The 72,089-nt window shown below is 40.2% G+C and overlaps 1 protein-coding gene and 2 non-coding genes across 3 annotated transcripts; 1 reads left to right on the forward strand and 2 right to left on the reverse strand.

Moving 5' to 3' along the window:
• The first annotated feature begins 7,487 nt into the window (after positions 1 to 7,487).
• Positions 7,488 to 7,594, forward strand: LOC112085739. The gene has a single exon (XR_002899038.1). It is a non-coding gene; the product is annotated as a small nucleolar RNA R71 (small nucleolar RNA).
• A 16,966-nt stretch (positions 7,595 to 24,560) lies between these two features.
• Positions 24,561 to 24,667, reverse strand: LOC112085884. Its single transcript, XR_002899166.1, has one exon. It is a non-coding gene; the product is annotated as a small nucleolar RNA R71 (small nucleolar RNA).
• Positions 24,668 to 67,335: 42,668 nt separating this feature from the next.
• On the reverse strand, positions 67,336 to 68,654 carry LOC112085370. The gene is made up of 2 exons (XM_024154581.1): positions 68,308 to 68,654; positions 67,336 to 67,849 (listed from the first exon to the last, which is right to left on the reverse strand). The coding sequence occupies exons 1-2, from the start codon at positions 68,652 to 68,654 to the stop codon at positions 67,336 to 67,338; spliced, it is 861 nt and encodes a 286-aa protein (XP_024010349.1).
• Positions 68,655 to 72,089: the final 3,435 nt, after the last annotated feature.

Below are 72,089 nucleotides of genomic sequence, written 5' to 3' on the forward strand. Positions count from 1 at the left end.
TGATTTGAACTTGATATTTTTTTAGTTTTCCAGGGGATACTGTTAAACAGGAAGAACGAATCCTTTAGATCAAAAGGCAGCATTTGTATAGTTCATGATTCATGATTAATCACAAAAGCTTAGTCTCCACTACCACCTAATCTATCCCATGAAAATATAAAAACTCTTATAATCTTTTATACAGAAAACAGAACATTTATAATTCTCCGGAATAGCCGCATATTTCTCCTTTACAATATATCAGATGAATATATTTAGTGGACCCTTATATGCCGTTATGCATTTTTTTTTAACCATTTTGTCTGCAACGGCGAGTAATTAAATAACTGCATATTTTGTTTTTTTTTTCTCTATCCAATTATTATATTACATGTGGTTAGTCAAAAAAATAATCCGAAAATTATCTTCTACCAACTGCATATAATTAATTTAGGAAAAAAAATCCTTTTACTCGGATTCTTTTTGCAAGATTAATTAAAAATTATGTTTGTTGTGAGATATAGCGAGAACATCGGATACATAGTTAGTGTTGACGAATGATAATAGCTAAATCCCACATTACTTAAAATAAGTTAATTATATAAAAAACCAAATTACATGAAAAGTCATAACCTAACAATTGGCATTTTAGTATGGAGTAATACATTTTGGTTATCTTGCACCCAAATGGCCAAAAAGCAAGCCTTATCCAAAGGAGATTAGCCGACCAAAAGTCCAAAACACAGTCTTTGAAAGGGGGAACTCGTATTTGGACAACATCACAGTTATAGTCATAATTATTTTAATTCACAATTGCAAGCGTATTTATATTTTCAGGAAACTTAAGATATATAATGGCAAAATAAAATAAATCTATATTTTTAGCTCCAAATCAGACTGTCAGAAGTTCACTTCACCGTCTGATCCAACTAAAATTTGGAGACATTCAAAAAGAGACAATCAGTTTTCCATAACATTTTACATCACGAAGATCCAACGATGCAATCAAAAGATACATAGAGAACAAGTTGACCACATTCATCAGTCCCAGAAGACTCTCACCCACGGCAAACCTGCATTTTACTTGTCTCGGAAGACTTTCACCCCCGGTGGACCTAATGTCGAACCAAAAAGTCTAACCTCAAAGCCCATTTCACCATTCCTCTTTACAGAAGCCCTAAATGAGATCTAGAAGACCTTATAACCTATAACTACATTTCTTAGCAGTCCTAAACGGGTGTGTGCTCCTGTAATGAGATTTTGAGCCACCAAACTTTGTTTTTTTCTAAGGTTAGGCGATGGAGAAGGAGATTCTTCCCTGGATCCATTGTTCTTTCTCCTTTCTATCTAATTAACGTTTATGTTTCATCTTTTGCATTCTTTCATGTCTTTTATCATTCCTTGAATCATGTAGATATGTCCCAGAAAGTCAAGTTGTTAAAGAGTCATCGATAGACATATGATGTGCTCAGGTTTTAACCCTAGTTTTCTGCAAGCGCACAGATGTACATTGTAGTACTTAGGGGTCGATCCACTGAAGACCAAGTAACTGCAATACGAGTTTACTTGAAATGAAAACTGAGCTAAGATAAAATATGAGTGTTTGTTTGGGGGTTGTGAACAGTGACGAAAATAGCAAATAATAAATTTAAAAACAAGTAAACAATAAGATCAAATCAATACGAGAAGGTGCTGGGCGTTAGGGAATTCGCCGGGAATCATAGACTAGCTAACAAGAGAATTAAACATAGAGTTTTCAATAGATATTTTCCTGAAATCAAACCTAGACTAACCTACTCACGTAGTATTAATCACAAATCAATTCACTCAGATTTACTAAACTCCCATTCAGTTCTCTAAGTGTCTAGACAAATTAGTTTGATAATTTCACAAAACAATTTAGATCGACTCACACTGTATAAGAGAATTTGTTCATCTAAATAGGGTTAATCGATTCACCAACACTTTCGGTGAGTAAATCAACCTACTCGCAGTAGCTAGATGATCGATCCAAGCCACATAAACGAAACACAAATTTAGACGAAGAACTCTAAAGATAAACCTTAATCTAACAAACCAGAAATCAATCCATGAATCCCTTTGAAAAATCCCTTAAAATCCAACAAGGGAATTACTCAATCATAGTGTATGAAAACATCACAGAAGTATTGTAGTTTGCTGGAAATTAAATAAGAGAAAGGTAAAGAACGAAGAACGAGGATAAAGATGGAGATCGAGGATGGCTCCTTCGGCGACTCCTTCTTCTCCCATAGACGGCAACTCCGAGGTATGCGGCTCTTCTCGGCTCTCTCTCCACGACTTGGTTATTAGAATGACTTAGAACGAGTATATATAGCCTTCTAATTCGTTGGAAACGTCTAGGGTTTGAAGAATGAGTAGTGGGCTGGACTTGGGCTTGAATTAAGTCACTTACGGACGTCAGCGTTGTCTGGCCGCGGTGGCGGTGGTCCTGACCGCGGGGAATCATAGTCTGGCCGCGGTCGCGGCCTATGCTCTCCTTTGAGACTGTATTTTCTGTCTTTAGTGCATCGGGAATATCTGAAGATCTAACCGTTGAATTGTATCCAAACCAATTGCATTAGAGAGCTGGTTGTCTCCTCTATGTTGTCTCAAATTTTGGGGATGATCTGACAGTGAGAAGATCTCGATCGAGTACCATACTTCTGATGGTCTGCATTTATCCAAAATTGCTCATTTGTTCCAAATTGCACATCTTTAGTCCAAGTTTCCTGAAAAGTCTTTTAAAACTCTAAAACATAGAAATCACTTAAAAACCATTGAAACAGAGTTAAAACACCTGCATAAGATATTAAAACGATCCATAAAAATGGTCAAAATCTGGTGTTATCAACTCCCCTAGACTTAAACAAACTTAAGTCAGGAAACTTAAGTCAGGAAACTTAAGTCAGGAAACTTAAGTCAGGAAACTTAAGTCAGGAAACTTAAGTCCTCAAACAAACTTAAGTCAGGAAAGAAATTTTTTTAAAAATCGCAGGAACTAAACAATATCTCAGTGACTGTCTTTCTAAACCATAACTTATCGTGAAACATCTAACTGGATATAGTCTAGAAAATTCTCACCAAAATACAAGCAAACTAGTCCGTTAATCCGTCATGCGAAAATCTACACACTTAGATCCAACTTCCAGTCAACTAGCTCTCCACATTTATTAAGTGTAGTAGTGAATTCTCATTAAAGACATTATTCAGGATAGACGGCGTTTGTTATTAAAAGCTATTTAAGTGGTGGAGTTAAAGTGTTTCGGGTTACCTGAAGAATCTGAAGGATGCAAGATATTATGCAAAACCGCAAGAGAGAGAGAATGATCTGTTGATGACCGCAGATTTTCAGTCACTTCTCCTTTGCCAAATGTTGTTGCATAATCTTCCTCCTTTATTGTAAACAGATGTTCTCCCAGACTTATATCTTTTCCGGGAATAAGAAAAATGATCTCCAAAACTCCATATAATCGAACTCTAGCTTGCCTCAAAGATAAAATCGATCCTCCTAGACTGTCTTAAGGGTTTTATTTCCTTTTCCTTCATATATTTTTTTTTATTTTTTTTAAAGGGGAAACAACCTTTTATTAGAGAGAGAGAGAGTCTAAGGGACGAAATTGTACCAAGATTTTGAAGTTTTTCAAAGGCAAACTGAGTTTTCTCCTTTTGTTGAATCATTCCAATGAAATCGCAGGTCTCCGTCTTTAGTGACTGAAAACCGCGTTGATCCTCTTTCTCTCCGATGTTTTTGCACATATCTGCATATAGGACAATGAAAAACAAGAGTGCATGTGGTTTGAAATAGGCTGGGTTACGGTGGGGAACTAGCTAAAGGTGAACTAGCCATTCAGGATCAACAAAGAGTTGTAAAGGGGTAAAGGAGTCCTGAATGTATGATTCGTTTCCCTGATCTAGTGCTTGAATGAGAAAGTTAAGTCAAGATTAAGTCCAAATAAAATGAGCTAGTATATCCTGTCAGAAAGGATATCCATGAATAGAAGTCCTTTGGTGGGAGTTCGTAGTGTAAGTACTCTAGCTACCGCCTAATCTAGGCCTAAATCACAGAAATAGCAAAAAACGAGGAAATAGCGTAGAAGCACTGGTCTAAATCATCATAGTATTGTTTATTTATGTTCCTGGTTTGAAAACGTTTTGAATAATTTTTGACAAAAATTTCGAAAACTTTTTAAATAATTTTTATGTACAAAACAAACTCAAAACAAATCAAATTTCGTCAGTAACGGATGAACATTCTCCCCCAGACTTATTTCACAATGTCCTCAGTGTGATAAAATTTAAGAAAGGATGGATAAGGAAATAGAAATTTGAAGTGTTTAGATGTACTTACCTTGCCGGAAGAATGAGTCGCGGTTGGAAGAATGGCACCGTCGGCCAGAGTGATGGCCGTTTTCGGTTTATGATTTCTGCTCATCTTTTATTTGTTCTTCTTTGTGAAAACCTGAAATTAAATGAAACAAAAACAAAGCAACGAAATAGAAAATAAAGATCAAAGGGAAATAAATAAAATACCGAGTGGGTTGCCTCCCACTTAACGCTTGTTTTAAGTCGTTAGCTTTACTTGGTCGTCTTTTAGGCATTAGGCACATCTGCTAAGGAGATCGAATCTTCCTTTTCTTCTTGAATGTCTGCAAGATATGGCTTAAGACGTTGTCCATTGATAGTGAAATCCCCTCCTTGACGGTTCCATAGAACCACAGCACCATATGGAAAAACTTCATTGATCTTGAAAGGTCCAGACCATCGTGATTTAAGCTTCCTAGGAAACAATTTTAGACGTGAGTTATAAAGTAGAACCTGGTCATTAGGTGAGAACGTCTTATGAACTATTTTCCTGTCATAAAACTCCTTCGTCTTCTCCTTATAGATCTTAGAATTCTCATAGGCGTTATGGCGAATCTCGTCTAACTCATTTGGCTGAATCAAACGTTTTGCACCTGCTGTCTGGATGTCGTAATTCAGCTTTCTTATGGCCCATTCTGCCCTGAGCTCTAACTCCCATGGAAGATGAAAAGCCTTACCATAAACAAGTTGAAAAGGTGTAGTGCCCAATGGGGTTTTGAACGCAGTTCTATATGCGCATAGAGCATCATCAAGCTTTGCTGACCAATCTTTTCTTGTTGGTCCTATTGTCTTTTCCAGAATTCTTTTGAGTTCTCTGTTTGATACCTCCACTTGACCACTCGTCTGTGGGTGATAAGGTGTTGCTACCTTATGTTTCACTCCATTTTTCTTCAAGAGATTCTCAAACACTTTGTCGATGAATTGATAACCACCATCACTGATGATGAGTCGCGGAACACCAAATCTTGGAAATATGATCGACTTGAACATCTTCATTACTACTTTTGCGTCATTTGTGGGGCTGGCTATGGCTTCTACCCACTTAGACACGTAGTCAACAGCAACAATGATGTATCTGTTTCCAAAAGACGAAGGAAAAGGACCCATAAAGTTGATTCCCCATACATCAAAAACTATGACTTCTTGAATGATGTTTTGTGGCATCTCATGTCGTTTGCTGATGTTTCCTTGTCTTTGGCAAACATCACACTTATATATGAATTTATGGGCGTCCTTGAACATGGTAGGCCACCAATAACCAGCTTGTAAAACCTTCGCTACAGTCTTATCAGTAGCAAAGTGTCCAGCATAGTTAGATCCGTGACAATGAAAAAGGATTTCTGTAACTTCTTCTTCAGAGATGCACCTGCAAAACAAGTTATCTGCACACTGCTTATAAAGATATGGTTCATCCCAAAAGTACCTTCTTATATCACGCAAGAACTTTTTTTTGTTGTAGCCGAAGAATCGTGGCGGTTCGACCTCTGCTACTAGGTAATTCGCGATATGCATAAACCAAGGAAGCTCGGAAGGTTTTGCTTTTGGAGGCGGGGCTGGACGTGTCTCTGGGATGACTACTTTAGCATTGCCATCCTTCTCCACGTCTCCAATAGGATATTGAGAGGTCGATGTCAAGCTTGCATCAGGTGAGATAGTTTTGCCCTTGGATTTTTTTTTATTTGAGCTTAGATTTTCTCGCCTTGTGCTTCAATTTTCTCGATTCGACAACTCCCTTAGGCTCGACTGAAAGAGTTTGTATAGAAACGTGTTGGCACCTTTCCTTGTTATCTCCAGGGTCTAAAATCAACTTCTCTTCCTTGTAGATGGTTATACAGTAAGAGCTTCCACCACTATAGACTACAGGATAAAAGATTCTCTTTTTGACTTTAGAAAAACAAACTCTTCGGTTGGGATAATCAACAACTGCCCCCACTGTTGCAAGGAATGAACTTCCAAATATTAACGCCCTGGGACAGTCATTTTCCATCTCAAGAATGTAAAAATCAACAGGAACAAGACACCCTCCTACTTGCACCATCAAATCCGTTACGAAACCATACGGAATCGTGCTTGAATTGTCTCCAAACTTAACAGAACCGTGAGGAGGTTTGATATCACACATCCCCAGCTCGTTTGCAATTGCTTTAGACATCACATTCACAATTGCTCCTGTGTCACATAGAGAGTCAGAAAATTTCATACCTTCAATTATGCAGGGGAAGACAAACTTCACTGAATCATTTATCTTATGAAGCTTCTTTTGGTGTGGAACTTTGCCTATTGCATTATACTCTTCAGGACATGCTGGAGATTCAACTTCAGTGTCCTGATTGCTAGGAATTGGCGTGACTTCTCTCTCACCATCAGTGTTTATGACATTGCAATGCCACATTGGATTGTCTATGATTTTTCTCGGAAGGTGACCATCTTGTCTCTTCACACTTTCTCCAATTTGTCCGATTTGTTTCTCTAGCATCTTGACATGAGTTGAGAGGTTAGTGAACTTCTGAAATGACTCCTCATTGTTCTTGTTAAGGTGATCATTCATGATGTCTAACTTGTACCCAAGATCATTCATGTTGTCTAACTTCAGCTCAAGGTTGCGGATGTCTTGGGCGATTTCTTCATGTACCTCAGCGATTCGTCTCTCCATAGCTTCAGTGCTTTTTGAACTATCTATGATTTGCGAAAGCTGCACGTCCATGGTTTGCAGCTTCATAAGAAGTGGTTGCACCAAAAGCCCGAGCTTGTTGTCTTGAGAGGTTGGAGATGATTTTGGAGCAGATTGGAGATTTATATGCGTGTGATCTTGTGCTCCAAGTTGATGATTAATCTCAGCTGCATTAACTGCTTGACAGACATTAACAGAACGCTGCTGCTTTTGGAGAAACAATTTCACCATGGCTTTAAGTTCTTCAATCTCCTTATGATCATGGGAAGTAGAACGTGATGTTCTTCCTTGATCAGGACAATTGTTTCTGCTGCTTGCAGCAAGATTATTAATCAAGATGTAAGCATCTTCCACAGTCCTTGTCATGAAGTTTCCATCGCTTGCTACATTTAGAGGTGCCTTATATGTCCATTCAAGATCTTCGTAGAAGGTATTCAAGATGCATGTCTCTGTAAAACCGTGGTGAGGACATTCTCTGATGTAGCCTTTATAACGGTCCCAAGCTTCATGAAAAGGTTCGTATCCTTTTTGTTGGAACCTATAAATCTTGTCTCTAAGGAAATTTGATCTAGAGGTGGTGTAGAAATGGTTAAGGAAGGCAGTCTTGCATTCGTCCCATGATTCGAGTGAACCAGGATACAAAGACTTGAACCAAGCATGCGCCTTATCTCAAAGAGAAAATGGAAACAACTTGCACTTTATGTAATCTGCAGGAACTCCGATGGATTGCTTGGTACTGCAGATTTCTTCGAAATCTTCAAGATGGTCCATAGGATTCTCCGATGCATTGCCATGGAACCGGTTCTGCTTGACCAATTTTATGAGCTTCGGGCTAATCTCATAGTCTACGTGAATGGGTTGTAGACTAATGGGAGAACGGTTCTCATAGAAAGCATATGGAATGTTATAATCTTTTAGAGTTAAGCGATGAGCGTTTTGGAACCTAACATGCTCATCAACGTTTTGATGGACGTGGTGGTTATCTCTAAGCCTATCTAAACCTTGCAAGTGTCTATTGTTATCGTCCATCTCTAATTTGTGTGTGTGTGTGTATGTTTTTTTTTAATTAATTAATTTATAAATATTTTTATATTATATATATATATTTTTTTGTTTTCGTTTTTTCTTATTAGTTTATATATATATTATAATTTTTAATTTCTTTTTATATTAATATATATATATATATATATATTTATAAAATAATAAAAAAATTTTATTAGTTATATATATATATAGATTTATATATTTATTTTTTTCGTTTTTTTAATTTATATATATATATATTTCATATAAATAATAATATTTTTTTTTTTCAAAAATGAACCAGAGAGCATACTTTAGACTCGATTCTGACCTGAAACTCGTAGGCAACGTTAAAGGCCCCGACAACAGCACAAAAAACTTAATATGCTCAGGTTTTAACCCTAGCTTTCTGCAAGCGCACAGATGTACGTTGTAGTACTTAAGGGTCGATCCACTGAAGACCAAGTAACTGCAATACGAGTTTACTTGAGATGAGAACTGAGGTAAGATGAAAATATGAGTGTTTGTTTGGGGGTTGTAAACAGTGACGAAAATAGCAAATAATAAATTTAAAAACAAGTAAACAATAAGATCAAATCAATACGAGAAGGTGCTGAGCGTTAGGGAATTCGCCGGGAATCATAGACTAGCTAACAAGAGAATTAAACATAGAGTTTTCAATAAATATGTTTCTGAAATCAAACCCAGACTAACCTACTCACGTAGTATTAATCACAAATCAATTCACTCATATTTACTAAACTCTCATTCAGTTCTCTAAGTGTCTAGACAAATTAGTTTGATAATTTCACAAAACGCTTTAGATCGACTCACGCCGTCTAAGAGAATTTGTTCATCTAAATAGGGTTAATCGATTCAACAACACTTTCGATGAGTAAATCAACTTAATCGCAGTAGCTAGATGATCGATCCAAGCCACATAAACGAAACGCAAATTTAAACGACGAACTTTAAAGAAAACCCTAATCTAATAAACCAGAAATCAATCCATGAATCCCTTTGAAAAATCTCTTAAAACCCAACAAGGGAATTACTCAATCATAGTGTATGAACACATCACAGAAGTATTGTAGTTTGCTGGAAATTAAATAAGAGAAAGGTAAAGAACGAAGAACGAGGATGAAGATGGAGATCGATGATGGCTCCTTTGGGGACTCCTTCTCTCGAATACGGCAACTCCGAGGTATGCAGCTCTTCTCTGCTCTCTTTCCACGTCTTGGTCATTAGAATGACCTAAAACGAGTATATATAGCCTTTTAATTCGTTGGAAACGTCTAGGGTTTGAAAAATGAGTAGTGGGCTGGACCTGGGCTTGAATTAGGTCACTTTCGGACGTCAACGTTATCTGGCCGCGGTCGCGGTGGTCCTGACCGCGGGGAATCATGGTCTGGCCGCGGTCGCGGCCTATGCTTTCCTTCGAGACTGCATTTTCTATCTTTAGTGTATCTAGAATATCTGAAGATCTAACCGTTGGATTGTCTCCAAACCAATTGCATTAGAAAACGGATTGTCTCCTCTATGTTGTCGCAAATTTTGGGGATGATAAGACAGTGAGAAGGTCTCCATCGAGTACCATACTTTTGACGGTCTGCATTTATCCAAAATTGCTCATTTGTTCCAAATTGCACATCTTTAGTCCAAGTTTCCTGAAAAGTCTTTTAAAACTCTAAAACATAGAAATCACTTAAAAACCATTGAAAACAGAGTTAAAACACCTGCATAAGATATTAAAACGATCCATAAAAATGGTCAAAATCCGGTGTTATCAACATATATGTTTGATTATGATTTCTAAGTTTCTAGACCATATTCTAGATCTCATCTCTTCTAAGTTGTTCATATTGCATGAGAGTAGATTCATGAATTATTCTCTGAGCCTAGGATCGATCAGAGCCACGAGAATGCTGTACCGGATCATCCATACCTAGCTTCAGAAGAACATAGTCGCTACAGGAGTCAAGAGCTACCTGTAGAGAAGATGTGAGCAGACGAATTCTATAGTTAATGCATGATCTTATTTATGGCATGAGAGCGGTAGTTAATTTTCAGGTTTGAGTGATTAGTTGATTAAGATGGCGAGAGTTGGTTACTCATACACATGTCTATTCTAGTTTCATGCAGATCCCAGAAACAGATGAAGACAAAGCGCTCGGAAGCTAACTGGAAATGCTTTGACATCGATTAGAGTAAACTGGAGAAGTCTAAATCGCCACCTATGAGTTTAGAGTCTATAGTTTGAGTCGACATCCTTGAGATATTTTTGTTTTTAACAATTTTCATTTGCATTGCATTTTATTTCCCGTAAATATTAGATTAGGTTTAGTTTACGATTCTTAACCAAAAAACCCAAAATCCCACAAGTTTATGATATCGCTTACTTTCCGTGTTTGTTGTTTATTGCAGATTAGACATCTTCTCTGTGGATCGACACCCTAAGTCATACAACGTACATCTGTGCACTTGCAGACACTACGGTTTTATAAATTTAAAACTTTTTCAGGACCAATGTGCTTGTAAAAACGACAACCCTAGGCCCGTATCACATCAAGTTTTTGGCGCCGTTGCCGGGGAAGGAATTAGTCTCTGGAGGTCTAAACCCAGGAGGTTGAAGCCGCAGAAGACAATATATATGTCGAGTTTCTGCCAAAACACCATATGAAGTAAACCAAACTCATAAACATCCTAACTTTTTTTTTCTGCTTATTTTTTCTTGTGCTTGCCCTAGTTTCAGAATTCTTGAAGCATGGATCATCCAAGAAGAAACTCTAATCCTGAGCGAAGGTTTTGCAACCTGTGTGAAGCTCCCCGTGCATGTGAATCACCATCCAGGCGTGATTTCGATCACTTTGTTTGGCTGAATCATCCGAACCATTACCATGGAGACTCACGAACTCCAAGGCACCGAGATGAGCCCTATTCACCACACCTAGTCAACCGTCGACCATCTCACCCTCTACCTCATCAGATTCTGCACCAGAACTATGAGAACAATCAGTTTAACATCCTGCTTAATCGATTGGAAGCCAAGCTGATCAGTTCCTTGCCTCCCAAGCCATCATCGAAGCTGCCATGCAGACAAGGATAGATTCCATCACCATTGACCTTAACAAGAGGTTTGATGACCTCTCTGGGCACGTAAAAACACTGGAGGATCAGAGAATCAAAGACAATGAAGTATTGAGCCAGAGAATGGAGTCTGTCAAAGAAGAACAAGGGAAGAACAAGTTCAACATTCGACAAAGTGAAAGGGAGCTGCAAACCCTAACTTTCAAGATCGATGACTTGGATAAGGAGCTGAATGAAAGCAAGAACCAAACCTACGACTACACATTGGAGCTGTGGCAAGGCGTAGCTAAGGTTGAAAACAAGACAGAAGAGCTTGATGCTACTTTAGATAAAGTTGTATATGATTTAGATGAGGTAGAAGAGAAAGTTGAAAAACTTTGTAAAGATCATAAGGAGTATGATCTGAACACTGGAACCAATGATTTGGATACCCAAGATGTGCATGAACACCACTGGAAGCAGGATAACAACAATGGAGAAGAAGAGATTGATGAAGCAAGCATGGTGAGCCAGGAGAAGCTGACCGCGGCTTCGAGTACTTCACCTGCGGCCAGGTGCATTTCCACCGCGGCCCAGAGCATTTCACCTGCGACCGAGCCTGATTTTTCAGACTGGGAGTCCTTTCAAACTCTTTCTGAAGCCTGTTAAACTGAAGACCGACACCTTGTGACCAGATCTAGGTTGATTAATCAAGCTGTCTTCTCAATCACTGCACAAGCATCAAAAGAAAAGGAGGAATCCAGCACTTATGCATCTTGCAACATGGTTTACACTTGTGACAATGAGCTTCAAGAGCAATTATCAGAAGATGAAGAATATGGTTTGTTGAAGATCCAAACACTGGGAACAATTCATCTGATGACAACTCAGAACCAATAACCAAGAACATATACAGAGAGAGACTAATCGAATTCAACAAATTTGTGAAGTCCATTCCTCTCTACCATGGGTTCGACAACATCTGAAAGCAAGGATGCCTTCAAGTTTTCTTCAGATACAGCAAAGAGACTAAGGAGAACATCTACACTTATTTCACAAGAAACAGGTATCTATCTTTTCCTAGATCATCACCTGATGCAGCTGTATACATGATCCATCTTAAAGACCCCCAAGAAGCCAGTGACTACACAAACAAGATCAGCAAAGAAGCACTTGAAGAGTTCAATCAAGTAGTTCAGACTCTGCCGAAAGGAATTTCATTTTCCAAAGTATGTAGAGACTACATGATCGGCCACTTCTTCTGTGACAGCAAAGAGTCTATCCAAGAGATGAAAGACTTGTTCACGCACGCCCAAGAAGGTAGACCAGTTCGGACTCTGCACAAAGTTCAAGACAAATGTCAATTTCTTATCTCTTGTAACATTAGAGGTGAAAGATTCCTCAATATTTTTTGTGATTCTGGAGCTTGCATTAACATGATGTCCAAAACTACTGCTTTAAGACTTGACATTAAGCATATTTCAAGTACCAGGACAAATATTAGCTTAGAAGATGATTCAAGTGCAACACCAAGAGGGATACCCCGAGACATTCCTCTAAAGATTGGAGATTGCATAGCACCTGTCGATCTATACATAGTGAAGACCAAAGATGACTCATATCCAGTTATCCTTGGATGGCCTTTCTTAGCAACTGCTGGAGCCATCATGGATTGGCCCAACCTGAGAGTTTCTTTTGCAAATATCTACGAGGACATCTTCTATGAAGTTACACCACTTAAGAGCAAAGGAGGAAAGTATAAAGCCAAGCATTTGAACCATAATAACTCTGGAGTGATGAAGAACCTGCAAGACAGAACATGAGGATTTCGAAAAAGACTTGTCTTACGACAAGATCTTATTTGAACTAAGCCTTTTTCTTTGCAAAGTTTAGCTAAGGACTACAAACCAAAGCGCTTGACGGGAGGCAACCCATATCCGTACTTATTTGTTTTTGTTTAACTTTCTTTTTCTATTAAAGTTTTGTTTTTCTTATTTTATACAGGCCTTAGTATGTTTAAAAAAAAAAAAAGAGAAAAAGAAAGAAAGGAAAGGAAACCAAGAGCCTAAAGATTCTTAGAGGCCAAAATCATTTGAGCCAAGGCGATAGGTATTCACTTAAGGAGTTATAGTTGATAACACCGTATTTTGACCACTTTTATGGATCGTTTTGAAATACCTTTTCTATGTTTTTTATTTCTTTCAAGTACTTTTTCTAGTATTTGTAGTTCCAAGACTCTTTTAAGGAAACTTAGGGAAAAGCTTAACAAAATGGATAGAAGACCAGATTTTCAGCTCAGAGTCAAACTGTCAGAAGTTCACTCCCGACTGAAGGCCTTCTCACCGTCTGATCCAGCTCAAATTTGGAGATCTCAAAGATGAAACTATCAGGTTTCCAGCACACTTTACAGTTTGGCAATCCAACAATTCAATCAAAAGATACGCGAAGAGCAAGATGTCCCGTAAAGTAGCCGGCAAGCATTTCCACCTGCGGCCAACAGCCATTTCACCACGGTCAGAGGCTTCCCGAACGCAGCCAAGCACCCATTCCCCGCGGCCACATCCCGACCACGAGCAGCCAACTCTGAACTAGAAGGCCCATTTCTGAAGCCCAAAATGATTCCCTCATTTGGAGAAACCCTAAGTGACGCCAAGAGATGTCTTAAACACTATAAATACATGTTTTAGGAACCCTAATTCGTATCACCTCATATGCTCTTATTGTTTAGAATAGATTTTAAGTTTTACCTTTTAGGGAGAGAGAGAGATTTGTCTCTTGAACCCTTGTTCTTTCTTTTTCAATTTCGATTATTGCTATACTTTTTAATACTATATTTTTTATTTCGTTCATCATGTATGAGTAGTTGAATTGTTGCGTCTAAGGGATTTTCGATGGGGATATATATGTTCGATGAGGATTCCATGAGCTATTAAAGCCGAATCTTATAACTTTTTCTTCTGAAATTACTTTTACTGCATGAGAGTAGCGTCATGAACTACAATCTGATCCAGAGGCTTGGTGACACGAAAATGTTCATCCAGTGTCAGTTCTAGTTTGGGAGAGCAAAACAAACATAGGAGCGGAAACCTACCTATTGGCGATTTGTGAATGCTGACGAGTCTTAGACATAACGCATCTTTTCTCTTCCAGGACCAGAGTGGAAACCTACTGGTCAGGGTTGAGATAGATAGTTGTCTATGATCACGACAGTGGCGTATTCATACGTCCATGACTCTAGTTCGAAAAATTTAAGCTAAGATCTTATCAAATTTACTCTCTAGCAATGTTTTGAATCGTTCATACCCCAGAGAAAACTTCCCTGAAACCCAACGCCTTCTTTTCTATAAATTAACACCGATTTTATTTCAAGCTTTAGTTCATCATTTTCATTTAAGCAATTAGGTTTAGCCGTTTTTCTCTTTTTTAGTCGATTTCGTTAAATTTAGTTATTAGGTCATTTTAATTTCTGTATTTTCTCGTTAAGATTAGTTTTTACGTTTTAAAGACACCACCGAAACTCTTACACAAATCGTCTGGTTCTAGACTTCCTTACTTTATATTTATTTCGAAGGCTTTTGCAGGTTAGATTCTCATTCCCTGTGGATTCGATCCCTAAGTAGTACAATCGATCAGCTGTGCACTTGCGGCTATTGATTTCATTTAGGGTAAAACTTGACAACCCTCACGCAGCAGACACATCAAGTTTTTGGCGCCGTTGCCGGGGAAGACACACGTTTTCTTTTCCGCAAAACCCTAAGAAAGGTTGGTAAGTCGACTCTAGAACTCATTTTCTGCATATTTCTATTTTTTGGTTCTTTTGTATCCATTCCCGAAGCAATGGACCCTATAAATTGAAATCTCTACTATGAGGGATGTTTTTACAACACTCCTGAAGCCACCAGACGCAGAGAAGAGCAATACATACGCGATCTCTACGACGAAGTTCGAACCTCAAACTACTGAACATTCCTAAACGAGCCCTACGTGCCTCCAATGGTGAACCCTAGATAACCTATGCATCGCCTACCTCACCAGATTCTCCAGCAAGATGAGAACGTCGAGCTCAGTAATCGATTGAGTCAGCTCAAAGCCGTAATCAAGCAGTTCATAGAAGCTCAAGCAGTTACTACAACTGCTCTAAACAAAAGGATTGATGGAATATCAAAGCTTTTCAATGAGAAGATCGATAACCTTGCTTCCTAGGTCAAATCAATAGAAGAACAATCAACTAAGGACGTAGCCATGATCGCTATCAAGTTTGACAGCATGGAGGAAGAGCAAGAAAAGCACACCTACGAGCTTCGCAACACTAAAAAAAAGGTCATGGACCTGGATTTCAAACTCAATGATGTGGACTAAGCCCTCAACAAAGCTAAGAACAAATCTTAAGACTTCACAGTCGAAGTTTCAAAGAAGGTATACAAAGTCATTGACAACACCGAAGAGCTTGACTCAACCATGGACAAAGTAGTCTATGCTCTTGATGATGTAGAAGAAAAGGTTGAGGAGATCATGAAAGGACTTGAAAAGCAGATTCCAGTAGCCAAAATTAAAGACTTAAGTCCAGAGAGGGAGTACAACAAATCAGGAGACCCAGGAGATCATTCAAGAAGCAAAGGAGCAAGCAATTGCACACACTCAACTTGGAGACATTTTCCCACGGTCGCGTCACCTGTGACCACGGCCAAGAAGCATTTTCCCGCGGTTGTGCTCAGTCTACCCGCAGCCCATAGCCGTTTTCCCACAGTTGCGTCTCCTGCAGTCAAGGCCGGCCGAAAAAACGTTCCAAACCAGCCCCATTCGGTTCGTACAAGCAGCTCCTCGACTGATGCACCTTCTGGAATGGCTAAACCCCTCCGTCAACAGCTAATTTGCTCCATCAGCACCCAAGAATCTAAGGACGAAGGAAAGCCACTGCCCTGCAACATGGCTTTGTCTTGTGAAGACGAGTATAAAGAGCAATACTCTGAAGACAAAGAATATGGATTGTTTGTAAAGGATCCAGATGCAAGATATTCCTCTGAAGAAAGTACGGGAGAAATTCAATGGATCACTAACAACATCAGTAGAGAGAAGCTGATAGAGTTTAATGATGTGGTGTGTCGTGAGGGTGTCAAGTTTTACCCTAAATAAAATCAATAGCCGCAAGTGCACAGCTGATTAATTGTAGTACTTAGGGATCGAATTCACAGGGAAGGAGGATATTTCCTGCAAAAACCTTCGAAAGAAATATAAAGTAAGGAAGTCTAGAACCAGGAGATTTGTGTGAGGGTTTTGGTGGTGTGATTAAAACGTAAAAACTAATCTGAAAGGGAAAATATGGGAGTTAAAATGACCTAATGACTAAACTTAACGAAAAAGGCTAAAAACGAGAAAAACGGCTAAACCTAATTGCTTAAATGAAAATCGATTGAAAGAGTAAAGATACTAGACTAAAGCTTGAATGAAAATCGGTGTAAATCTATAGGAAAGAAGGCGCTGGGGTTCAGGAAAGTTTTCTCAGAGGTATGAACGATTCAAAACATTGCTAGAGAGTAAACTGATAAGATCTTAGCTTAAACTCTTCAAACTGGAGTCACGGACGTATGAATACGCCACTGTCGTGATCATAGACAACTATCTCTCTCAACCCTGACCAGTACGTTTCCACTCTGGCCCTGGAAGAGAAGAGATGCATTATGTTTAAGACTCGTCAGCATTCACAAATCGCCCATAGGTAGGTTTCCACTCCTACTTTTTTTTTCTCTCCCAAACTAGATCTGACACCAGATGAACACTTTCGTGTCACCAAGCATCTGGATCAGATTGTAGTTCATGACGCTACTCTCATGCAGTAAAAAAAATTCAGAAGAAAAAGTTCTAAGATTCGGCTCAACAGCTCATGGAATCCTCATCGAACATAAGTATCCCCATCGAAAATCCCATAGACCCAACAATAAAACTACTCAAACATGATGAATGAAATCTAAAACATGGTATTAAAAAGTAGAACAAAAACCGAAGTTGAAAAAGAAAGAACAAGGGTTCAAGAGATAGATCTCTCTCTCCCTAAAACCTAAAAACAAAGCTTAAAGTAAAATTTCTATAAAGTATTTTGTCTCTCTTCTTCTCTCTTTAGAAACGACCTAAATGATATGTATTTATAGTCTCCAATACTCTCTGGTGTCTAGTGTTCCGGAATTGAGGCTAGGAAAATGATATGGGCTTCAGAAATGGGCCTTCGAATTCGGAGTTGGCTGCCCGCGGTCGGGTTGTGCATGACTGCAGGGAAGGGATGGCTGGCCGTGGTCGGGATGCTTGTGAGCGCGGGGAATGGGCTGTTGGCCGCGGGTGGAAACGCTTGTCGGCTGGTTTACGAGACATCTTGCTCTTCGCGTATATTTTGATTGAACCGTTGGATTGCCAAGCTGTACAGTGTGCTGGAAAGCTGATACATCCATCTTTGAGATCTCCAAATTTGAGCTGGATCAGACGGTGAGAAGGCCTTCAATCGGGGGTGAAATTTTGACGGTTTGACTCTGAGCTAAAAATCTGGTATTCTATCCATTTTTTTAAGCTTTTCCTTAAGTTTCCTGAAAAGAGTCTTGGAACTACAAATACTAGAAAAACGTAATAAATGTACTTGAAAGCAATAAAAAACATAGAAAAAGTATTTCAAAATGATCCATAAAAGTGGTCAAAATACGGTGTAATCAACCCCCCTAGACTTAAACTTTTGTTTGTCCTCAAACAAAGCAAAAGTCTAAATTAGTTAAGTGAAAACAAAAATAGGAAATGCACAAATCTCAGAGACATGAACTTCTAAACTAGGACCAAAGATCGTGCATCAATCCACAACTTAGTCTAGAAAATTCTCACCAAGACACAAAAGATACTAGTCCACTTTTTCCGTCATGCAAAACTTAAACAATCTAAACCTTGATTTCAGTCAACTTGCTCTCTACATTTATTAAGCGCAAAAGTGAATTCTCATTAAAGACATCATCCAGGGTAGACGGCGTTTGGCATTAAGGGCTGTTTAAGTGGTGGAGTTAAAGTGTTTCGGGTTACCTGATGAATCTGGAGGATGCAAGATAATATGCAAGACCGCAAGAGAGATAAGGACCTGTTGATGACCCAATTTTCAGTCACTTATTCTTGTCCAGTGTTGTTGCATAATCCTTCCTCCTTTGTTGTGAACAGCTATTCCCCCAGACTTAGATTCTTTTCCGGGAATCAGAAAATGATCTCTAAAACACCATAAAATCGAACTCCAGTTACCTTGGGACTTAAAATTCGACCTCTGTAGACTCTCTAAGGCTTTTATTTCCTTTCCTTTCCTATTTTTGGAATTTTTTATTTTTTTTTGGAAAGGAAATGCCTTTAAAAGAGAGAGAGACTAGAGGACAAGATTGTACCAAAATTTAAGATTTTTCTAAGGCAAACTGAACTTCCTCTTGTGTTGAATCCTTCCAGGGAGTTTTCCGGCAAATCGCAGGTCTCTATCTTTGGTGACTGAAAACTGCGTCGTTCCTCTTTCTCTCCAACATTTTTATACATATCTGCATATAAGACAATAGAAAACAAGAGTGCATGTGGTTTGAAAGAGGATTGGTTAAGGTGGGGAACTAGCTAAAGATGAACTAGCTATTCAGGATCAATAGAGAGTGGTAAAAAGGATAAAGGAGTCCTGAATGTATGATTCGTTTCCCTGGTCTAATGCTTCAATGAGAGAATTAAGTCCAAATTAAGTCCAAATAAAACAGAGCTAGTGTATTCCTTCATCTAAACTGAAATCATTCAAATTCCTCTGGGGTACTTCGTTTCAAATGTGCTTAGCTACCGCCTAGTCTATTCCTAAGTCATGAATGAGCATGTTCACTAGGAACAGTCTAAAAACACAGTCAACTATCATTGACTCATGTTGACCATTCCCTTTAAAACGTATTTTGTTTTGAAAACCGATTTTGAAAAACTTTAAGGAAAATGCAAAAAGTGTAGATAATGCAAGACTCATGAAAAAAATGGTTAGAAAGGGATGAAATCCTCCCCCAGACTTAAATCACACTGTCCTCAATGTGAAACAAGTCGAGATTGGATGAGAAAAATGCATAGATAATCGAATTGGTAAGGCCAAAGAGAACTTACCTGGATCTGGGATGCTGGTGGAGATGGACCGGATTCATTCGAAGATGTTTGGGAAGGTGATAGGTGGTGATGAAGGTGGTGGGAAGTGATGAATGAGGTGGAATGGGGCTTGGTGAGGTGGAATGAGGTGAAGTTGGTGGTTTTGGGTCGGGTTTCATCTCAACGACCATTTGCCGCAGTCAGAGGTCACGCGACCGCGGCAAACTAGTGCTCGGCCGCGGTCAGAAAAACGCGGCCGCAGTCGAAGTGCTGTTTCCTGCGATAAGAACGCCTGCGACCGCGGGGGCTTAAATGTGTCCTGTTTCCTGCTTCTCTTTGGTTCCTGCTGGGCCGAGCAGTCAGGGACCATCCTTCTTTTTGGTTTTTTCGGTTTTTGATTTTTTTTTTGGCTTTTTTTGTGTAATTAGAAACACCTGAAACTAAGAAAAAGAAAAAGATCAATAGAAAAAGAAAAAAAAATCCTAAAGAAAACAAAACCTAAATGAGTTGCCTCCCATTAAGCGCTTTTGTTTTAAGTCGTTTAGCTCGACTTTGGTGTTGGACGTGGCTTAGCCCAATGAAGAAGATCTTGTCCTGAGACAAGTCTTTTTCGACATCTCCTTGCTTTGCCTAGCAGGTTCCTCGTCACTCCAAAGTTCTTCTTCAAACTCTTATATTGCAGAACATTTTCCTGCTTTGCTGTTGTATGGGACAGCTTCTGTAAAGACATCTTTGTCGATATTAGCTAACAAAATCCTCTGGTTTGGCCAGTCCATTATAGCTCCAGAAGTTGCTAGAAAAGACCATCCGAGAATCACTGGATGTGTTGCGTCTCTTGTTTCGACAATGTAAAAGTCGACAGGCACGATGCAATCTCCTATTCTCAAAGGAATGTCATGAGCTATTCCTTGAGGTGTTGCATTGGAATCATCAGCTAGACTAATCCTTGCTCTAATCCTGTGCAGGTGTTTAATACCAAGTCTTAAAGCAATTGTCTTAGACATCATGTTAAGACAAGCTCCAGAATCACAAAGCACGTTTTTAAACATTTCTCCTCTAATAGAACAAGAGATGAGAAACTGACCTGTAGTCTTGACCTTATGGAGAATTCGAACTTGCCTTTCTCTGTAAGTGTTGGCTGGTGTTTCAAACGCAGAATATGACTCACAAAAGAAAGCTGCAGCGTATTCATTGATTGAATCGATGTATGGCATCTTAATCTTGCTGCATTTCGGGTATTCTTGGATTGAAGAGCCATCTGAATCCTCAACACATTCCATTGCCATCATACAAGGTAATGATTCCTGCCAATCCGTTTCTTCATCTAAAACTTGGTCTCTTTCTTCCTGAGTTGCTTTTTTAGGTGCTGGAGGTTGAAGTTGGGACAGAAGATGTATTTTTTTTCTCTCAAATCTCGGAGGTGAATCTGAACGACCAATTCCCGCGGTCAGAGGTCTCACGACTGCGGGAAAAGGGACCTTGGCCGCGGTCAAGATGGTTGCACCCGCGGCTCTGAATGTGTCCTGCTCATAGTGTGCTTCCTCTTTCTCGTACTTGGCACATACCTCTTCAGCCTCTTTCCTGGGTAAACTAGCATCATTTAAACTCATACCGGGGTGTTGTTGTGCATCTTCACCTGGATCTTTGGGAGATTTCTTATAAAGTCTCACAATTTGCTCAATTTGCTCAATGTTGCTCAATACAGGAATTAAAATGACCTAATGGCTAAACTTAACAAAAACGGCTCAAAACAAGAAAAACGGCTAAACCTAATTGCTTAATGATAACACCGTATTTTGACCACTTTTATGGATCGTTTTGAAATACTTTTTCAATGTTTTTAATTGCTTTTAAGTACTTTTATTACGTTTTTCTAGTATTTGTAGTTCCAAGACTCTTTTAAGGAAACTTAGGAAAGAGCTTAACAAAATGGATAGAAGACCAGAATTTGAGCTCAGAGTCAAACCGTCAGAAGACCAGATTTTGAGGTCATTTTCCGTGGCCAGAAGCACCGCGACCGCGGCCAGCCACCCATTTCCCGCGGTCACACTCATCCCGACCGCGGCCAGCTAACTCCGAGTCCGAAGGCCCATTTCTGAAGCCCATATCATTTTTCCAGCCTGGATTCTGGAACCCTAGACACCAGAGAGTATTGGAGAATATAAATATATGTCATTTAGGTCGTTTTTAGCAGGAGAAGAAGAGAGACGAAATACTTTACAGAAATTTTACTTTAAGCTTTGTTTTTAGGTTTTAGGGAGAGAGAGATCTATCTCTTGAACCCTTGTTCTTTCTTTTTCAATTTCGGTTTCTATTCTACTTCTTAATACTATGATTTTGATTTCGTTCATTATGTCTGAGTAGTTTTATTGTTGGGTCTAAGAGATTTTCGATGGGGATTTATATGTTCGATGAGGATTCCATGAGCTTTGAGCCGAATCTTAGAACTTTTTCTTCTGAATTCGTTTTTACTGCATGAGAGTAGTGTCATGAACTACAATCTGATCTAGATGCTTGGTGACACGAAAGTTTTCATCCGGTGTCATATCTAGTTTGGGAGAGCAAAACAAACATAGGAGTGGAAACCTACCTATGGATGATTTGTGAATGCTGACGAGTCTTAAACATAATGCATCTCTTCTTTTGCAGGGCCAGAGTGGAAACCTACTGGTCAGGGTTGAGAGAGATAGTTGTCTATGATCACGACAATGGCGTATTTATACGTCCGTGACTCCAGTTCGAAAAGTTTAAGCTAAGATCTTATCAAATTTACTCTCTAGCAATGTTTTGAATCGTTCGTACCTCAGCGCTTTCTTTCTTATAGATTTACACCATTTTATTTTAAGCTTTAGTTCACTATTTTCATTCCCTTTTAATCGACTTTTATTAAAGCAATTAGGTTAGCCGTTTTCTCATTTTTACTCGTTTTCATTAAGTTTAGTTATTAGGTCATTTTAATTCCCGTAGTTTCTTTTTAAATTTCGTTTTTACATTTTAAACACACCAACAAAACCCTCACAAAACTCGTCTGGTTCTAGACTTCCTTACTTTATATTTCTTCCGAAAGCTTTTGCAGGAAAGATTCTCCTTCCTGATAACACCGTATTTTGACCACTTTTATGGATCATAATTATGTCTTATGCAGGTGTTTTAACTCTGTTTTCAATGTTTTTTTAAAGTGTTTTCAATGTTTAGAGTTTCAAAATACTTTACAGGAAACTTGGGCAAAAGATATGAAATTTGGAACAAATGAGCAATTTTGGATAAATGCAGACCGTCAGAAGTATGACAAGCGATGAAGACCTTCTCACTGTCTGATAACCCCAAAATTTGAGACGACATAGAGGATCCAACCAGATTTGTAATGCACTTGGGTTGGAGACAATCCAACGGTTAGATCTTCAGATATTCCCGATGCAAGAATGACAGAAAATGCAGTTCCGGAAGAGAGCATGTGCCGGGACCGCGGCCAACACCCATTTTCCCGCGGGTAGAGCCACCGCGACCGCGGAACTTGGTCGTTCACTTTCACGACGACTTAATTAAAGCCAGAACAATTCCTTTCGTTATTTTTGAAGCCCTAAGTGTCCACAACCACCCCAGAAGCTTTAAATACCCCCTTTAGGTCATTCCTAAAGGTGGGGAGACGACATAAGATAGAAAGAGAGAGAGATTTCGTGGAACCCTAGAGAGGAGGCCGCCACCGTCGATCGCGAAGAAGGAGCCACCGCTGGAGAGCATCATCGCGCCTCCACCTGCAACTCTGTTCTTCGTTTTTCTTCCTTCTTTTCTTTAGTTTCCTGCACTTTCATTTTCGTTTATGATGTTTTGTTACAATATGTTTGAGTAGTTACCCAGTTGGGTTTAAAGGGATTTTTCAAAGGGAATTTCATGTGTCTTTTCTTATGAATCGATAGATTTAGGATTTATAATCTTCTAGATGTTCTTCGTTTGTCTTTAATCTTACTGTGTGACTCTTTGCTGTCCACTTAGAAGCCGATCTGATATGATATGTTACGAAAGCTTTCATTGATTGTCTGAACTAGGGTGAAACGAGCAATTCTTCTATAGGAGTGGAAACCTACCTGTAGTTGAGTTGTGAATGTTGATGAGTCTTGTCTTGCTATTGCATCTTCTCCCTTCCAGGATCAGAGTGGAAACCTACTGATCAGGGTTGCGAGAGATAGTTGTTTAGTGATGCGAAAGTAGGCTATTCATACTTCCGTGCCTCGAGTTCTAGAACATACGTAGTTGATTACCTTTATCACTTGTTTAAAATCGACATAGCTTAGTCCATGAACCCCTGCGAAACCCCTTGAGCCCCAACGTTTGTTTTCCATAGCTTACAACCTTCAATTTAGTTTGCTTTTCATTCGCTTATTACTTGCTTACATTCGCTTTGTTGAAATCGCTTTTTACTTGCTTTACTTGCTTTAGTTTTCTTTCAATTGCTTTTTACTTGCTTTCTAGTTTAGATTTAGTGACAACCAAAACCCAAAACCAAAACCCAAACCTTTTTAGTTCTAGTCTGATATAAGCATTGCCGTGAATTCGTACTGAAACAACTAAGTCTCTGTGGATTGATACCCTAAGTACTACAGCGCACATCTGTGCACTTGCAGACATTTAGGGGTTATAAATTTAAAACCTGAAGCTTAGTAGAACAAAAACAACAAACCCCGCCTTTGCTCGCAATCAAGTTTTTGGCGCCGTTGCCGGGGACTTTGATTTGTTTCGTTAGGAATCCCAGCTTAAATCCATTAGAACACTTGTTTACTTTTATTTTTTCTTTTGATTTTTTTCAGGTTTCTCTGCAATGAGAGACCGGGAACATGTTCTCGGGACTCTTGGTGATCCACCAAATCGTGTTGATGGTGATCCAAGCGATGATGACCTGACTGATGATGAGTTTGAAGAACCGATTTATGATGACAATGAGCTAATCGGATCGACAAAACGTGAAGATGATGATGAACTGATTGGAAGTTTCGATTCACTCGAGAAGTTCATGGGAGATCGAAGAGCTATTCAACCAGCCTTACCAGAGGATGGCAAAACCGAAATTAAGGTACCCCATATCCATTTAGTTTAACAAAATCAATTCTCTTGTTATTCATTTGAAAACCCGATAGACCATATCGAGGCGTTCGAAGAATTATGTGCAACCATTACAGCCAATGAGAATTACCACAAGTGTAGTCTTTTCCCATTCTCTTTGAGAGATAATGCCAGCAAATGGCTAAAATCTTTGCCACCTGCTTCACTAAAAACGTGGGCAGCGTGTAGAACTGCTTTCCTAAATCGTTTTTATATTAGAAATCTTTCAAATCTTTTGAGAAAGAAGATAAGAACTTATAAACAAAAAGAAGATGAAGATCTTTTAGATACTTGGGAAAGATTTAGGGAATACCAAAGAGATTGTCCACACCATGGATATTGATAACACCGTATTTTGACCACTTTTATGGATCGTTTTGAAATACTTTTTCTATGTTTTTAATTGCTTTTAAGTACTTTTATTATGTTTTTCTAGTATTTGTAGTTCCAAGACTCTTTTCAGGCAACTTAGGAAAAGCTTAACAAAATGGATAGAAAACCAGATTTCAGCTCAGAGTCAAACCGTCAGAAGTTTACCCCTGATTGAAGGCCTTCTCACCGTCTGATCCAGCTCAAATTTGGAGACCTTAAAGATGGAAGTATCAGCTTTCCAGTGCACTTTACAGCTTGGCAATCCAACGGTTCAATCAAAAGATACGCGAAGAGCAAGATGTCCCGTAAACCAGCTGGCCAGCACTTCCACCCGCGGCCAACGAGCATTTTCCCGCGGTCAGGAGCATCCCGACCGCGGCAAACCACTCATCCACCGCGGTCAGAGCACTCCCGACCGCGGCCTTCAACCTCCAAGCCCAAAAAGTCCATTTCTGAAGCCCACATTTGGAGAAACCCTAAGTGACGTCCAGAGAGGTCTTGAGCACTATAAATACATGTCTTAGGAGCCCTAGAAATCGTGTGTTTAACCTTAGAGAACCGAATTATTTACTTCATACTTTTATTGTTTTTGCTTTAGCTTTTAGGGAGAGAGAGATTGTTCTCTTGAACCCTTGTTCTTTCTTTTTCAATTTCGGTTTCTATTCTACTTCTTAATATTATATCTTTGATTTCGTCCATTATGTCTGAGTAGTTTTATTGTTGGGATTAAGGGATTTTCGATGGGGATTTATATGTTCGGTGAGGATTCCATTGGCTATTAAGCTGAATCTTAGAACTTTTTCTTCTGAATTCGTTTTTACTGCATGACAGTAGCGTCATGAACTACAATCTGATCCAGATGCTTGGTGACACGAAAGTGTTCATCAGGTATCAGATCTAGTTTGGGAGAGCAAAACAAACATAGGAGTGGAAACCTACCTATGGGCAATTTGTGAATTAGGACGAGTCTTAAACATAATGCATCTCTTCTCTTCCAGGGCCAGAGTGGAAACCTACTGGTCAGGGTTGAGAGAGATAGTTGTCTATGATCACGACAGTGGCGTATTCATACGTCTGTGACTCCAGTTTGAAAAGTTTAAGCTAAGATCTTACCAATTTACTCTCTAGCAATGTTTTGAATCGTTCGTACCCCTAAGAAAACTTCCCTGAAGCCCAACGCCTTTTCTCCATTGATTTACACCGAATTTTCTTTAAGCTTTAGTTCAATATTGTCTTTCCTTTTTAGTTCATTTTCATTTAAGCATTAGAATATCCGTTTTTATTATTTTTAGTCATTTTCGTTAAGTTTAGTTATTACGTCATTTAATTTCCGTATTCTCTTTTAATATTTTGTTTTTACATTTTAAAGACACCACCAAACCCCCATTAAACCGTTTAGTCTAGACTTCCTTACTTTAACTTATTTTCAAAGGTTTTTTGCAGAAAAAGATCCTCCTTCCCTGTGGATTCGATCCCTAAGTACTACAATTGATCAGCTGTGCACTTGAGGCTATTGATTTAAATTAGGGTAAAACTTGACAACCCTCGACACACACATCAAGTCACACACCATCAAGTTTTTGGCGCCGTTGCCGGGGAAGGCACGCGTTTTCTTTTCTGCAAAACCCCGAGAAAGGTTAGTAAATCGACTCTAGAACCCCCTTTTCTGCAACTTTCCATTTTTCGGTTATTTTGTTTCCATTTCAGAAGATATGGATCCTATAAATCGAAATAAACGAAATGAGGAAGGTTTCTATAACACTCCTCAAGCCACCAGACGCAGAGAGAAGCATATACGCGATCTCTACAAAGAAACTCAAAGCGAAGACTACAGAACGTTCCAGAAAGAGCCCTACGCACCTCAGATGGAAAACCCTAGATACTCTATGTATCGCCTACCTCACCAAATTCTCCAGCAAGATGAGAACGTCCAGCTCAGCAACAGATTGAGCCAGCTCGAAGGCGTGATCAGACAGTTCATAGAAGCTCAAGCAACCGCTACAACTGCTCTAAACGAAAGGATTGATGGGATATCGAAACTTTTCAATGAAAAAATCGATAACCTAGCCTCACAAGTCAATTCAATAGAAGAACATGCAACCAAGGATGCAGCCATGATTGCTAACAGGTTCAACAGCATGGAGGAAGAGCAAGCAAAGCACAACTCTGAGCTTCGCAACACCAAAAACAAAGTCATGGACCTGGATTTCAAACTTGATGACGTGGACAAAGCCCTAAACGAAGCCAAGAACGAGTCTTATGACTTTACAGTCGAAGTTTCAGAGAAGGTTTACAAAGTCATCGACAAAACCGAAGAGCTTGACTCAACCATGGATAAAGTAGTCTATGCTCTTGATGAAGTTGAAGAAAAGGTTGAGGAGATCTTGCAAGGACTTGGAGAGCAGATTCCAGCAACCAAAACTAAAGACTCAAGTCCAGAGAGGAAGTACATCAAGCCAGAATACCCAGGAGATCACCCAGGAGGCAAAGGAGGAAGCAACAGCAGCAGAGAAGCTCGGAGACAAACTCCCGCGGTCGCGTTGGCTCTGACCGCGGCCAACAGGCGTTCTCCCGCGGTCAGTAGCTTAAGAGTCATTTTCGACTAAGTAGTTCAAGAGTCAGTCAAGGGCCAGTCGAAGGGTCATTCAAACTTTTTCTTTATTTTAGTCAAAATTATTTATGTCATTTGTGATTTCCTAAGCATGGCTCTTTGCCTGCTTTCTCTTCTATATAAGCACGATGTATTCTAAGGATTATTCATTCACTTTTCCTTAATAAAATTTTTGAGATTTTCTCTTTGTTCTTTCGAGAACTAATTTCGATTCTAAGGTGGTCAGCCTCTTGAATCATTTCTTTCGTCTAATTGAGTTCTTCTCATCAGACTCAATGCAGCCTTCGATCCATCAAGTTTAAGTGTTCGTTCAAGTAGATTTAGAGGCATCAGGATTTTTGGGAACCTTGTTCTCATGCCTGATCATCTTAGATCCGCAGATTCTAACCTTGGTGCAGCCACCCCCGTTATCTGTGACGATCACCGAGGGTTTGGGCCTAAGGATATCGGGAGTTTCCACCCTCACGCCTTAGCATCTGCTCCGTGCATCCAATCTGCTCTGTGCATCCAATCACACCCGGATGCCTTCTTGGAATGGAAAAAGAAGATCGAGCTGGTCTTCGGTTGTCAAATTTTTTTCTGATCAAAAGAAGATGAACTTAGCCGCAACTGAGTTCCACGGCTACGCGGTTGACTGGTGGGACCAGGTGGTGACTAAGAGGAGAAGAAACGGGTTCCGACATATTGTTACATGGGACGAGAGGGCAGCCCTAATGAAACACATGTTTGTTCCAGCCCACTACAACCAAAAGCTGCATACCTGGCTTCGACGGTTGATTCAGGCAACAAAATCGTGGAAGATTATTTCCAAGAGATGGAGTGGCTTTTGTCAAAAGCCGATGTGGATGAATCGACGGATGCAACCATGGGTCGGTTTTTGAGTGGTTTAAACCAAGAGCTGCAAGATCGGATGGAGCTACAGGAGTATGCGAGCCTACCAGAGTTGCTGCACAAGGCGATACTAGTAGAACAACAGCTAAAAAGGAAAGGCAGTTCTCGACCAACTTACAGAACCATCTCCCGTCCAGCATACCGAGAAGACAAAACCAGCTATCCGGTAAGAACTGATACCCGGCCCAAATCAGATACCAAGCCAAGCTCCTCCACAGCAGACTACCGAGGAAAGGCCGAGGCTACACCGGCCAGAACGCGAGACATGGAGTGTTTTAATGCCGAGGTAAAGGGCATTATGCGAATAAGTGTCCTAACCAGCACACAATGTGGATTCTTGATTCGGGTGAGATCGTGTCTGAGGGAGAAGAAAACACTAGACCTGTATAGGACGACGACGACGCTGAGGAATATGCAGCCGAGGGAGAGTTGTTTGTTGCAAGGCGAGTTTTACTAGCCCAAGAGCCGGTCAAAGAGGAAGATCAAAGGGAAAACCTGTTTTACACCCTGTGCTATGTGTTGGGGAAAGGTTTGCACCCTTATTATAGATGGTGAGAGTTGTACAAACGTTGCTAGTACCACTATGGTAGAGAAGCTCGGTCTGGAGACACGTAAACACCCTCAGCCCTACAGCCTCCGTTGGTTAACCAATCCAAGACAGCTAAAGCTAACCAAACAGGTATCGGTGCCCTTGTCCATTGGCCAATATGAAGATCAGATCATGTGCGACATATTGCCTATGGAAGCAGACCATATCCTCTTGGGCCGACCATGGCAGTATCTTTATTGGTGAATCCGTTTTGGCTAGCCTTACTGATCCTCAGCTGGATTTTCTGAGCAGTGTCTAGCCACTTTTGCAGGAATTTAAAGACGTTTTCCCGGATGAGTGCCCCAGCGGTCTACCACCATACGCAGGATTGAGCACCAGATAGATTTCGTTCCCGGCACTTCTTTGCCTAACCGACCCGCGTACCGAACTAATCCAGTCAAGACAATAGAGCTAGAAAGACAGGTCGAGGAACTCATGGAGAAAGCACACATTCGAGAGAGCATGAGCCTCTGCGCGGTCCTGGTCCTGCTCGTGCCCAAAAAGGATGGCTCCTGGCGAATGTGCGTTAATTTGCGGGCCATAAACAACATAACGGTAAAGTATCGACATCCCATTTCCCGTTAGGATGATATGCTTGATGAGCTTCACGGTTCTTGTCTATTTTCTACGATAGACTTAAAAAGCGGTTATCACCAAATAAGAATGAAGGAAGGAGACAAATGGAAGACAGCCTTCAAGACCAAGCACGGACTATATGAATGGCTGGTCATGCCCTTCGGTTTGACCAACGCGCCTAGCACTTTCATGCGGCTCATGAATCACGTCTTGCGGTCTTTTATAGGGGCCTTTGTTGTCGTATACTTTGATGACATCTTAGTTTACAGCAAATTTGTCCGACCATTTAGAACACCTGCGGTTAGTCCTAGAAGTACTTAGGAAGGAACAGCTCTATGGTAACTTGAAAAAGTGTATCTTCTGTGCGGATAGTGTTGTTTTTCTAGGCTTTGTTGTAGGAGCTAACGGAATCCAGGTGGATGAAGAGAAGATCAAGGCGATTTGGGAGTGGCCCAACCCTAAGACCATTGGTGAGGTCAGGAGCTTCCACAGCTTAGCCGGGTTATATTAAAAAGGATGTTGGCTTCAAACGGGACACAACACAGGAAGAAGTCTTTCAGCTCCTAAAAGACAGACTTACTCATGCCCCTTTACTCTCTTTACCTGATTTTGCTAAAACTTTTGAAATTAAGTGTGATGCATGAGGTGTAGGTATCGGCGCGGTCTTGACATAAGAGAAGCGGCCAATAGCTTATTTATGTGAAAAGTTGGTTGGAGCCACCTTAAACTACCCCACGTATTATAAGGAGCTCTATGCCCTCGTTTGTGCTTTACAGACCTGGCAGCATTACCTATGGCACAAAGAGTTTGTAATCCACAAGGATCATCAGTCGTTAAAGCATCTGAAGGGGTAAAAAACTGAACAAGCGGCATGCGAGATGGGTTGAGTTTATGAAACCTTTCTGTATGTCATTCAATACAAGAAGGGAACGGATAACATCGTGGCCGACGCTGTCTCGGCGATGCAGCCTGATCTCCACCTTGGACGCAAAAATACTCGGCTTTGAAATGATAAAAGAGGCTTACTCCTCTGACCCGGACTTCCAGGAAGTTTATCATTCTTGCTCTTAATTTGCTAATGGAAAATACTTTAGAAATGATGATTTCCTGTTTTATGAAAACCGATTGTGTATACCTAACGTTTCACTTCGTGACCTTTTGGTTAGGGAAGCACACGGCGGCGGCTTGATGGGACACTTTGAAATTACCAAAACCCTTAGCATGGTCCAAGACCATTTCTTCTGGCCACATATGAAAAGGGACGTGGAAAGAATCTGCAGCCGGTGTGTCACATGTAAGTATACGAAATCCACAAGCCAGCCATCAGGTATGTACACGCCATTACCTATCCCTAGTTCATCATGGACGGATATTTCTATGGACTTTGTTTTAGGCTTACCAGGGGTCGGGATTCAGTCTTTGTTGTTGTAGACTGGTTTTCATAAATGGCCCATTTTATCCCTTGTCACAACAGATGATGCATCCAATGTAGCCGATTTGTTCTTTAGGGAAGTGGTTAGGTTGCATGGCATACCTAGAACCATAATCTCTGACAGGGACACTAAATTTCTCAGTTAATTCTGGAAAACCCTGTGGTCCAAATTAGGTACCAAGTAATGTTTTTCTACCACCTGTCACCCCCAAACTGATGGACAAACCGAGATAGTGAATAGGACGTTGTCGCCTTTGCTGAGGTCTGTCATTAAAAAGAATCTTAGGACTTGGGATGAGTGTTTGCCTCACGTCGAGTTTGCATATAATCATGTGGTGCATTCTACTACTTTGTTTTCTCCGTTTCAATTGGTCTATGGCTTTAACCCACTTACCCCACTTGATCTTTCGCCTTTACCATTGTCTGAGCATGTAAGTAGGGATGGTAATAAAAGAGCCGAGTTTGTTAAACAGATGCATGAAAAGGCCAAGCAAAACATTGAACGAAAAATGGAGCTGTACAAGAAGCACACTAACAAGGGCCAGAACAAGAGAATGTTCGAACCAGGCGATCTGGTGTTGGTCTATCTAAGAAAGGATCGGTTTCCTGAAGAAAGAAAGTCCAAACTATTGCCTCGTGTGGATGGTCCCTTCACAGTCCTTGAGCGGATCAATGACAACGCATATAAACTTGATTTGCAAGGTAAGTATTCAGTAAGTTCTAGTTTTAATATTGCTGACATATTTCCTTTTGTTACAGATGGTCTTTCAAGAGGGGGAGTATGATATGATCACGGACCCAGAGCATGACCCAGACAAAGAAGCCGAGGTTCCAGAAGCACATTTGGCCGTACCCGATGGACCAATGACATGATCCCAGGCGAAGAAGCTGGCAGGAGCGGTTCAAGCTGTACTTAACGGGATCAAGATCGGACCAGACGACCCAACATCACCCAAGATCGTGACCGTGCTCATGAACTCCGGTTGTTGCTAATCTGGTCCGGGTGATGGCTTAATACTCTTTTTCCTTACACCCGGGGTTGTCCCAAGGGGTTTACTGGGTGGGATTTTAACGAGGTTAAGTCCATTGCCCATCTCTCGACTGATAACACCTGATTGTGACCCCTTTTTACCATTAATTTCAAATGCTTTTTCAAAGGTTTTACTTAGTTTTAGGAACTTTTATTATGATTTCCATGTATTTGTAGTTTCAAGGCTCTTTTCAGAAAACTTAGGGAATATGATGGCAAAATGGAAGAAATCCACATTTTTAGCTCAGAGTAATACCGTCAGAAGTTCAGCCTCAAATGAAGTCACCGTCTGATCCAGTTCAAATTTGGAGACAATCAAGATGAGACAACCAGCTTTCCATAGCACTTTACATCACAAAGATCCAACGGTGCAATCAAAAGATAAATGGAGAAGAAGTTGACCAGTCCCGGAAGACTCTCACCCACGGAAAACACATGTTTTACCTGCCCTGAAAGACTCTCAACCCCAGGATGAGGCCCAACATCAAAGCCCACTTCGCCATTTCTCTTCAGAGAAGCCCTAAATGAGACCTGGAAGGCCTTAGGACCTATAAATACATTGTTTAGCAGTCCTAAACGGGTATGTGCTCCTGTAATGAGATTTTGAGCCACCAAACTCTGTTTTTCTACGGTTAGGCGATGGAGATGGGGATTCTTCCCCAGATCCATTGTTCTTTCTCCTTTTTATCTTATTCACGTTACTGTTTCGTTCTTTTGCATTCTTATATGTCTTTATCATTCATTGCATTCATTCATTACGACTCCACTCACTTCCCTTCCCTTAAACGCCTCTAGCTCACTCTCCCATACTGAACTCTCATAACTCTCTTTCACTCATTTACATCTCTCAAAAAGGGTCTTCTTTTCATTTACAAACTTTGGTCTTAGGATCTTTCTTTTTCAATCAGCTCTTTTCACTTTTGACTCATCTAACCTCTCATTTTCTTTAAACACTTGAGCCTTTGGCTTTGTTTTCCTTTCTTTAAACTCAGAGGTTAGAAACTGTTTCTTTTAAAAACCCCTTAGAGCTTTCTTTTCTTTTCAAAACACAAGACCCAAAACCTTTTCTTTTCTTTTAAACCCTTTTTGCTCTTAAACCCTTTTTGCTCTCATCACTCTCATTTTAACACACGCTCTTTCTCTTCTCTCTCTCAGAAGTCTTTTCTCTCAAAAATTTTCACTCAAGAAAAAACCCTCTCCACCACACTTATTCACAGCCTAGACCTAATAGTTCCTTGATGATGGAACTAGGTGATGTGGTGGTGTGTGTGGGTTGTCAATTTTTACCCTAAATGAAATCAATAGCCGCAAGTGCACAACTGATCGATTGTAGTACTTAGGGATCGAATCCACAGGGAAGGAGGATCTTTTCCTGCAAAAGCCTTTGAAAGAAATATGAAGTAAGGAAGTCTAGAACCAAACGGTTTTGTGGGGGTTTTGGTGGTGTGTTTAAAATGTAAAAACAAAATCTAAAAAGAAACTACGGGATTAAATGGCCTAATAACTAAACTTAATGAAAATGAATAAAAACGAGAAAAACGGATATTCTAATTGCTTAAATGAAAATTAACTAAAAAGGAATGAGAATATTGAACTAAAGCTTGAAATAAAAACGGTGTGAATCTATAAGGAAAGAGGGCGTTGGGGTTCAGGGAAGTTTTCTCAGGGGTACGAAGGATTCAAAACATTGCTAAAGAGTAAATTTGATAAGATCTTAGCTTAAACTTTTCGAACTGGAGTCACAGACGTATGAATACGCCACTGTCGTGATCATAGAGAACTATCTCTCTCAACCCTGACCAGTAGGTTTCCACTCTGGCCCTGGAAGAGAAGAGATGCATTATGTTTAAGACTCGTCAGCATTCACAAATCGCCCATAGGTAGGTTTCCACTCCTATGTTTGTTTTGCTCTCCCAAACTAGATCTGACACCGGATGAACACTTTCGTGTCACCAAGCATCTGGATCAGATTGTAGTTCATGAGGCTACTCTCATGCAGTAAAAATGAATTCAGAAGAAAAAGTTCTAAGATTCGGCTCAAAAGCTCATGGAATACTCATCGAACATATAAATCCCCATCGAAAACCCCTTAATCCCAACAATAAAACTACTCAGACATAATGAACGAAATCAAATACATAGTATTAATAAGTAGAATAGAAACCGAAATTGAAAAAGAAAGAACAAGGGTTCAAGAGACAAATCTCTCTCTCCCTAAAAGCTAAAGCAAAAACAATAAGAAAAATATGAAGTAATGATAGATGATTCTCTATTAGGGTTCCTAAAACATGTATTTATAGTACTCAAGACATCTCTGGGCGTCACTTAGGGTTTCTCCAAATGAGAGAATCATTGTGGGCTTCTGAAATAAGCCTTCGGGCTCGGAGTTGGCTGGCCGCGGTCGGGATGACTGTGACCGCGGGAAATGGACTGTTGGTCGCGGTCGGGATGCTTCTGACCGCAGGAAATGGCCTGTTGGCCGCTGGGGGAATTGCTTGCCGACTTGTTTACGGGACATCTTGCTCTTCGCGTATCGTTTGATTGAACCGTTGGATTGCCAAGCTGTAAAGTTTGCTGGAAAGCTGATACTTCCATCGTTAAGGTCTCCAAATTTGAGCTGGATCAGACGGTGAGAAGGCCTTCAATAAGGGGTGAACTTCTGACGGTTTGAATCTGAGCTGAAATCTGGTTTTCTATCAATTTTGTTAAGCTTTTTCCTAACTTACCAAAAAAGAGTCTTGGAACTACAAATACTAGAAAAACGTGATAAAAGTACTTAAAAGCAATTAAAAACATAGAAAAAGTATTTCTAAACGATCCATAAAAGTGGTTAAAATACGGTGTTATCACTAGGCACTCATGAGACTTGCCCTTGTCGCTCTAAACCTAACACTTTCTGCTAAGTTTGATCCAAGGTGGCCTCACAACACACCAAAAATGATTTTTACTTGAAAGAAAGATGGGTTCAGGGAGGGGGGACTGTTCCAAATGCGGAATCAGCTACTTGAGCTAAGTAAGTGATGCGGACATCAACCCATCAAGACTTCTCATGGTGATCTCAACACATGGAAGAACTAGGTGTCACGGACATGATAGTCTAGCCAAGGGTAAAGGAGAGATGATGTCCCTTGTTGAACAAGTTAATGGCGAAGGGGAGACGACTGTAATTATTTTTTTTTCTCTCTAGACTCTTATCCTATCACCAAGAAGCCATTAGATTACTCAATCTTAACCGGACCAAACCTAAGAAGGCAACCAATCTATTGAAGATTCTGCTCAACCCAAAAAGTGCCACGAGTCTTGTCCAGACCAAATGGAGTCCAAGAACAAGTGTTGCAGCCCAAATACCACTTTTATTACATTCTAAGACCAACCAGAGCGTGCCTCGAAGTGGAATCAGTCCAATTGGAGTTCAGATGAAGAAGATATTAAGTTTATAAATCGGGTGATCCTTAACTTACCCGATTCGGACATATCTGCCTTAATTGGAGGAGTCCGACTAAACCAAGAGGAATTAAGCTGTCAACCGAATTGTTCTGGAATCTTGACTCATCAGAGAATCATAGAGAATTGAAATCAGACCGAGATCGATTTTGGTATATCTCCTAAACCAATGGATCCTCCACTTGCCTTATTTGGAACATTGTGGGTTTAGAAGCTGTCAAACTTATGTGTGGCGTCCAAGAGATATTTCAAACCATCAAGAAGCTGTTAAAGACGTCCTTATATGCACCAGCATCCAGAGTACCAGGCAGAGTTGGCTGGCCGCGGTCGGGATGACTGTGATCGCGGGAAATGGACTGTTGGCCGCTGTCGGGATGCTTCTGACCGCGGGAAATGGCATGTTGGCCGCGGGTGGAATTGCTTGCCGACTGGTTTACGGGACATCTTGCTCTTCGCGTATCTTTTGATTGAACCGTTGGATTTCCAAGCTGTAAAGTGTGTTGGAAAGCTGATACTTCCATCTTTAAGGTCTCCAAATTTGAGTTGGATCAGACGGTGAGAAGGCCTTTAATCAGGGGTGAACTTCTGACGATTTGACTCTGAGCTGAAATCTGGTTTTCTATCCATTTTGTTAAGCTTTTCCCTAAGTTACCTGAAAAGAGTCTTGGAACTACAAATACTAGAAAAACGTGATAAAAGTACTTAAAAGCAATTAAAAACATAGAAAAAGTATTTCAAAACGATCCATAAAAGTGGTCAAAATACGGTGTTATCCACTCCCCTAGACTTAAACCTTTGTTTGTCGTCAAACAAAGCAAAAGCCTAAACTGGTTAAGTGAAAACAAAAATAGGGAATGCACAAATCTCATAGACATGAACTCCTAAACTAGGACCAAAGATAGTGCATCAATCCACAACTTAGTCTAGAAAATTCTCACCAATGCACAAGAGATACTAGTCCACTTTTTCCAACGTTTTTGCATTTATCTGCATATAAGACAATAGAAAACAAGAGTGCATGTGGTTTGAAAGAGGATTGGTTAAGGTGGGGAACTAGCTAAAGATGAACTAGCCATTCAAGATCAACAAAGAGTGGTAAAAGGATAAAGGAGTCCTGAATGTGTGATTCGTTTCCCTGGTCTAATGCTTCAATGAGAAAATTAAGTCCAAATTAAGTCCAAATAAAACAGAGCTAGTGTATCCCTTCATCTAAATCGAATTCATTCAAATTCCTCTGGGGTACTTCGTTTCAAATGTGCTTAGCTACCGCCTAGTCTACTCCTAAATCATGAATGAGCATGTCACTAGGAACAGTCTAAAAGCATACAGTCAACTATCATTGATTTATGTTCACCATTCCCTTTAAAACATATTTTGTTTTGAAAACCGATTTTGAAAAAACTTTAAGGAAAATGCAAAAAGTGTAGATAATGCAAGACTCATGAAAGAAAAGTGGTTAGAAAGGGATGAAATCCTCCCCCAGACTTAAATCACACTGTCCTCAGTGTGAAACAAGTCGAGATTGGATGAGAAAAATGCATAGATAATCGAATTGGTAAGGCTAAAGAGAACTTACCTGGATCCGGGATGCTGGTGGAGATGAACCGGATTCATTCGAAGGGGTTTAGGAAGGTGATAGGTGGTGATGAAGGTGGTGGAGGGTGATGAATGAGGTGGAGTGGAGATTGGTGAGGTGAAATAAGGTGAAGTGGGTGGTTTGGGGTCGGGTTTGATCTCAACGACCAATTGCCGCGGTCAGGAGTCACGCGACCGCGGTAAACAGGTGCTTGGCCGTGGTCAGAAACACGCGACCGCGATCGAAGAGGCGTTTCCCGCGGTCAGAACGTCTGCGACCGCGAGGTCTTATTTCGCGGCCTCTTCCTGCTTCTTCTTGGTTCCTGCTGGGCCGAGCAGTCAGGTACCATCCTTCTTTTTGGTTTTTTCGGGTTTTTTGATTTTTTTTGCTTTTTTGTTTTATAAGAAACACCTGAAACTAAGAAAAAGAAAAATATCAAAAGAAAAAGAAAGAAAAATCCTAAAGAAAACAATACCTAAATGGGTTGCCTCCCATTAAGCGATTTTGTTTTAAGTCGTTTAGCTCGACTTTTGGTATTGGACGTTGCTTAGTCTGACGAAGTAGACCTTGTCCTGAGACAAGTCTTTTTCGACATCTCCTTGCTTTGCCTAGCAGGTTCTTCGTCACTCCAAAGCTCTTCTTCAAACTCTTCTGTTGCAGAACGTTTTCCTGCTTTGCTGTTGTATGGGACAGCTTCTGTGAAGACATCTTTGTCGATATTAGCAAATGAAATCCTCCGGTTTGGCCAGTCCATTATAGCTCCAGAAGTTGCTAGAAAAGACCATCCGAGAATCACTGGATATGTTGCATCTCTCGTTTCGACAATGTAGAAGTCGACAGGCACTATGCAATCTCCTATTCTCAAAGGAATTTCATGAGCTATTCCTTGAGGTGTTGCATTTGAATCATCAGCTAGACTAATCTTTGCTCTAGTCCTGCGCAGGTGTTTAATACCAAGTCTCAAAGCAATTGCCTTGGACATCATGTTAAGACAAGCTCCAGAATCACAAAGCACGTTTTTAAACATTTCTCCTCTAATAGAACAAGAGATAAGAAACTGGCCTGTAGTTTTGACCCTATGGAGAATTCGAACTTGCCTTTCTCTGTAGGTGTTGGCTGGTGTTTGAAACGCAGAATAGGATTCACAAAAGAAATCTGCAGCGTCGTATTCAATGATTGAATCGATGTATGGCATCTTTATCTTGCTGCATGTCTGGTCTTCTTGGATTGAAGAGTCAGCCGAATCTTCAACACATTCCTTTGCCATCATACAAGGTAATGATTCCTGTCAATCTGTTTCTTCATCTGAAACTTGGTTTTCTTCTTCCTGAGTTGCTTTTTTAGGTGCTGGAGGTTGAAGTTGGGACAGAAGATGTATTATTTTCCTCTCAAAACCCGGAGGTGCATCTGAGCGACCAACTCCCGCGGTCAGAGGAGTCGCGACCGCGGGAAAAGGGGTCTTGGCCGCGGTCAGGATGCTCGGACCCGCGGCTCCGGATGTGATCTGCTCATAGTCCGTCTCTTCCTTCTTGTACTTGATACGAACCTCTCCAGCTTCTTTATTGTGTAGACTAGCATCATATGAACTCATACCAGGGCGTTGTTGTGCATCTTCATCAGGATTTTTGGGAGATTTAATCTCTCAATTTGCTCAATGTTGGGCATGTGCTCCATTCTTGCATCAATCTCCCGTGCTTTGAGCTCGAGTTTGTTCAGCCTGTGCTTGATCTCTTGCAACTCTTCGTCTGTCTTCTCTCTATACCAGGAGGCGGATTCTCTGACTTCTTTAATCTCCTGTTTTGATTCGACAATATCACTTGAGTTTTGTATGATGTCATACCCTTGTCTTGTCTGCTCTGTTGCGACTTGGTGGATCATCCCAGCTAGTGTTTGTGAGTCCTTGTGGGTTTGTTCTTCCAAAACTCGAACATGATTGGCCATATCATCGAATTTTCTGTTGAACTCTTCAGAGATTGAATCAATTTTCTTGAGCAGGGTGTTTTCGGTGAGAATCTGCTGATCCTCAAGTTGTCCTCTTGCTGACTAGGGTTCTGCAGTGGAGGATTATAGGCGTGTGGCTCGAAGTAGGTCGGAGGAAGACCATAAGGATCTTTCCGGCGTCGAACAGTCTCTCTGCGCTGGTGGTAAGGGTGGTTTGGGTGGCTGTATCGATCCATGTAGCTAAGACTTCAGGCTTGGTGTTCTTCTCTGCGTCTAATGGCTTGAGGAGTGTTATAAAAACCTTCCTCATAGGGTATATTTCGATTTATAGGATCCAAATCTTCTGAAATGGAAACAAAATAACCGAAAAATGGAAATATGCAGAAAAGGGGGTTCTAGAGTCGATTTACCAACCTTTCTCGGGGTTTTGCGGAAAAGAAAACGCGTGCCTTCCCCGGCAACGGCGCCAAAAGCTTGATGTGATGGTGTGTGTGGGTTGTCAAGTTTTACCCTAAATGAAATCAATAGCCGCAAGTGCACAGCTGATCGATTGTAGTACTTAGGGATCGAATCCACAGGGAAGGAGGATCTTTTCCTGCAAAAGCCTTTGAAAGAAATATGAAGTAAGGAAGTCTAGAACCAAACGGTTTTGTGGGGGTTTTGGTGGTGTGTATAAAATGTAAAAACGAAATCTAAAAAGAAACTACGGGAATTAAATGGCCTAATAACTAAACTTAATGAAAATGAATAAAAACGAGAAAAACAGATATTCTAATTGCTTAAATGAAAATTAACTAAAAAGGAATGAGAATATTGAACTAAAGCTTGAAATAAAAAACGGTGTGAATCTATAAGGAAAGAGGGCATTGGGTTCAGGGAAGTTTTCTCAGGGGTACGAACGATTCAAAACATTGCTAGAGAGTAAATTTGATAAGATCTTAGCTTAAACTTTTCAAACTAGAGTCACGGACGTATGAATACGCCACTTTCGTGATCAATAGACAACTATCTCTCTCAACCCTGACCAGTAGGTTTCCACTCTGGCCCTGGGAGAGAAGAGATGCATTATGTTTAAGACTCGTCAGCATTCACAAATCGCCCATAGGTAGGTTTCCACTCCTATATTTGTTTTGCTCTCCCAAACTAGATCTGACACCGGATGAACACTTTCGTGTCACCAAGCATCTGGATCAGATTGTAGTTCATGACGCTACGCTCATGCTGTAAAAACGAATTCAGAAGAAAAAGTTCTAAGATTCGGCTCAAAAGCTCATGGAATCCTCATCGAACATATAAATCCCCATCGAAAATTCCTTAATCCCAACAAATAAAACTACTCAGACATAATGAACGAAATCAAAAACATAGTATTAATAAGTAGAATAGAAACCGAAATTGAAAAAGAAAGAACAAGGGTTCAAGAGACAAATCTCTCTCTCCGTAAAAGCTAAAGCAAAAACAACAAGAAAAATATGAAGTAATGATAGATGATTCTCGATTAGGGTTCCTAAAACATGTATTTATAGTACTCAAGACATCTCTGGGCGTCACTTAGGGTTTCTCCAAATGAGGGAATCATTGTGGGCTTCAGAAATGGGCCTTTGGGCTCGGAGTTGGCTGGCCGCGGTCGGGATGACTGTGACCGCGGGAAATGGACTGTTGGCCGCGGTCAGGATGCTTCTGACCGCGGGAAATGGCTTGTTAGCCGCGGGTGGAATTGCTTGCCGACTGGTTTACGGGACATCTTGCTCTTCGCGTATCTTTTGATTGAACCGTTGGATTGCCAAGCTGTAAAGTGTGCTTGAAAGCTGATACTTCCATCTCTAAGGTCTACAAATTTGAGCTGGATCAGACGGTGAGAAGGCCTTCAATAAGGGGTGAACTTCTGACGGTTTGACTCTGAGCTGAAATCTGGTTTTCTATCCATTTTGTTAAGCTTTCCCTAAGTTACCTAAAAAGAGTCTTGGAACTACAAATACTAGAAAAACGTGATGAAAGTACTTAAAAGCAAATAAAAACATTGAAAAAGTATTTCTAAACGATCCATAAAAGTGGTCAAAATACAGTGTTATCACTAGGCACTCATGAGACTTGCCCTTGTCGCTCTAAACCTAACACTTTCTGCTAAGTTTGATCCAAGGTGGCCTCACAACACACCGAAAATGATTTTTGCTTGAAAGAAAGATGGGTTCAGGGAGAGGGAACTGTTCCAAATGCGGAAGCAGCTACTTGAGCTAAGTAAGTGATGCAGACATCAACCCATCAAGACTTCTCATGGTGATCTCAACACCTGGAAGAACTAGGTGCCACGGACATGAGAGTCTAGCCAAGGGTAAAGGAGAGATGATCTCCCTTGTTGAACAAGTTAATGGCGAAGGGGAAACGACTGTAATTTTTGTTTCTCTCTCTAGACTCCTATCCCATCACCAAGAAGCCATTAGATTACTCAATCTTAACCGGACCAAACCAAAGAGGAGGCTACTAATCTATTGAAGATTCTGCTCAACCCAAAAAGTGCCACGAGTCTTGTCCAGACCAAATGGAGTCCAAGAACAAGTGTTGCAGCCCAAATACCACTTGTATTACATTCTAAGACCAACCAGAGCGTGCCTCGAAGTGGAATCAGTCCAATTGGAGTTCAGATGAAGAAGATATTAAGTTTATAAATCGGGTGATCCTAAACTTACCCGATTCGGACATATCTGCCTTAATTGGAGGAGTCCGACTAAACCAAGAGGAATTAAGCTGTCAACCGAATTGTTCTGGAATCTTGACTCATCAGAGAATCATAGAGAATTGAAATCAGACCGAGATCGATTTTGGTTTAGGAGATATACAATCTCTAAACCAATGGATCCTCCACTTGCCTTATTTGGAACATTGCGGGTTTAGAAGCTGTCAAACTTATGTGTGGCGTCCAAGAGATATTTCAAACCATCAAGAAGCTGTTAAAGACGTCCTTATATGCACCAGCATCCAGAGGATCAGGCGGATCCTGCCTTGCTCACACTTACCATATTTGGGGCAATTCACATTGAAATCCCAACAGCTCCTTTCTAATCTGTTTGTGCACGTATAAAGGACCATTCAAGTGACTAAGAAGGTTCCAAGGAAGCTTACTTATCCACCCAAACCGTCCAGATACAGAAGGCGACATCATCTCTTTTTATTAGGCCAAAATCCTCTCTTTAATGCCCCAACAGCCATATTGTTTTGATTCAGAAATTATGTTTCTTTCTTTAGCATTTGTAGAACGTGTAGCTGAGCATTATATAAGCTCTCTTAGTCCATTGTAAACAATCACCTTTCAATCAAATCAATATAGAAGTTTCTTATTTTCTTTCAAAGGGTGTTCTTTGAAGAATTGTTCTTGTCTTTTGAATATTAGTGTGAGATTCACTCTTATTCATTAGAATTCTGCGGATAACTTTGTTTGTGAGATTCAAACAAACTTATTCGTTCAAAGATTTAGAGACTCAATCACCATCGATTGAGAGAGTCAATCAAAACCACCATCTTCCATCTCTATCATCGCCCACTTCCGCGTAAGCTTGCTAGCTTTTGATTATCAAGAGGTCACTAAGCATCGGTGTGATTCCGTGCCTACATCAGGAAGAGAATGGTAAAAACGGGTTCTAGCTCAAATATGTATATGAGAATCCACTATGCTTACTCAAACTATGCATCACAACATATTTACAAGTCAGGTTCAATGGTTTTCACTTAGCAGAGTTGAGTTCAATTCAAACTTGTTTCACAGATCCAAATCTTTTCAAGCCTTACAAGCATGATAGAATCAACAAGCATGAAGATCTAAATTCTCATAGTGATGCTCTCTCAAGGAAAAAACTATCATTAATCCCTATAAGATGCAGACCTATATGAAAATGCAAACTAGACTCAATCCTAAAGTGTGAATGCAACTACATGAGCATTTTTTTTTTGTGAAGATTTTTCAAATGTTTCGATTTTCATATGTACTTAGATGAATGCAAAATGAGACTCAAAATGAAAAATAAAATAAGAACAGAATAAACATGATTAGTAAACACAAAACCCCTCCCCCACACTTAGATAACACAGTCCCTTGTGTTATAAAAGCATGAAGGAGAAGTGCAAAGCAAAATCACAAAATGCAAATGGAAAATAAGCTAAGCTAGATGTATATTTACAAAGGTTTGGAAGTTACCTGATCATGGGCTGAGAGATGGGGCTGGAGACCCCATGTAGTAAGATGGGTTGGAGGATTGGCCTGATGGAGATTCCATTGCTTCTCTCTTGGCCCTTAGATCGTCATCATCAGAGTCTTGCTCACAAGGACCGGCACAGATTCTCAGTATCTCGCCTTGGTAAGAACTCTCACCAACCTCTCCTCTTTGGTACCTCTCCAGCTTTGCATTGAGCTTCTTAATCTTGGAAGCCATCTTCTTGCCGTGTCCACCAAGGTGTTTACTGTGCTGAACAATTTCTTGATGTTCTTGTCTTGCCAGCGGTTCCATCTCCTCAGACTCTTGGTGCAGTAATGAGAAGCTGTGGTGGCATCATCAGGCATCTTGCCATCATAAGATTGGAACTTGTACCTCTTGCTCCCATAGACAGTGTTCTGATCAGCTGCTTCATCACCATTAGCATCCTCAGCGGCCTGAGACATTGGAGTCTTTTTTCCCAGCTTCTGGATTGGTGGACAAATCTCAGGGTTGTAATGCAACTCCTTGGTGATAAGGAACTTGATGTTCCTTTTCTCAGAAAGAGAAGTGAGAGATTGGTTTGGCAATACGATTTTCACTTTCACTTCCCTAAGGTTGAGATTCTAACCATAAGAACTCCCCACAGCTCCTTCAATGAAGTTTGTTTTAGCAAACTGATCCATGAGCTTAAAAGCTTTTGGCTGACCACTTAACACAACTCCAGAATGTAACAAGATGGGAGTAATCAAGCCTCCTATGCGCATTGAGGGGTTCTTGGAGGTGGTGTTGAGAGCCTATTTTCTTATGGAAAGAAAATATTTGATAAGTAGAGATGCCATTGTTGGCTGATAAAAGGATCCATTGAATAGCATTCCACTAAAGCACAGGCATGTAGCTCTTAATACCGTCACCAATCAGCATTAACTCCTCATCACAAACATGACTAAACTCAGCCTTGCCATAGAATGTCTGAGCAATCACCTTGTGCACCACTCTGAGTGCTGGGTTTCTGATATCTGCTGCTTTGGCTTTACCACTCTTGTAACCGCCATTACCAATTGAATCCCAAAGCTGCACTTTGTCACTCCCATAGTACCTCAGCTTGTTGGTCGAGCACTTCCCTTCAGTTTAAAAACCAAAGCATTCACAGACCTCCCTGAAAGTCATCTCATAGTTCTCCTTGCCAATCCTAAACTCAATCTTGCCAAAACCATCTTCAATCTCAGATGGACCCTCATCTGAATAGAACTTTTCTTGCAAAGATGCAAGGAATTAGCAAATCAGCTCCTTGTAAGATGCAAAAGTCACCTCCATAATGTTCCCAAGACCAATGTTGTTAAGCACAGCTGCACATCATCACAAAGACCCATTTTTTTCAGCAGTTCAACATCAGGGTACATGATTCCTTCATGGGTCATAGCTTGGAGCTTCTTGAGGTAATCAGAGTAAGTGGCTGGCTTTGGCTTGGTTTTCTTGACCACCTTTTTTTTTCTTTTGAGGCACAAGAGCTAGTGAACCCTCATTGTCCTCTTCTTCACTGGACTCAACACTTGGGCTCCTTTCAACCTTTTTCTGTTTCCTTGAACCCCTTGAACTTGAAGCAGCAACTTTTCCCTTGCTTTTGGACCCAGCAATAACCGTTTGAGACTGTCCCCCTGAACCTGAAGCAACTGCTTTTCCATTGTCTCTCCTTCGTACTTTTGGCAGAAAAACAGGGTTTCTTTTTCCCATGGTACCTGATTCATCACAAAGTCTCAAATAAAGCCATTAGCGCCATGGAGTGAGATTTAACCTCAAAAATTTTGAAAATGAGTTTTGCTTGCAGGAAAATCATCAGGATAAAACATCATATCAATTCATTCCAAGCACAAACAAAAAAATCAAAGCTCCACAGAATTTTCTAACATCCCAACTATGGCTCAAAAACACAACTTTCTCATGACAAGTAAGAATCAGTGTTCAAGTAACAAATCATCACAAGTGAGTTCTATTCTAGCTATCCACAACTTAGATTCCAAGGTTCTAAACACAGTTCAAGCTCATTCTCAAGTTCAAACAGAATCCATATCAACAAAAGGGCATAGAATCGACGATGTTCACTAAATGAACCAAACAAACTTTTTCATTCAAAAATACCTTGGAATCAGTTGAAATGATGCAAGATATGAACTCCAAACTTACAAATCCAGCAAGAACAGGCGATTTTAAGTGAGGAAGAGTGAGCTTTGAGAGAGCAGCAATGGTGGTTTTCGTAAAAGTGTAGGAGAAGAGAGATAGAACCGAGTTTTTGTGTGATCCAGCCCTAGCTTTTGGCTTGTGGGAGACAGCTGGAAAGGGCTGGAAGCTTTGACCTTGACCGAGGCTAGCTATCGACCGTTTGTAATGTGTGCGTGGGATTCTTTCTCATTTTATCGACCAAAATATCAACCAAAACCACCTCGGTACGTTGTTAAGTTTTGTCCATCCAGCTCCGTATTTAGGTTCAACAACTCGATATTTTGGTGGATATTCCTTCGACTTTGGAATTTTATTTTATCGACCAGAATATCGAGTTGGTTGCAAGTCGATATTTCCTCAGAACCAAGTCGTTTTCCCATGCTTTTTCTACCCACATCCCTCTTAGACAGCTCTCCAATCACCTTAGAACATGTACACACTTGAGCAGAACATCAAAACATCCTAAAAACAACAAAAGAAAGCATTAAAAATAGTATTTGCAAAAGATAAGCTTGGGGTGTCTCCCAAGAGCACTTTGTTTAAAGTCTCTAAGTTTGACTTTGAGAACCTGTTTAACAGGCTGGTGGATCATCAAGAGGAACTGTAGAAGCTTCCTCTCTCTTCTCAGAAACAAGGTAATGCTTGACCCTTTATCCATTCACAATAAAACCATTTCCATCCTTTCCTTCCAAGACCAATGCTCCATAGCTTCTAACATCTAGAACCCTGAATGGTCTTTACCATCTTGACTTTAACTTTCCAGGAAAGAGCTTGAGCCTAAAGTTAAACAAAAGAACCAAGTCTCCCATCTTGAACTCCCTCTTAAGAATTTTCTGACCATGCAAGATCTTGGTCTTCTCCTTGTATATCCTTGCACTCTCAAAGGCATTAAGTCTGATCTCTTCAAGTTCATGCAACTGAAGTACCCTCTTCTCTTCAGCTGTTTTAATGTCAAAGTTCAACATCTTAACAGCCCAAATAGCTTTGTACTCAAGCTCTACTGGTAGATGGCAGCTCTTCCTATACAACAGATTGAAAGGTGAGGTTCCAGTGGGAGTCTTGTAAGCAATCCTATAGGCCCAAAGAGCATCATCTAACTTCTTGCTCCAATCCTTTTTTGAGTTGCTAACTGTTCTTTCCAAGATGGTCTTGATCTGTCTATTAGAAACCTCTACTTGCCCACTTGTTTGGGGATGGTATGGACTTGCTATATTGTGTTTGACACAACGCTTCCTTAGCAGCCCCTCTAGAGTCTTGTTGAAAAAATTAGAACCTCCATCACTTATCACTACTCTAGGAACCCCAAACCTTGGAAAGATGATACTTTTGAAAAGCTTGACCACCACCTTAGAGTCATTGGTTGAGGAAGCAACAGCCTCAACCCATTTTGAAACATAATCAACTGATACAAGGATGTACTGATTCCCATATGAACTCACAAAAGGCCTCATGAAGTATATGCCTCAACAGTCAAAGAGTTCAACTTTAGGAATGGGGTTTTGGGGCATCTCACTTCTCTTGGAGATGTTGCCTTGTCTTTGGCATTGATCTCAGCTTGATACAACACCCTGAGCATCTTTAAACATACTTGGCCACCAGAAACCTGACTGTAACACCTTGGCAACCGTTTTAAAAGCACCTAAGTGTCCTCCATAAACAGAACCATGACACTCTTGCAACACAGGTTGAACTTCCTCTTCAGCCAAACACCTTCTGTACTGGTGATCATTGTTAAGCACATAGAGAAATGGCTCATCCCAATAATACCTCTTGATCTCCCTGAAACATTTCTTCTTTTGATAGCCACTTAGCTCAGGTGGCTCAAGTCCACAAGACAGAAAGTTTACAATATCTGCAAACCATGGCATCCTCCTCTCTCTAATGCTTTCGGCCTCTTTAAACTTCAAGTAATGAATGAGCACCATCAGTTGTTCCTCAGGGAGATAGTCATTAAGAGGGATCTCAGAATCCACAGTTCATCTAGAAAAATGGTCTGCAGCTCCATTCTCAATGCCTTTCTTGTCTTCCACCTCCATATCAAATTCCTGCAAGAGTAAAACCCACCTCAAGAGTCTAGGCTTGGCATCCTTCTTTGTAATGAAATAACTGAGGGCTGCATGATCAGTGTACACAACAACTTTTGAACCGACAAGGTAGCTTCTGAATTTTTCAAATGCAAATACTATAGCCAGCATCTCCTTTTCTGTTGTTGCATATTTCTCTTGTGCTGAGTCCAAGGTCCTGCTTGCATAGTAGATCACATGCAACTTCTTGTCTTTCTTTTGGCCTAAAACTGCTCCCACTGCATAATCTGAAGCATTCATCACTTCAAAGGGCAGTGTCCAATCAGGTGCCTGGACTATTGGTGCACTCACAAGGGCTTTCTTGATCTTAAGAAATGCCTCCATGCATTCCTCATCGAATACAAAGTCCACTTCCTTGCAAAGAAGCCTTGTCAAAGGCCTGGCTATCTTAGAAAAGTCTTTGATAAACCTTCTATAGAAGCCAGCATGACCAAGGAAGCTTCTTATGCCCTTAACTGATGTGTGAGCCTCTAAGCTCACCATAATCTCCACTTTGGCCTTGTCAACCTCTATCCCTGCTTCGGAGACCTTGTGCCCAAGTACAATGCCCTCTTGAACCATGAAGTGGCACTTTTCCCAATTTAAAACCAAGCTGTGCTCCTCACACCTTCTTAGGACCTGACACAAGTTAGACAAACAAAAGGAGAAAAAGTGTCCATAGACTGAGAAGTCATCCATGAAGACTTCTACTTTCTCCTCAATCAGATCCAAAAAAATAGACATCATACAACGTTGGAAAGTGGCAGGAGCATTGGAAAGCCCAAATGGCATGCACCTATAAGCAAAGGTCCCATAGGGACAGGTGAATGTGGTCTTCTTCTGGTCTCTTGGATCTATTGGAATTTGAAAGAATCCAGAGTAACCATCTAGAAAACAAAAGAAGGGATGGTTTGCTAGCCTCTCTAGCATCTGGTCAATAAAAGGCAAAGGAAAATGGTCTTTCCTAGAGGCTGCATTAAGCTTCCTATAACATCATGTGTCCAGTTATAGTTCTTGTAGCTATTAACTCATCCCTTTCATTTTTTATCACTGTCATTCCCCCGTCTTGGGAACCACATGTACTGGTGAAACCCATTTAGAGACTGAGATTGTATAAATGATTCCAGCCTCTAGGAGTTTAAGAATCTTTTTTTTCACTACTTCTTTTAATTTGGTGCTCAATGGATGACATAGATATCTCTTCACGGTGAATCCTATGAGTGCATAGGGAGGGTGAGATACCCTTTATGTCATCCAATGAGTAGCCAATAGCTCTCTTATGTTTCCTCAACTCATCTAACATTGCATGCTCTTGATCCTCTAGCAACTTATCATTAGTGATAACAGGTTATGAAGAGTTAGATCCAAGAAATGCATACCTGAGCCCCTTGGGAAGAGGTTTGAGTTCCACTTGAGGTGCCTTGCTTGCATCTCAATCTCTTCTCCAAGCTGTTTGAGAGGCTTGTTATGGCTGTTCTCCTTGTGGTTCACCTTCGGCATTGTTGTCTTGCTCTTTAACCAGTTCCTAACCCTCTTGAGAACCCATTTCTTTCTTGGCCGCCGAAGAAATATCGACCTTGTAACATGTCGACATTCTGGTTGACATTTTGGGCTCCTGAAATATCGACATGTCACAGGTCGATATCCTGGTCAGTAATCTCTAAGAATTTTGCTCGATCTCAAGTTCTTCACACAGAGACAAGGTTTTAGAAGATATCGAGTTGCCACAGGTCGATATCCTGGTCGATAATCTATCGGCATTTTGCTCGGTCTCAAGTCCTTCACACGTAGACAAGGTTTTAGAAGATATCGAGGTGCCACAGGTCGATATCTTGGTCGATAATCTCTCGGGATTTTGATTCAAAATACCGACCAGATTATCTTGATTGGGCACGTCGATATTAATGCAAGAACTTGAGCTTTCCAAGCTTATAAACCAATCACTTCCCACCTCTGGACCTTCATAATGCAGGTTCATGTAAGAACCAGTGCTCTCCTGTGGTTTGTGAGAGTCTAACAGCTTCATGATCTCTAAAGTTTCATTCTCAAGATAGCCATGATCTCCATGTTCCTTTGTTAAGGCAATTTCAAGATGATCTTCAGTGTTTAACTCCTCCATGAGCTCTTCAGCAAGCTCATCCATGGTCTCAACATAGAAGACCTGCCCTTCTATAGTTGGCTTCTTCATAATTTCATTAACATCAAAATTCAGCCTTTCAGAAACCATGTTGCAGCTCAGTTATGCCTGCTCTTACATCTATGATTGCCCCTGCTGTGGCTAAAAATGGCCTGCCCAAAGTAAGAGGATCTAGTGGTTCCTCATCTATTTCAAATCCACCTATCTTCACTGGTAGATCCTCTAGCATTCCAACAGGCAACCTCATAGATCTATCAGCAAGAACAAGTGAGATTTTTGCTGGTTTAAAAGTTCTATACCCCAATTTTCTTGCAATAGAGAAGGGCTTTAGGCTGACTGATGCACCCAAGTCACAAAGACATCCATCAAACATCAAAGGTCCTATAGCACAGGGGAGTGTGAAGCTTCCTGGATCTGTTAACTTCCTTGGAATTGATTTCTTCTGAATGATGGCACTGCACTCATGGCTCAATACCACCATACCTTGAAGCTCTTTAGTCTTGTTCAGGATAACATCTTTTAAGAACTTTCCAAGCTTAGGCATGATTAGAAATGCTTCAATGAGAGACTTTGTATGTGGTGTCTCTTTAAGAGTCTTCTCAAAGACAGCTCTTGCCTTATCTACAAGCTGCTTCTTAATCCTGCCTGGAAATGGTAGCTTGGGTTGATAGGGAGGTGGTGGAACATAAACTTTCTCTGGTTCTGATGTCTTTTCCACCTCTTTGGCCTTTCCTTTCTTTGCTCTTTCTGCTTCTTGATCATCCCTTGAGGCTGCCTTCCCACCAATTTGATCATTGTCCTCAATGATCACTTTGTTATGCTCTAAACCTGGTAGCTCTTTGTCACTTCTCAATGTAATGGCTTTAGCATACTCTTTGGGTTTGGTTCAGGCTTGCCAGGTAAGACATTTTGTGTTCTTGAACTTGAATCTTGATTTTTCCTTATCTCTCAGATCTCTTGTTGCATGGAAGCATACTGACTCTCAGCTCTTTGTTGACCCTAGAGCAACTTCTGTAGTATCCCACACATATATGGTCCCATCTGCGGACTCTGAACTGGCGGTTGCTGGATCAAATGCTGCTGAACCATCGGCTGCTCTAAACCCGGAGGCACTTTGAGCTGTTGCTGTTGAGAACTGAAGTTGCTGACCAGATTCTGATGCTGTGGTTACCCATATTGTTGCTGAGGCTAACTGAACTGTGGCTTAGGCTGAAAAGAACTCTGAAATTGATTCTTAGTAGCATAGCTAAGAATCAATTTCAGAGTTCTTTTCAGCCTAAGAATCTCATTGTTTTGAACAGTCGGTCACCTCACTAAATCTCTCATTGTTATGCTGCTTGAAGCTTGAAATCTGGTTTCTTAGATTTGCTGTCCTAGAAGTAGAGAAGAACTTGGATAAAAAGGCAAGCTTGCACTGCTCCCAAGTCTGTATGGAACCTCTAGGCAGGTTCTTTTCTCATTGGTGTGCCTTGTCTCCTAGACTGAATGGGAAAAGTCTAAGCTTGAAACTATCTTCAGAGACACCATTGATCTTTGTGAGATCAAAAACCCTGTCAAACTGGTCTAGGTGCTCCAAAGGATCCTCCATTGGCAAGCCATGAAATTTGGAATTTTGAACCATATTGAGCAGAGAAGCCTTCACCTCAAAATTGTTATTCTGAACTGGTGGTTCTTGGATTCCTGCTCTATGCTGGTGTGCATTGGCTCGATCATTCTCCCCAACAAACACTGGTGGAGGTTCTTGTCTCCTTTGAGCTTGGGGCTGAGGAATGTTGTGAGCATATTCCTCATTCCTATCAGCTTGCTGCTGATTCTGCTGAGCCTGTCTCTCATTCCTTTGTGCCATGTTTATATTGACAAAGACTTGCTGCTCATTCCTCTCAGCTTGAGCCTGATTTCTCTGAACTCCATTACCGTGCTGAGCCTGTTGCTCCTCTTGATACTAAGAGATTGATGTTGTCGTCCAGGGGAAATGGTGGACCACAACTTCTAGACCTTGATCTGGTGTTCATACACCTGAAAACAAAGACAGAACTTGAAACTAATCAGTAAACAAAACGAAAGCACTTGATCTCAAGAAAGTATCTAAGACTAATGCTAGCACACTTTGGCAACGGCGCCAATTGATAACTAGAGGTTTTTAGCTCTAGAAAAGGTCATCAATACCTTTTGCTGTTGTAGCATAATGGGTTTATCAATCCAATGTGTGGTAGACACTAGAATGTAAGACAGTTTCTTAATTAAAGCAAATGGTAAAGTTTGTTGGTGACTTAGGCCTAAAACAAGATTAAGAACTGGAACAAGACAAGTTATAAAGTAAACTAAACAAGCAAGCAATTAAACAAGATGAGATGATATGGAATGATGGAAGCATGAGATTCTAGACATGATAGTTGGCTAGGGTGCTTTGGTGCTAAACTAGGAATGCCAATGACAATATTGAGACAAAATTAAAGTGATTTAGGATTCTAATCAAGCCTTAATCTTTCCCAAGCATCAAGACATAAATCAAGCCACATACCCAATCATCATTGGAGATCAAACAATAAGACAGCATTAAGGATCAATCCTAAGTGATCATTTATGCAAATAAAAATCATCATCATGGCATTAATGCATAAACCTTTAATATAGCTCTTTCACGAATTTCATTAAACACTTTTGGTGCATGAAATTCCCAGATCTAGACCACAAGTGATATGCAAGGGTCTAGTTTAGAGATAAGCTATTTAAAGAAATGAATCAATGAATATAGCCCTAAGCACTCACAATCTAACACTTTAGCACCCTAACCTACACATCTAGAACCTCATTAGGTGGACTACTCACTAATAATACTAATCTCTCTTAAACCTTTGCAAGTAGAGTAGCTTGGCATGATTAATGTATGGACATGATGATAGAGAAGATAGATAAGATAGATTGCAGCTTTAAACACACAAAAGGTCTTTGATTTCTCTTGATTCAAACTCTCAAAAACAGATATTTCTCTTCAAAGGAGTCTTTCACAAAAGAGGCAAAGAAATTAAGGAAAATAAAGCTTAACCTAATGATTAATGTCTCCAAACTATATAATGGAAGGGTTTTATTAAAGATCCAACCCTTAACAAACAGGATAGTGGCCCATTAAGGCCCTAAAATTCGGACTGGATCGAGAGAAATATCGACGTGCCATAACTCGATATCTTGGTCGACATTTTTGCAAAGGATTTCTTAACAAGAATATCGACCATGGGTAGTGCTTCATCTCGATATCTTGGTCGACATTCTTTCGGCGGTTCAAGGTCCAAAAGTATCGACCATCGTTTATCTCGATACACAGTCGATATAGGCGTTGAGCGGCTCCGAGATGTGTGTTTCTTCTGGTCGGCATAACTTTCACCTCACAACTCCAAATTGGACGATCTCAGGTGTTCTGGAAAGTGGATACAAATATCTCGAACTTTGGTGAAGAAACATTTGGTGCTTGGGGAGTGGAAGGGTCCCTGGACGGCTCATTTCTGTAGTGCATTGAAACGATCAAAAAGAAGCTCTTGGACAAGTGTTTACTCTGGAGACCGTATATTTAAGACATAGCTCCAAAATGGATTATCTTAGCTGTTCTGAGAAGATCACTCAAAGAAATTGAATCTTCATGAAGGTCCCGGCAACTGAATCAGACTGGAAAGGCATCATCCCACGCCATCTTTGTGACTCATCGGATCGGTCTTGAAACTGTAATGAGACAGGTGTGCCTTCCGGTGAGCTTAGCTCTCAGCTCACGACTCCAAATCTAATGATTCCACCCGTTCTGGAACCGTGACTTGATACTATCCAACTTTTCTGAAGCACCCGACAGCTGAATCGAACCGGAAGGGCTTCCGGTAATGCGATCTTTGGAGCGTACTAACTCAGATGAATTTTAGCCGAGACTTCAACATGCGGGAAGGTTTTTAGCCAAGAGAGTCAACCCGTACATGAAAATTGCCAAGAGAAGCTTCCCGCGGTACAGGCCATCGCAGATAACCGCCAAAAAGCTGTTTTCACCATTTTAAAAGTTTCATTCACCATTTCCTTCTCCTTGCTTCATCTTTTCAGGTCCAAACTGGTTTCAAATCACCTGTACACACTCCAAAACATGCAAGACTCACTTGGACCTAATGCAAAGCCCTAAAACTCTAAAACAAGTGTAAAACATGATGAATCTATCTAAAATGTATGAATGAGACTCTAAACTTGAACTAAAAATGCAATCTTAAACATGTAAATTCTGAATATATTAGTATACGAACATTACTAGTAAATATAGCCGCACAAATTGGCTACAAATATTCCAATATTTCTGTGAAATTTAGAAAACAAATATTCCCACCTCCATTTTTTTATGTTATGGAACATCTACCCATTCATCTCCCATACAAAGCAGAATGAGGCGGACCTTTTCAGTTTAGGTGGATATATCTGTTTGAGCGAATCATGAAGCATTTAAAGGGGAAGACCAAAAACTTAACAAAAGTTAAAGGCTCTATCATTGCGGGAAATTTGACAGAATTTTTTTTTTTCATTTTACATCATACTATCTTGCTCCAACAGTCCATACACGCGAACGAGCTCCAAGACATTATGATGATGGGGGTGTGGGACAAAATTATGCAGTAGAAGGAGTACCAGGCATTTTCTAACCGGTTAAACGTCTTAGTGGAAAGCTTAAGGAAACTTGTTCGTCCAACAAAAAAGACTATCACAGCGCACATACATATATCCTTTTAAACTGTGAAGAATTGGCTCCTTATGAGAGGGATGTATAATTAAGGGGTTTAGGGTTTTTGACTCATCGTTTGGGTGTATTGCGATTAATGTTATTAATTAACTATATATGTGGTGCATGTTTTGCAGCATTTTTGTCTGTCAGGTACGAGAATGTATTGAAGGTGTTTCAGGAAATGAAATCAACAATCAGAAAGACCAACAATTTTCCCTATGGTTAAAATCTCAGGTGGATCATGATGACCTAACATATGCAGTATAGTTTCGTGAGTTACTTCATGGCCCTATATCATAGATAACAATAGCAGCCATGTATTTCACTTGGGGTTATGTTTTCCATACTTACAATCATGGCATTCAACGGGCAACTACCAACTATGGACTATGTGTATGACGTGAGGTGGACTATTACGGGATCTTAAAAGACATAATTGAAGTGGAACATCCCGGATTGGTGAGGATGAAAGTCATGATATTCAAATGTGATTGGTTCGAACAGTCGGTCGCCGTGTATTAACAAGTTTGGGGTGGTAAATGTTAACGCCTCACGATGGTACAATAAGTTTGAGCCTTTTATCCACAAGCAAAAGAAGTCACATTTGTTCCATATCCACGAGTTTGAAATACTAGAATCTCATGGTTAGCGGTTATTAAAGTGGCGCCAAGAGGTATAATTGATGGTGTAGATCTCCCGCCGTTGCAACAAGATGATCGTGTTGACATAACTGAACCAGAGGTGGAAGAACATGTTCTTTTAATTGACCCATGTAATCAACAAGTTGAAGATATACCTGCAGATGATACTGAAGAAGATTCAGATGAATTTGATGAAAGCAGTGATGATGATGAGAGTGATGATGGTGATAAAAACGACGAACGCACCATAGCATGAGACGATTCTGATCATTGATAATTGTATGTATCTTTCCATTGTGATTTTAGTAAGACATGTTTTATTAGTAAATGTGTTTACAAATGGCTTGTCCTCCTTCGTGATTGTTTGTTTTTTTAAATTAAGAAAGTTTAAATTTTTGAAGAAGTATTGACTTTTCTGATGATTCCTAAAAAAACATCGTAACATCGTCGTAATTGTCAAACCCTTATTGTTTTCCTTGAGGGTTTAGGGTTACCATGGATATATTCCTTTACATTAGTATTACAATTCAAACTTACACGGTAATTATACTTTGAATAAATTCAATATATCTAAATATTTGACATTTTACGACGATTCCTTATAAATCGTCGTACCATCGTCGTACCATCGTCATACATATTATACCCTTTAGTAGGGTTTGAACTTCCTCACCAATTACATTAGTTGTTCTCTTAATATTTTTTACCAAACTGTTTTATGGTAGAAAGTATCAAACTAAAAGTACAAAAACAAAATATTTATGTTTTCCATTTACGTCGAATATACGACGATTGCCTAAATATTGTCGTAAATCCGACGTATTATACCGTCGAATTTACAATCATAAACACATCATTGTAATACCAACGTAAACTCTTAACCATGAATCTTGACAACATGATTTCCTGGCAGATTTGATGGATTTCAATCATGTAAATTGCATGGTATACCTTCTTATAAGGAACATATCAGTTTCCATTAAAAAACAATTCAACCAAAGTATTACATATGTATGTTATTAAGTGTTTTTAAGTATATATACACCTTTCATGGAAGATGTTAAGCTTTTTATTAAACTATTTAAAGTCCTTCTTTATGATATATTCACTAAGTATAACATGTATTCCACTCATACACTGTACTTATTGATACATAGAGAAACTTCTTCTATTCAGATTTTTTGATTCTATGAAATTTTCAACAAATCGTTGTAAATTCATAGTAAAGTTACGACGATCTACTATACTTAATAACTATATAATTACGTAGTTACACTGATTTTTGTCACGTGGTTCTTTCTTATTTGGTTTCAAATGCGGCTTTATTGTACGGTGGAGTTACGACGATTCGTCGTAAATTTGTCGTAAACTTACATAAACTATATATAGGGATGACCCCCTTCCCTCCTTCGTCGCTCATTTCTCACAATCTCCTTCTCTCTCTAGCTGCTCCTTCTCTGAACAATAAAAAAGGTAAATTATTTATTTAACCTTATATATATTACATTTGTTAGAAATTAATGTAGATTATCGATTTAGGATTAGGAACGGAATTAGATAGGAATGGAATTAGATAGGTACATAATTATATAGGAACAGAAGTAAGTAATTTGAAGATTTTCTTTTTTCTGATGCCGTGTAATCGTCATTACATCAACTTTATGACTGATGGGATGTCCAGGACATCAACTATGCCTGCCACCAATATCCCGACGTCTTCGAGAGCCACACCCACTGCCTCCACCACCTCCACCACCGACACCCGAACCCCAACCTCCACATCTGTATGCTTGCTACACGGTGGAGGATCTGCCCGTCCAACCGGGACAAACAGAGTAACTTCGTTTGACACCAAAGCAACTGCCAAACACATATTGGTATGTTTTATTTCAAATTTTTAGATTTTTTAAATAACTGAGATTTTTTATATCTATTAACAGTTTTTTTGTTTCTGGGTTTGGCATTGACAATTGTGTCGGGCGTAGCATCGCCGACACAATCAAGAATTACTTTGTCGAACCTCACTATAATTGTAGTAAGGTTCCGGAGGATATTTTTGAGACCTGGTTTAAAGTTTTTGCGATAAATATCTTCCTTTTACCATTTTCTATTTATATAATAAATTTAAAATATTTAATATATATATTGAAATATTATTTTGATTATTGTTCTATTTTGCAGCAAAAATAGAACTAGGACATTTCGATCAACGAGACAGTGAAGACAGAGTTTAGGAGGAGGGCGATGAAATGGCTTGTCAACGCTGTTTAAAATTGGAAACAAAAGTGGGAAGTAGACGGCGACGGCGACGCGAAGCCAGATCGATGCTGTTCTACTGCTGGAATGGGTTGAAGACCTATTAGCTCGACCCCCATACACAGGATAAGACGGTCAAGTGTTCAGCCGTTCGCAACAGGGTCGGCCCAGACGGTCATAAGTTAGTAACCTTGCACACTTCTGGCCAGATATCATTTGCGGGAAGATGCCTGATGATGGTATGGTCGGTTTTTATTTAGTTTAATATTTTAATATTATTATTTAAGTAATTTATTTATTTACTAATGTTTAATATTTTCGTAGGCGTAGGAGAACGGAGGAGAACTTCCTCTGATGACTAAGCTCTTCAAGATTACACACCAGAAGAAGAATGGATCGTTCATAGATTCTTGCTCAGAGAAGATCTACAACGATGCCATGGAGAAGAACAACAAACGGCAGACTCAGGTCACACCTGACGGTACCATCCAGGTACCTCTGACCATCCTCGAGCAAGATAAGATCTTCGAAGAGGTAATATTTTTTATTAACATTTACTTATCTAATAATATAGTTTAACATTATTTATAAATACTTAATCTTTTTTTAGGTTGCTCCGAGGAAGAATGACCGTATCTTAGGCATGGTGTCTATTAGAGACTGTCCCATCGCCTCCACTAGTGGAAGCCGGGTTTACAAAAATTTGGTTGTCTTGTAACAGAAGTTGGAGGTTGCTCACGCCGAGATAACCAACCTGAGGACTGAGCAAATCATGCAAAAGGAGGAGATCCAGTCGTTCATCCTCTTCGACATCATAGCGGCAAACAACTCAGCATTGGAGGCGGCATTGAGGCTACGATAGGCACAGGGCACGGGATCGACGACTTCTTCTCTGGGGATAGCCGTTGAGGCAGCCACCAGACTTCAGGTGGGGAACGGTGGTCAGACGGGAACCGCCTGTGCAACTACGGGAACCGGCGGTGGGACGTAGTCTGGAGACGACAACATCGACATTATTATGACCTGAACAGTTAGATTATGTCTTTCTTTTTGTAAATAATTTGAATTTTTAATTAGTTCAAATTTTATAATTGCTATTTCTAATTCCAGTTTTTTGTGAGAAATATTCTTTTAATTATTTGCTATTTAATTAATTGAAAATCGAGTTTATAAAAAAGAAAAAACATTATTTTGTTGTAAAATCGTCTTAAAATTACAATGACTTTACGTCGAAGTAATTACGACTATTTTATGTTAAAATTAGTTACGACGATTTAACGTTCACATTGAAAACTAAAACAATATTCATTATTTTGATTTATAATTTATTGGATAATCGATGTAAATTCGATGTAACTTTACATCGACTTTACGAAAATATAAAGTTGAAATTGCAATCGTCGTTAAATCGACGTGAATGTTTACGTCAAATTTATGACAAATTTAAACGTAGAATTTACGACTGCTGACGTCTACTATTCCATCAAAGAGCCTACTCCAATGTAGCACTAGGTGCCTACCCATAAGCAGTAGTTGCCCTTAATGTGCATCAAATCCTAAGACAAGACTTTGCGCCTTTCCTTACTGTGAGCGGTCTTTCGCCCATATTTGTCCGTCCCAAAATGTAAAAAATATGTTTTCTTGTAGTGCTGTTTATATAAAACCCTATATGTTTTCTTCTTTGAGACACTTTTCTTATCAAAGTCAAATCTCTTCTAATCACGGAAACCTCACTCCATTTCATTGTAATCATCTCTTAATGATTATTCGGATCAATAGTAACAATATAAATATTTTTAAATAAAAATATCATTTTACTTTTAGCTTTTGTTCAAACAGAAAGGTATTAATATGAGTCCTAATCATTTACATTTAGGATTTCGACCTGGACCACCATAGTAAAAGAAAGTCCCCCAAACAAGATTATTGCCAAGATAAACATTATAACAATCCTTTTGTGGCATATGAGGAAAGGCTCCCTCTGGTTGTTGCGGAAGTTCATTTTCATTAATTATCTCAACATTCCTAAAATAACTGGCTTTTTGATATCCCTCTTGTGCAAAACGCCCACTCCCCATATGTGTTTCTGTGTGTTGAGATTTTTCTTTATTTATTATTTCGCCTATGATGAGGCCATCGAACCATCACCAGACCCAAAGATCGTTCCCAAGCTCAAAGAAGCACCAATGACCCGTTCAAAAGCAAGGAGGCTTAGAGAAGGGTTCAACTTGGCCGTGGAATCATTACTAAGTACCATGGAACTTGGAGATGCATTCAAAACCGTGACTCAAGAGCAATACACGCGAGACAGCCCCAAAGGACCCGATTTAGACATAATGGAGGGTTTTGCGCGTTTGAGCCTCAACGAGAACTAACCTCAACTAGAACCAGGTATACATATTTACTTGGCAGGAAATGGAGCACGGAACACCAAGAATCTCGAAGAGACCGCATTGTACCCTCAAGATACAACCGTTTCAAGACTCGGAGCCGATAGCGAGCAAATGAGACAAGAAGAGGAACATGAAGTGGGACGCGTGAAGACACTTGAAGAACTCGCAGGACACAACGTTAGCAGAACTCTAGACGAAGAAAACATCAAGACTAACAAAGAAAACCTCAAGACTACGAGCTACTCAACGACATAACAAGCAAGCCCACAACCGGCCATAACTAGGTATTTTCAATGGGAGTATCCTAGTGGTGTCTAACACACTAGAGATCATCAGAGGTGCAAGGAACAAGTCCAAAAAAGGTTGCACACGTTTAGTTTCTTTTCCTTTTTATTTTTCAGTGAACTTTCAATTTTTGTGTCCAAATGAGACGCTTTGCCATTTTGCTTTATTTCTTTTTACAAGTCCTGTTGTTTTGAGTCCTTAGTGTCGTTTTTATTTCTTTGAGTCGAACCCTAGAAGGTTCAAAGCTGACGGACTGTTTATAAAGTCCCACACGCAGCTCTTGTACTTCAACCTTTTTCCCGATATCAATAAAATAACGCCGTTTTTCTTAGCCTGTGTCTAAGAGCTTTCTTGCTTGATCTTGTGTGTGTGATTCATCAAGAGTTGAGCCGCAGTATCAGAGAACCCTTCATTGTCTCTGTGGTGCCTTTGATCCACTTCAAAACCCCTAACTGATCCCTCAAGAGAGAGCGTTAAAGCCAGCTTGACAGATCCCATCTCGATTCAAGTCTTGCGGAAGCAAGCTTTGTCCTACCATCCTCACCCACAGCTCTACACGAGAGAGCGTGAAAGCCAGCGTGTTGATCCCACCAAGCCATCGATTCCGCAATCATATAAGTCTCACCCGAGTCTTATATCAGCCTCCGAAATGTATATCTGTTGCACCATCTGATAGAGTATTTACTAATTTTGAAGGCCAATATCATACCAGTGTATGGTCACTAAATTTCCACTGAGACACCCTAATCTCGCAAATATAACCTAACTTGAATTACACTCATTTAACAGCTTTTAAAAAAGAATAACGAACCTATTCAATATTTATTTATTAAAAAAAAAATTTATTAAAAATATATAAATCGAGAACTTAAAAAGTCTTAAAAATTTGAAGAAAACTAAAGAAAATATAATTAAAATTCTTATTAAAATAATTACAGAAATGCACCCATGACTGCCGGATATAACACCACAACGACCGCCTCAAGTACTATTCTTTGGTCTCACCTGAAAAAGAAGAGAGGGGTGAGTATTCAGGGATAAATATCCAGTGAGGGTGTGCTCTTGGAACACACAAGATTCTTTGACATATTATTTGAAATAACAATAATATATATACATAATATAGGTATCAAACTTAAGCAACAATCAACCTAGAATAACTAATATTATTGTATAGTATATATAGTACTAATATTTAAATAAATACAATCATGCAATCATTCAATACATTCAACCTAAGTAATTTACTTCACATTCCCAAGGGTCGCAACTGCTTCCTACTCAATCTATGCCACAGCCCATAAATGGGTTTGACGATTAATGCTTCCGTCCAATCACATGACTCTACTTTTAATCCCAGTGCCACAGCCCTCAACAGGGTTTGACAATGGCTCGTCAGCCCTTTCTCGATCACTACAGCTTCACAATCTCAGTCCCTCACTATAAGCCATCAAACAATTTATCGATCACTACAACTTCACAATATTCAGTCCTCGTTGTAGGCCGTCATACAATATTGTAACCAAATAAACACAATTTCAACTAATGTCTAAATAACTTGCAATCCTATTATCATATTTCAATATTTCTCATTATTAATTATCAACAATAACCAATCAATAACAAATATCAACCACCATTATCAATTATCAATCATCAATAAGGTTTAATACTTATACTAAGCATATAAACATTACTAAATCAACTAGTATATCTTAGAAATCCACAGACTTGTCCTCACCTTTGCCATTTGAAGAAGATTATCAAACTCAGCTCACATTCGGATGGATTTGATACACGACAGAAAAATGGTCATAACTTTCTGTTCACAGCTCGGAATCGATATCTGAAGATTGATCTGGAAAGCTGGGTCGAAGTTCTTCACGCCAGTATATAGATTGTCTTCTGGATCTTCCTAGATCGCCGGAAAAATGCATCACAAGTTAGCTGCTCGCGGATTGGATTCTGCACAGATATGCCTGGGAAAAACACCAATAACTTTCAAACCATAACTCCAAATAATCAACGGAAAAACACCTATAACTTTCAAACCATAACTCCAAATACTAACTCCGAATAATAAGGGTCAGGAACATTCTCACCAATTTTAAGGTCGATCGGACTTCAAATAAGTCGTCCATAGTCCTTTGAAGTGGCTGCGTCGAAGCAGATTTCTGAGTTACAAGATGATGCAGATGATACTTGTGCAGAAAGAAAGCTTCGTTGTGGCCTGACATTAACACCGATGACGATGCCGTTTTCTCCTACGGCTTCATTGTATTGAGATCTTTCAGAACCACCTTGATCACGGTTTAACTCTCTCTAAAACAGCGGGAATCCCACTCACAAACCCCATCTTGAATCTGTGTCTTCTCCCTCAACTCTCTTCTCTTTTTCTTCTATTCTCTTCTCTTACGGCGCAGCTGTTTCTATTCTCCATTTTTTTTGTTTCATTAGGTTTGGTTTAGGTATTTTGGTTTAGAGAAAAAAAAAATATGGATTTGGGCTTAATGAGGGTTAAAGGAATTGGATTAGAGTTTAGGGTTTTGAAAATAAGAAGTTAAAAAAAAATTGGGCCAAATCTAAAGTTTGGAATGTCACATCAACCACCAATTCCCTGAACGAGAGTCCTATATAATATGATATATTCATTCTTAGTTGTAAGAAAACCATAAAAAGTATTTGTTAAAAGTTATATATGATGATTGCAGGAATTATATATTCCTTCCATATGGTTGTGGGAATATGATATTGACGACCAATTAAGGTGGAAATGTCTCTTACAGACACACCTAAGGCAAATTCTTGGTTGAAAATAACAAAGCCTGGACAATCAAGATTGTAGCAACCTGTTTTCTGGTAACCATCACCCTATTTTCTTTACCAAATAACACACAAAATTTGCATATATTATTCCATATTTTGAAAAAACAAAAAGAAAATTAAAATACGGCTACAGAACTAACTTACAGGTCCAATAAATAAAGTAGTTGAGGGTTAAAATCACCGTATATATTCGGGTACACCTAATTATTTGATAATAGTAAGAGTCATTAATAAGATGAAAATTACAATGTGTGTGTGTGTTTGGTTGTGTGTGTGTGTGCGTGTGTGCGTGTGCGGGTATGGGTGTGGGTGTGCGGGTCTTTGTAGGTGTGGGTGTGTGTGTGGGTGTGAATTGAGAACTAGAGATTTTTAAGCTCCAAATAGGTGTTATCAATCCCTTAGCTGTTGCAGCATAAAGGGTTTATCAATCGAATGTGTGGTAGACATTAGAATGTAAGACAATTTCTTAATTCAAGCAAATGGTAAAGTTTGTTGGTGACTAATGCTTAAAACAAGATTTAAACTAAAACACAGACAAGTGATTAAGTAAACGAAAACAGCAAGCAATTAAACAAGATGAGATGATATGGAATGATGGAAGCATGAGATTCTAGACATGATAGTTGGCTAGGGTGCTTTGGTGCTAAACTAGAAATGCTAATGACAATGACGAAACATGATTCAAATGATTTAGAACTCTAATCAAGCCTTAATCTTTCCCAACCATCAAGACACAAATCATGTTATTTCACGTACCCAATCATCATTGGAGATCAAACAACAAAACATCATTAAGAATCAGTTCCAAAAGATCATTTATGCAAATAACAAGACATCATCATGCAGCTAATGCATAAACCTATAATATAGTTCTTTCAGGAATTTCATCAAACACATTTGGTGCATGAAATTCCCAGATTCTGGATCACAAGTGATGTGCAAGGATCTAGTTTAGAGAACAGCTGTTTAGAGAGATGAAAACATGAATCTAGCCCAAGGCACTCCTAATCTAGCACTTTAGCACCATCTAGAACCTCATTAAGGAGACTACTAACTAATCATACTAATCTCTCTTAAACCTTTGCAAGTGGAGTAGATTGGCATGATTAATGGATGGAAATGAAGATGGAGAAGATAGATTAAGAAGGAAAACAGCTTTAAACACAAAGATATCTGATTCTCTCTTGATTAAAACTCACAAAAGGAGATATTTCTCTTCAAAAAGGAGTCTTTCACAAAAGAGGCAAAGAAATTAGAGAGACTAAAGTTTAGTCCTTTGGGAAAAACCCTAAAAAACCATATATAGTGTCTCTTGTGGACCGGATCAGCCCGGAACAAACCGGGTCCTGACCCGGCCTTGATGGGTAAAATCTCAAGTGTGCGAGTTGGTCAGGAGCTTCCCATGTCGCAGGCCCAAGTCGCACAGCCACAGCAACACCCTTTTGCGCCTTAAATACTTCAGCCTCAGTCGCATGCCTATCTAGGTGTAAACCGCGAGTGTTTGTGTTGTTCATGCTTTCTTCTCTTCAACTCACACAACCAAGACGCAATCTGGAAAGAATTTGTGTGCGGGTTGGTCTTCCATTGTCCCAAGTCGCATGCCCAACTCGCACAAGTCTGGAAAGGTACTTTAGCGAGACAGAACTTTGTAGACCAAGCCGCATTCTCTTCTCGGTGTAAACAGCGAGTTCTTGTGCGATTCAGGTTCTCTTGGCTTCAACTCGCACGACCAGGTGGCACAGGACTTCAAATATGTGTACGAGATGGCCTACTTCACTCCCAAGTCGCAAGCCCAAGTCGGTGTAAACAGCGAGTCTTTGTGCAGTTCAGTTTACTGCTCGGCTAACTCGCATGCTCAAATCGCATACTTGTGGACTTAGCATTTTTCCTGCTTGGGAGCCTTTGACCTCACCCAGGGTTACCTTACCCGCACATCTCCACACGCAGCTCAATTCCCAGAATTTAACCTTTAAGCGCTGCGAGTTAACCAAGTCGCAAAACCATCTCGTAGACTTCAAATCTCTTCGCACCACTTTGAATTCGGGGGAGCGTAACTTCCAGGATATAGATCCAAATGGCTTTATCTCAACTTCAGTGGAAATAGCACTCAAATATCTCAAACTTTGGTGAAGAAACCTTCAGAGCTTGGGAAGTGTAAGGTTCCCTGGACGGCTCATCTCTGCAGCGCATTGAAACGATCAAAAGGAAGCTCTTGGACCAGTGTTTACTCCGGAGAAGATATTTTTCAGTAAATAGCTTCAAACTGGATGATCTTGGATGTTCTGAGAGAGCCGGCAACTGAATCAGATTGGAAAGGCATCTTCCCACGAAATCTTTGTGACTCATCGGATCGGTCTTGAAACTGTAGCGAGACAGGTGTGCCTTCCGGTGAGCTTAAATCTCTGCTCATGACTCCAAATCCAATGATTTTACCTGTCCTAGATATTTGACCTGATCATATACAACTTTGTTGAAGACCCTATAAGTTGAATCGGACGTTAAAACTCCCCGGACAGGCGATCTTTCAGACGCATTGGATTGCTCCGCAATGGCTGCGAGACAGATCTTTCTTCTGGTAGCCGTATGTCTCAGCTAGATGCTCCAAATTCATCAATTCCAACTGTTACGAAATCTAGACTCAAATATATTGATCTTTTCTGAAGACCCCGGAGGCTGAATCGGGCGGAAAGACCTTCCGGTAACATGATTTTAGAGATGTAGCCGCACCCGAAGATTTTTGGCCGAGAACCTTGAACAGCCGGTACGTGTTTTGGCCGAGAAATCTACCTGCGGTACATAAAAATCGCTGAGAAAAAGCTTTCAGCAAAGATGCAAGGAATTGGCAAATCAGCTCCTTGTAAGATGCAAGAGTCACCTCCATAATGTTCCCGAGACCAATGTTGTTAAGCACAGCTGCACATCATCATAAAGACCCATTTTTTTCAGCAGTTCAACATCAGGGTACATGATTCCTTCATGGGTCATAGCTTGGAGCTTCTTGAGGTAATCAGAGTAAGTGGCTGGCTTTGGCTTGGTTTTCTTGACCACCTTCTTTTTTCTTTTGAGGCACAGGAGCTAGTGAACCCTCATTGTCCTCTTCTTCACTGGACTCAACACTTGGGCTCCTTTCAACCCTTTTCTGTTTCCTTGAACCCCTTGAACTTGAAGCAGAAACTTTTCCCTTGCTTTTGGACCCAGCAATAACCGCTTGAGACTGTCCCCCTGAACCTGAAGCAACTGCTTTTCCATTGTCTCTCCTTGGTACTTTTGGCAGTAAAACAGGGTTTCTTTTTCCCATGGTACCTGATTCATCACAAAGTCTCAAATAAAGCCATTAGCGCCATGGAGTGAGATTTAACCTCAAAAATTTTGAAAATGATTTTTGCTTGCAAGAAAATCATCAGGATAAAACATCATAACAATTCATTCCAAGCACAAACAACAAAATCAAAGCTCCACAGAATTTTCTAACATCCCAACAATGGCTCAAGAACACAACTTTCTCATGACAAGTAAGAATCAGTGTTCAAGTAACAAATCATCACAAGTGAGTTCTTTTCTAGCTATCCACAACTTAGATTCCAAGGTTCTAAACACAGTTCAATCTCATTCTCAAGTTCAAACAGAATCCATCTCAACAAAAGGGCATAGAATCGGCGATGTTCACCAAATGAACCAAACAAACTTTTTCATTCAAAAATACCTTGGAATCAGTTGAAATGATGCAAGATATGAACTCCAAACTTACAAATCCAGCAAGAACAGGCGATTTTAAGTGAGGAAGAGTGACCTTTGAGAGAGCAGCAATGGTGTTTTTCGTAAAAGTGTAAGAGAAGAGAGATAGAACCGAGTTTTTGTGTGATCCAGCCCTAGGTTTTGGCTTGTCGGACACAGCTGGAAAGGGCTGGAAGCGTTGACCTTGACCGAGGCTAGCTATGGACCATTGGGTAATGTGTGCGTGTGAGGCTTTATCGACCCGCAATAGGTCAATATTTTGGTCGATATTCTTTCGGGATTCTTTTTCATTTTATCGACCAAAACCCCCTCGGTACGTTGTTAATTTTTGTCCATCCAGCTCCGTATCGAGGTTCAACAATTCGATATTTCGGTGGATATTCCTTCGACTTTGGAATTTCATTTTATCGACCAGAATATCGAGTTGGTTGCAAGTCGATATTTCCTCAGAACCAAGTCGTTTTCCCATCCTTTTTCTACCCACATCCCTCTTAGACAGCTCTCCAATCACCTTAGAACCTGTACACACTTGAGCAGAACATCAAAACATCCTAAAAAAAAACAAAAGAAAGCATTAAAAATAGTATTTACAAAGGATAAGCTTTGGGTGTCTCCCAAGAGCACTTTGTTTAAAGTCTCTAAGTTTGACTTTGAGAACCTGTTTAACAGGCTGGTGGATCATCAAGAGGAACTGTAGAAGCTTCCTCTCTCTTCTCTGAAACAAGGTAATGCTTGACCCTTTGTCCATTAACAATAAAACCATTTCCATCCTTTCTTTCCAAGACCAATCCTCCATAGCTTCAAACATCTAGAACCCAAAATGGTCCTGACCATCTTGACTGTAACTTGCCAGGAAAGAGCTTGAGTCTAAAGTTAAACAAAAGAACCAAGTTTCCCATCTTGAACTCCCTCTTAAGAATTTTCTGATCATGCAAGATCTTGGTCTTCGCCTTGTATATCCTTGCACTCTCAAAGGCATTGAGTCTGATCTCTTCAAGTTCATGCAACTGAAGTACCCTCTTCTCTTCAGCTGTTTTAATGTCAAAGTTCAACATCTTTACAGCCTAAAGAGCTTTGTACTCAAGCTCTACTGGTAGATGGCAGCACTTCCCATATAACAGATTGAAAGGTGAGGTTCCAGTGGGAGTCTTGTAAGCAGTCCTATAGGCCCAAAGAGCATCATCTAACTTCTTGCTCCAATCCTTTTTTGAATTGCTAACTGTTCTTTCCGAGATGGTCTTGATCTTTATATTAGAAACCTCTACTTGCCCACTTGTTTGGGGATGGTATGGACTTGCTATCTTGTGTTTGACACCATGCTTCCTTAGCAGCCCCTCTAGAGTCTTGTTCACAAAATGAGAACCTCCATCACTTATCACTACTCTAGGAACCCCAAACCTTGGAAAGATGATACTTTTGAAAAGCTTGACCACCACCTTAGAGTCATTGGTTGAGGAAGCAACAGCCTCAACCCATTTTGAAATATAATAAACTGATACAAGGATGTAATGATTCCCATATGAACTCACAAAAGGCCTCATGAGCATCTTTAAACATACTTGGCCACCAGAAACCTGACTGTAACACCTTGGCAACCGTTTTAAAAGCACCTAAGTGTCCTCCATAAGCAGAACCTTGACATTCTTACAACACAGGTTGAACTTCCTCTTCAGCCAAACACCTTCTGTACAGGTGATCATTGTTGAGCACATACAGAAATGGCTCATCCCAATAATACCTCTTGATCTCCCTAAAAAATTTCTTCTTTTGATAGCCACTTAGCTCAGGTGTCTCAAGTCCACAAGACAGAAAGTTTACAATATCTACAAACCATGGCATCCTCCTCTCTCTAATTCTTTTGGCCTCTTCAAACTTCAAGTAATGAATGAGCACCATCAGTTGTTCCTCAGGGAGATAGTCATTTAAGAGAGATCTCCAAATCCACTCTTAATCTAGAAAGATGGTCTGCAGCTCCATTCTCAATGCCTTTCTTGTCTTCCACCTCCATATCAAATTCCTGCAAGAGTAAAACCCACCTCAAGAGTCTAGGCTTGGCATCCTTCTTTGTAATGAGATAACTGAGGGCTGCATGATCAGTGTACACAACAACTTTTGAACCCACAAGGTAGCTTCTGAATTTTTCAAATGCAAAGACTATAGCCAGCATCTCTTTTTCTGTTGTTGCATATTTCTCTTGTGATGAGTCCAAGGTCCTGCTTGCATAGTAGATCACATGCAACTTCTTGTCTTTCTTTTGGCCTAAAACTGCTCCCACTGCATAATCTGAAGCATCTGTCATCACTTCAAAGGGCAGTGTCCAATCAGGTGCCTGGACTATTGGTGCACTCACAAGGGCTTGCTTGATCTTAAGAAATCCCTCCATGCATTCCTCATCAAATACAAAGTCCACTTACTTGCAAAGAAGCCTTGTCAAAGGCTTGGTTATCTTAGCAAAGTCTTTGATAAACCTTCTATAGAAGCCGGCATGACCAAGGAAGCTTCTTATGCCCTAAACTTATGTGTGAGCCTCTAAGCTCACCATAATCTCCACTTTGGCCTTGTCAACCTCTATCCCTGCTTCAGAGACCTTGTGCCCAAGTAAAATGCCCTCTTGAACCATGAAGTGGCACTTTTCCCAGTTTAAAACCAAGCTGTGCTCCTCACACCTTCTTAGGACCTGAGACAAGTTAGACAAACAAGAGGAGAAAAACTGTCCATAGACTGAGAAGTCATCCATGAAGACTTCTACTTTCTCCTCAATCCGTTCCAAAAAAACAAACATCATACAGCGTTGGAAAGTAGCAGGAGCATTGCACAGCCCAAATGGCATGCACCTATAAGCAAAGGTCCCATAGGGACAGGTGAATGTGGTATTCTTCTGGTCTCTTGGATCTATTGGGATTTGAAAGAATCCAGAGTAACCATCTAGAAAACAAAAGAAGGGATGGTTTGCTAGCCTCTCTAGCAGCTGGTCAATAAAAGGCAAAGGAAAATGGTCTTTCCTAGAGGCTGCATTAAGCTTCCTATAACATCCTGTGTCCAGTTATAGTTATTATAGCTGTTAACTCATTCCTTTCATTTTTTATCACTGTCATTCCCCCGTCTTGGGCACCATATGTACTGGTGAAACCCTTTTAGAGTCTGAGATTGTATAAATGATTCTAGCCTCTAGGAGTTTAAGAATCTCTTTTTTCACTACTTCTTTTAAGTTGGGATTGAGACGCCTTTGGTGCTTACTGGATAACATAGATTCCTCTTCATGGTGAATATAATGAGTGCATAGGGAGGGTGAGATACCCTTTATGTCATCCAATGAGTAGTCAATAGCTCTCCTATGTTTCCTCAACTCATCTAACATTGCATGGTCTTGATCCTCTAGCAACTTATCATTAATGATAACAGGTTATGAAGAGTTAGAGCCAAGAAATACATACCTGAGCCCCTTGGGAAGAGGTTTGAGTTCCACTTGAGGTGCCTTGCTTGCATCTCGATCCCTTCTCCAAGCTGTTTGAGAGGCTTGTTGTGGCTGTTCTCCTTGTGGTTCACCTTCAGCATTGCTGTCTTGCTCTTTAACCAGTTCCTGACCCTCTTGAGAACCTATTTCTTTCTTGTCCGCCGAGGGAATATCGACCTTGTAACATGTCGACATTCTGGTTGACATTTTGGGCTCTTGAAATATCGACATGTCACAGGTCGATATCCTGGTCGATAATCTCTCAGCATTTTGCTCGGTCTCAAGTTCTTCACACATAGACAAGGTTTTAGAAGATATCGAGGTGCCACAGGTCAATATCCTGGTCGATAATCTATCGGCATTTTGCTCGGTCTCAAGTCCTTCACACATAGACAAGGTTTTAGAAGATATCGAGGTGCCACAGATCGATATCTTGGTCGATAATCTCTCGGGATTTTGATTCAAAATATCGACCAGATTATCTTGATTGGGCACGTCGATATTAATGCAAGAACTTGAGCTTTCCAAGCTTCTAAACCGATCACTTCCCACCTCTGGACCTTCATAATGCAGGTTTCAAGTAAGAACCAGTGCTCTCATGTGGTTTGTGAGAGTCTAACAGCTTCATGATCTCTAAAGTTTCATTCTCAAGATAGCCATGATCTCCATGTTCCTTTGTTAAGGCAATCTCAAGATGATCTTCAGTGTTTAACTCTTCCAGGAGCTCTTCAGCAAGCTCATCCATGGTCTCAACATAGAAGACCTGCCCTTCTAAAGTTGGCTTCTTCATCATTTCATTAACAGAAAAATTCAGCCTTTCAGAACCAAGTTGCAGCTCAATTGTGCCTCCTCTTACATCTATGATTTCCCGTGCTGTGGCTAAGAATGGCCTGCCCAAAATAAGAGGATCTAGTGGTTCCTCATCTATTTCTAGAACCACAAAGTCTGTAGGCACTTCAAATCCACCTATCTTCACTGGTAGATCCTCTAGCATTCCAACAGGCAGCCTCACAGATCTATCAGCAAGAACAAGTGAGATTTTTGCTGGTTTAAAAGTCTATACCCCAATTTTTTTTTTGCAATAGAGAAGGGCTTTAGGCTGACTGATGCACCCAAGTCACAAAGACATCCAGCAAACATCAAAGGTCCTATAGCACAGGGGAGTGTGAAGCTTCCTGGATCTGTTAACTTTCTTAGAATTGATTTCTTCTGAATGATGGCACTGTCCTCATGGCTCAATAACACCATACCTTGAAGCTCTTTAGTCTTGTTCAGGATAGCATCTTTTAAGAACTTTCCAAGCTTAGGCATCATCAGAAATGCTTCAATGAGAGACATTGTAAGTGGTGTCTCTTTAAGAGTCTTCTCAAAGACAGCTCTTGCCTTATCTACAAGCTGCTTTTTAATCCTGCCTGGAAATGGTAGCTTGGGTTGATAGGGAGGTGGTGGAACATAAACTTTCTCTGGTTCTGATGTCTTTTCCACCTCTTTGGCCTTTCCTTTCTTTGCTCTTTCTGCTTCTTGATCATCCCTTGAGGCTGCCTTCCCACCAATTTGATCATTGTCCTCAATGATCACTTTGTTATGCTCTAAACCTGGTAGCTCTTTGTCACTTCTCAATGTAATGGCTTTAGCATACTCTTTTGGGTTTGGTTCAGGCTTGCCAGGTAAGACATTTTGTGTTCTTGAACTTGAATCTTGATTTTGCCTTAGCTCTCAGATCTCTTGTTGCATGGAAGCATACTGACTCTCAGCTATTTGTTGACCCTAGAGCAACTTCTGTAGTATCCCACACATATATGGACCCATCTGCGGACTCTGAACTGGCGGTTGCTGGATCAAATGCTGCTGAACCATCGGCTGCTCTAAACCCGGAGGCACTTTGAGCTGTTGCTGTTGAGAACTGAAGTTGCTGACCAGATTCTGATGCTGTGGTTACCCTTATTGTTGCTGAGGCTGACTGAACTGTGGCTTAGGCTGAAAAGAACTCTGAAATTGATTCTTAGGAGCATAGCTAAGAATCAATTTCAGAGTTCTTTTCAGCCTAAGAATCTCATTGGTTTGAACAGTCGGTCACCTCACTAAAACTATCATTGTTATGCTGTTTGAAGCTTGAAATCTGGTTTCTTAGATTTGATGTCCTAGAAGTAGAGAAGAACTTGGATAAAAAGGCAAGCTTGCACTGCTCCCAAGTCTGTATGGAACCTAGAGGCAGGTTCTTTTCCCATTGGTGTGCCTTGTCTCCTAGACTGAATGGGAAAAGTCTAAGCTTGAAACTATCTTCAGAGAAACCATTGATCTTTGTGAGATCACAAACCCTGTCAAACTGGTCTAGGTGCTCCAAAGGATCCTCCATTGGCATGC

This window comes from Eutrema salsugineum, unplaced genomic scaffold (assembly GCF_000478725.1).
Source record: "Eutrema salsugineum unplaced genomic scaffold, Eutsalg1_0 scaffold_3, whole genome shotgun sequence".
Classification (NCBI taxonomy): domain Eukaryota; kingdom Viridiplantae; phylum Streptophyta; class Magnoliopsida; order Brassicales; family Brassicaceae; genus Eutrema; species Eutrema salsugineum.

What these genes read in the sequence shown, in the direction of transcription:
- LOC112085370 (XM_024154581.1), bottom strand. Translation starts at nt 68,654, where the DNA reads ATGGAGGGATTTCTTAAGATCAAGCAAGCCCTTGTGAGTGCACCAATA. An exon ending in GCCAAGCCTAGACTCTTGAG is followed by an intron (nt 67,850 to 68,307) that starts GTGGGTTTTACT and finishes AAGGTGTTACAG; the next exon opens with TCAGGTTTCTGGTGGCCAAG.